The 72089-nt window shown below is 40.6% G+C and overlaps 1 long non-coding RNA gene across 1 annotated transcript; it reads left to right on the top strand.

Annotated features, from left to right (window-relative positions):
• The first annotated feature begins 20642 nt into the window (after positions 1-20642).
• LOC148149710 (uncharacterized) lies at positions 20643-65459 on the top strand. The gene is made up of 3 exons (XR_015757329.1): positions 20643-20734; positions 47101-47152; positions 65437-65459. It is a non-coding gene; the product is annotated as an uncharacterized LOC148149710 (long non-coding RNA).
• The last annotated feature ends 6630 nt before the right edge of the window (positions 65460-72089 follow it).

Genomic DNA, 72089 nt, shown 5'->3' with positions numbered 1-72089 from the left:
ATTTTGAAGTAAGAAATGTCTAGCTCAATGCGAATAGATTGCATCTCTCCTGTTCTCCAGCTGTTGTAACAAAGCGACCAGTAGAGCATTGCAAAATCTTGGAGACCTCATTGTGCCGTGTTGGGCTTTGTGTTTATCTCACATAAAACCCTTTGAGAATACTTTCCATCTCCTCCAACGATCCTCCTTTATTAATCCTGGTGTGCTTTCCTTTAGTGGTCACAGTATAGTGGTTGGGAGGTCATGTTGCTGCTGTACAGGACATTGGTTAGGCCGCTTTTGGAATACTGCGTGCAATTCTGGTCTCCCTGCTATAGGATGGATGTTGTGAAACTTGAAAAGGTTCAGAAAAGGATAATGCCAGAGTTGGAGGGTTTGAGCTATAGGGTGAGGCTGAATGGGCTGGGGCTGTTTTTCCTGGAGCGTCGGAGGCTGACGGGGTAACCTTACAGAAATTTATAAAGTCATGAGGGCATGGATAGGGTGAAATATCAATGTCTTTTCCCCAGGATAGGGGAGTCCAAAACTAGAATGCATAGGTTTAAAGTGAGAGGAGAAAAACTTTAAAATGCCCTAAAGGGCAACTCTTTCATGCAGAGGGTGATGCATGTTTGGAATTAACTGCCAGAGAAAGTGCTGGAGGCTGGTACAATTACAACTTTTAAAAGGCCTTAGATGGGTATATGGATAGGAAAGGTTTAGAGGGATATGAGCCAATTGGTGGCAAATGGGATCAGATTAAGTTAGGATATCTGGTCAGCATGGACGAGTTGGACTGAAGGGTCTGTTTCCGTGCTGTATGTCTCTATGATACTACGACTCTAAGAACCTTCTCTCCTTTAAGAGCTATAGCCTGGCTTTAAATAGTGCAAGAGCTGAAAAATGTGTTGCTGGAAAAGCGCAGCATGTCAGGCAGTATCCAAGGAGCAGGAGAACCGACGTTTCGGACATAAGCCCTTCTTCAGGAAATGAAGGATTTAAATAGTGCAAGGTAACTTGAACTTACACTCAAGACAATTTTGTGCTCCCCACAACCATGTCGCAGCTTAGATTAGATTAGATTCCCTACAGTGTGGAAACAGGCCCTTCGGCCCAACTAGTCCATACCAACTAGTCCGAAGAGTAACCCACCTGGACCCATTTCCCTCTGACTAATGCACCTAAGACAATGGGCAATTTTTCATAGCCAGTTCACCTGGCCTGCACATCTTTGGACATTTTCTCTATGTTATAGTCATTTATTTAAATTAATAGCCAGTACTGAACTTGTTAGCAAAAAGTTAACAGTTGAGTTTAACAATACCTCACCTCCATACTTGAAGGTGCTGTATTATTTGAATCTATTTAATTGCAATAACATAGGGTTGCTTATTGATTGTGTCAGAAGTAATGGGTGTGAATTAATTGCACATCACAACTCTTGGGTCACCTGCTAAAATCTGTGTTGTAAATTGCAGATTGAAAAAGAGAAATGCAGGAAACTGGTATCGTTGTTTAACTGTTATACAATAATTTGCTTCCTTGTTGGAAACATTGCTTACGAACTGTTGTATGAGAGCACAAGTTCCAGACCTCTACCTTCAGGACAATGGTGTGAGATTAGCCTTTAATCACTCTCTAGTGTAATGAAGCCAGTGTGGTAAGTCAGATATGTGTGTAATGTACAGTAACATTAGTCAGTATTGAACCAAGACTACATATGTCCATGAAATTGTGGCCTTGTAAATAGTTAATGGTGTAAATAAACTTCAGATAGATGACACATGAAAATCCTGACTGGCTGTGCTAAATGTTATGTGGACTGCACACACTGAGGTTACCATGAAGAACTCTCCTTCTCAACCTCTCCCCTTGCCTGAAGCATGGTGACCCTCAGGTTAAAGCAGCACCAGTCCTGTCTCTTTCTCTTGAATGAGACAGCAGACTATCTGGTAGGATAATGGCAGCTTTAATTTTAAGTAGTAAATCATTATTTTTATGTAGTATTTTTATGGCACAGTTTCTCATTGTTCCAGATTTCGCTGTGAAAATAATGTGAGGCTTATGTTTTTGCAAATGATTTATGTCCATTAGTACTGCACATACAGACATTTTCTCACTTGCAGCTCTAACTGGGTTGTCCCAGACTTACACGTAAATATAATTCTGTACAATCCTTGCTCTTTACTATTTTGTGTCTTGATCATGTTGTTCGGGAGATTGCTGCTTGGTGTCTCTGGTGGTTTGGTTACACTCACTGTCTCTTAGCAGGGGGCATTAATCAATCTGAAATCTGGGCAGAAAATGGGATCAGATGGTTCGGCAATCTTGTTGAAAAATGTTGGCACAAATTTTGGTTTAAATGTGAGAAAATAACTGGCAGAGGCTAATTGCTTTAAGCTTTTTGAAGTTTATTTTATTTTATCAATTCCCATTCTGCATTAATCAAAATAAACAACACACACATGTTCAATTTAAAAAAAATCACCATGCTGGATCTAGTTTATTTGGTTAGATGTTATAACAATATGTGCAATGTGGACTACCATTAACACTGGTAATGTCATTATAATGGACTGATTATTTCCCATCAAAGATATATTTTAAAGCTTGACATTGGAATTAACATTAAGTTAAATATTCTGAAGGTAAAAATATTGTTTGAGCTGTTTAACTTTATTCTTAAAGAGTATTATTAATAAAAAATACTTAAAATGGTTACCAAAACCAAATACAAATGGCTTGCAAAATTTGGGTCAGCAAATCAATCAATTAGGAGAGAGTGCAGATGCTGGAGGTCAGAGTCTAAAATTGTGGTGCTGGAAAAGCACAGCCGGTCAGGCAGCATCCGAGGAGCAGGAGAGTCAATGTTTCCTGCCATTTAAAATAGAAGCTTGCAATTAAACTGAAAATGCTGACCAATATTTTCAATACCGAAGTTACGCCACTGTGTGAATGTTATTCTGATGGCGTCAACTCTTCCTCTGACATTCTGCTCAGTGACATTCCCACTCTCCATAGCTGAAGGGGGCAATGATAGCCTAACCACCCAGAAGAAAGTGACATGATCAGATCAGTCACCTGTTTTACACTCTGCTTAACTTCAATAAACAGTGATTTAATCAGGCAGGGGATGAGATATGGAGTGGAGGAATAGTAAGGGGTGATGCATAGTCAAGTATAGAAGAGGGTACTCTCGAAGGTTTGGAAGGACATTGGATTGTCCAGTGCAGATGCCTCAAGGCAGAGATAGAGGAGTAATGGCCCAGTGACAAAGATGGCGCCTGAGGATGTTGGTTGAGTTTGATGTAGACAGCAGTGAAGCAGGAAGACAGATAGTAATGCAGGCTTCGTTGACAATGATGAGCTGGCTCAGGACTGATGGACTCTTCTCAAACGATATCTTTCTTTTTTTTCCCTTATTCTTAAATTATTCAAAATAGTGCTGTTTCATGGTGACAAATGAAAGTGTTTCACTGTATTTTATTGTATTCTTGCTGTAGAATACATAAGAGAATAAAACCAAAATCAAGTCATGGATGGAATTTATCTTAATGCAAGGAGTCTTGCAAGTATGGCAGAGTAGTTGAGATTGTTGATGTGATGTCATTACTATTATGAGGACATGGTCAAGGGACGGACAAGGATAAAATCGTTGAGTGAGATTGGGTACAATGATGTAAAAGAGAAGATGGTGTTGCAATGTTAATCAAGGATTCAGCTTGCTCAGGTGGGCTGAAAGTAAAGTACGAAACTGGGGCAGACTGTGGGGCGGCACGGTGGCTCAGTGGTTAGCACTGTTACCTCACAGCGCCAGCGACCCACGTTCGATTCCCGCCTTGGGCGACAGTCTGTGTGGAGTTTGCACATTCTCCCTGTGTCTGTGCGGGTTTCCTCCCATAGTCTAAGCGTGGCATGTGAATGTTGGTGAATTGCCCATGTTAAATTGCCCAAAGTGTTAAGTGCATTAGTCAGGGGTAAATATAGGGGAATAGGACTTGGTGGGTTACTTGTCAGCAGGTCGGTATGGACATGTTGGGCCAAATGGATGATGAGGGATAAACAGGATTGAATATAAAGGGGAAAAAAAAGGTTTATGGCGATGCCAAGAGCTCAGAACAGCAGAAGTCCTTGAGAATAATAAAATGGGTAAAAGAGAAGCTGGGAAAGCAAAAAGGGGAATGAAAGGATAATGGTAGGTAGAATAAAGGAAACAATTCTGAATTATTTTGCAAGTACATTAAAGGTAAAAAAGGATAACTAAGGAAAGAATAGGCCCAATTAAGGATTACTATGATAATTTAGGTGTAGAGAGACAGGATATAGATAGGAGAAAGTGAGGACTGCAGATGCTGGAGATCAGAGCTGAAAATGTGTTGCTGGAAAAGTGCAGCAGGTCAGGCAGCATCCAAGGAATAGGAGAATCGACGTTTCGGGCATAAGCCCTGAAGAAGGGCTTATGCCCGAAACGTCGATTCTCCTGTTCCTTGGATGCTGCCTGACCTGCTGCGCTTTTCCAGCAACACATTTCTGAGTATATAGATAGGGTCCTGAATGCATAGCTTGTGTTGATATTCACTCGTGAGATGGACAAAGTGGGTCAGGACTTCAGGGAGGACTGTAATAAAGTTACAAAATGAGGAAAAATAGAGAGGCATTTCTGAGTGGTCTGGCAAGCTTAAAAGTAGATATATCTCCAGGGCAAGACAAAATGTATCCCCTTGCTATTGAGTGAGGCAAGGGAGGATATACCAAAGGAGTTGGCAATAATTTTTGATTTCTGTCTGCCACAGGGGAGGAGTGAGAGGACTGGTGAACAGCCAAAGTGACATTATTATTCAAAAAGGGAGCAAAGGGTAAACCAAGAATCTACCGGGTCAGTCAGTCTCACCTCAGTGGAGGGGAAACAATCGGAAGGAATTCTGAGGCCCAGAATTAATCTGCATTTGGGATTAATGAAATAGAGGAGAAAGTGAGGACTGCAGATGCTGTAGATCAGAGCTGAAAATGCGTTACTGGAAAAGCGCAGCAGGTCAGGCAGCATCCAAGGAGCAGGAGAATCGATGTTTCGGACATTCCTGAAGAAGGGCTCATGCCCGAAACGTCGATTCTCCTGCTCCTTGGATGCATTAATGAAATAGAGTCAGCATAGTTTTGTTAAGGGGCAGTCATGTCTCACTAACTAACTTGATTGAATTTTTTGAAGGGGTGACCAGGGTGCACAGTATAATTGATGCCATTTGTGTGGACTTCAGTAAGATTTTTGACAGGGTCCCAGATGGTAACCTGATTAAGAAGTTAAGAGTTCATGGAATTCAAGGCAAATTTGCAAATCGGATCCAGAATTGGTTTAGTGACAGGAAACAGGGTGACGGTCAAAGGCGGACTTTGTGACTGAAAGGAAAGCTGTGTCCAATGGTGTACCATAGGATCAGGTGCTGGATGCTTTTCTGTCTATTGTGTAAATTAATGATGTAGACATGAATGTAGGAGGGATGGTCAGTTTGCTTACAAATATCATGAAAATTGGCAGTGTGATAAAGAACAATAAGGAAAGTCTTAGGCCCCCAGGTGATGTAGATGAGTTGGTCAGATGTTCTGAATTTAATCCTAAAAGGTGTGAAGTGTTACATTTTATATCCAGGCAAGGCAAGAGAGTAAACATGGCAGGACTCCTGGAAGTACAGAGGATCAGAGAGATTTGTGTAAGTTTTTGAAAGCAGCAGGACAGGTAGATAAGGAGGTCAAGAAGGCAGAAGGAATATTTGCCTTTATTAATCAAGGCATTCGATATAAAAGCAAGGAGGCTGTGATGGAATGTTAGGCCACAACTGGACTATAGTGTGCAGTCCTAGCCTCCACACTATAGGAAAGAAGTGATTATATTTGAGTGACTGCAGAAGAGATTAACCAGGATGTTGCCTTTACTGGTGTGATTCCGCTTTGAAGGGATTCTAGATCTGCTGTTTTACCAGCTGATGTTGCTGATGTTAGACCAGAGAAAATTGTGGAGGGAGGTGGGTGAGGTATGATTGAGGTGTAGAAATATTTGAAGGACATAGACAAGGGTGTTTAGATTGAAACATTTCCTTTATTAGAGTGGTCAGTAATCAAGGGGCACAGTTTTAAGGTGAGGAGTAAAATGTTTAGAGTGGATTTGAGACAAATAAAAACTTAGAGAATTGTGAGTGTCTAGAACTCATTCCCAAAAGTGTGGTAGATATGCAAACCCTGAAGACATTTAAAAACTATTTAGATGAATGCTTGAAACATCAGAGTAGACACAGCTATGAGACAAGTGCTGAAACGTAAGATTAGAATAGATGGATGTTTTGTGCCTAAATTAGATATGATGGGCTGAAGGACCTCATTCCATGTTGTCAAATCTGTTTGCTCTAAAAGGTGGCAGTTAGCAAAATAGTGTCAACTTCTCACCAGGTAGATTAAACTAAATTTCCTTCCATTTAAAAAAAAATCATCCTACAAGAAGCCATTGTTTCACCCAAAAAAGTCAGAGAGGAGAAAAAGATAATTGTTATTTGATGTGATTTAATTTATTGTAATCACATTTACCTAAGTACAGTGAAAAGCTCTGTTTGAGAACGGTGCAGGCAGATGACAAAATTAAAGCATTCCCAACATTGATCTTTGCACACTCAGCGGTGTTCTCGGTAATTCAAGGGTAAAGGACAATCCTTCTGGTCGACAATGAACGTGAATTCACTGAAAGCAAATGTGTAAAGTTGTACAGGCAGTGAATCAAGTACACAGATCCTGTACTCAAATTCTTTCCATTCATTTTCACCATCTTAAATTCTATGTTAGATCTGCCACATTCCTCATATTTATAGATTTCCAGTAGCAATTAAAATCCATTTATTTGGGAGACTAGTCTTGTTTTTAAATAGAAGGCATACATGTCAATTTCTTCTCAAAGAATATACCTTTGAAAAAAAATCATATGAACCAATATTTAATCAATACTACCATTTTATTTTCCATTCTTACTGGAAAGAACAATAATTGACAATAGGTTACCTTATTGTTATATAGGTCCGAAATGCTCAGGACCAGCTAGATTTTGGAATTCAGAATTTTTGGAATTTCAGGATAAGTGACAGTCTGATGGCTAAACTTTTAAGAATCTTAGCAAACAGCAGACGCACTATGAATAAAACAGGCCCTGAAACAGAATTGAGGCCTGCCTGTGCTGGGCCACAGCCCTACTCATCGCACTTGAGTGACACACATCGAGTGGGTGTGGAGTTGGGGTTAACTGTTTGCACACCAAACAACCTTGTTAGTGAGAAAAAAACTCCACGAGAAAACCTTTGGATTTCAGAGCTTTTTGGATTTCGGGATTTCAGATAAAGTGTTTTCTACCTGTACTGGGAGATCATTGTGCCAGTTTGGGAACAGTTGATCAGGGAAGAAGTAAACTGGCTCCATCTTCTTCACATGTATACTGACCATTAAGTTCTCTAATGCTGGATTTGATCTGAATTAAAATATATATTTCTATGGATAAATAAGTCTGCATGTGTTCATCATTAATGACTTAATTAAGGGTTGACAATTGATTTTGTTCTTTTCTTACTTTTGTAATACTCACAAATGCTTCTTGGTTAATTTTTTGAAGGGTTCAGACTCTCTAGATCAGCACTGAACAATGCAAGCTGATCATTAGCTCTGCTCTCATCATTCCATTTACATTCACATCTACTTTTCCACTGAGATTATTGAACAGGATAAAAGAAAGCCTAACCAATCCTGATGCAATGTCAGCCCATGATGGTGTCGTTGATTAAGAGACGCAACCCATGAAGAATAGCAACTGCAAGCCTTATATGACCACTTTGTTGAGTTGTGTACAGAATTATAAGACTGAGATGTAGTGGAAAGAAAAGAAAACAATTGCATTCATAAAGCACCCTTTTTGACCTCAGGACACTTCAAAATGCTTTGCAGTCATTAGGGTATTTTTAATATGTCAATATTATGAAGTTTGCACAAATGTGTACACAACATAACCCAGGAAAAAGTGACGACTGCAGATGCTGGAGATCAGAGTCAAGAGTGTGGTGCTAGAAAAACACAGCAGGTCAGGCAGCGATTTCTGACGAAGGGCTTTTGCCCGAACATCAATTCTCCTGCTTTTTGGATGCTGCCTGACCTTCTGTGCTTTTCCCACACCACATTCTCAACACAACATAACCTGGCAGGCAGTTAGAAAATCTATTTCAGCTTCCAAAAAAGCTGCTTACAAGATGCAGATGCCACTGATTTGGCCAGCATTTATCACCCACCGCTAATTGCTCTTGAGACATTGGTGATGGTCTGTCTTCTTAAACTATTGCAGCAGTTGAGGTGTGGAGAGTTTGGGCCAGTAACAGTGAATCAATAGCAATATAGTTCTCAGTCAGGATAGGTGTAATTCAGAGGGAGATTGTATAGATATAGCGTATCCAGGCCATTATGGTAGTTGAGGAATAAATGTTAGCTAGGAGAACTCCCCAGATACCTTGACAACCAACTGATTGGACAGATAGGATTTCAGCTTGCATCTCATTAAAAATCCAGCAAATCTGATAATGCAATATTTCCTGAGCACAATATTAAAATGTAAACCTGGATTATGTACTTGTGTCTCTGAAATAGGACTTGGGCCCATCAGCTTCTCCTCAGACGTGTGAATACTGCCAACAAGTCAGTGCTGCTGAACCATGTAAACAGCTTAAAACCTCAAACTAGCATTTAAACTTCATTTTACCATTCTTGGGAAACTTCATTCAATTTTGGAAACTTGTTCCAGAAATAATGATCATTTGTTTGTCAGTGTGAGTGGGCCTAGTCTCAGTCAATTTTTTTTAATATTAACTATTGTAGAATCATCGACTCTCTAGAGCGTGGAAGCAGGTCATTTGATCTACCAAGTTCACACCCACATGCCCTATTCCTGTAACCCTGCATTTCCCATGGCGAACCCACCGAGCCTGAACATCCCTGGACACCATGGGCAATTTTAGCACGGCCAATCCACCTAGCCTACACTTCTTTGGACTGTGGGAGGAAACCAGAGTACCCAGAGGAAACACATACACAGACAAAGGGAGAATGTGCACACTCCACATACAGTCATCCGAGGCTGGAAACGAACCAAAGCCCCTAGCGCTGTGAGGCAGCAATGTTGACCACTGAGCCACTGTGCTGCTCTTGTACTGTTGAATGTATGCCTTGCTTTTAAGAAAAGTCACTTATAAAATTATCATATGCTGTGTGTATACAATGCTGTGATTCTACTAAGCAGTTAATCTGCTTTGGGTTTGCAAATTTCAGGCAGAGAAATCAGTTGATTTTCTGTAATGGCTGTGTCATAACTTATAATGTGTTTTACTGTTTTAATAAGATAGCCCATGGAGTTAATCAATCTCTAATGAGTGTTTGCTCATCATATAATTCTCATCAACATGACATGTTGGAGAGTGATAGAAAGCATCATTGTAATGAGGCTTATCTTTCTTGAGTAGTCAGAAAGCAAGTTAATCTACACATAGTTGGTAGTCTGAAATCATGTTAAAGTGCATAAAATAATCCCTTAATACCTTCATTTGTTACACATAGAGTGAATGTTGAAATTACAGTTTGCTGGTAAACAGCCAAAGCCTGACTGAGAGACTGCTTTAACTCACTTGAGAAAGCCAAGTGATTAAGATGTGAGCCAGATTGATAAAAAACAAAGGGAAGGTCACAAGCATATTCTTAAAATGGTCAAACAATTTCCTAGTTTGAATTGAGACACTGAAGATCTGTAAGCAGTATTTAAGATGTTTAAACAGCTTTCTATATTTGGTTGTGTCCATTGCAGATAGACAATCCACAAGAGTTTGTTTAGCAATTGGAAATAGAAAGGATAGAAGCAGGAAGAATGTTCTTAATGACTGGGATCACGGATAAGGGGTAGGCCTTTTACACAGAGACAGCAGGAACTTTCTTCACTCAGAGAGTGATGAGTCCATGGAATTCTCCACCACAGGAAACTGTTGAGGTCAATATGTTAAAGATTGGTGTGAATAAAGATCGCAGGGCTAAAGGGATCAAAGAATATTGAGAGAAAGTGGTAACAGGGTACTGAGTTGGATGATCAGGCACGGTCATATTGAATGATGGAACAGGTTCAAAGGGCTGAATGGCATTTCCTGCTCCAACATTCTTTGTTTCTATGATTGAAACTGGACACTTGACAGCCAAAGGGCTAAAATATCCTGAGAAATATGGACCACATTGGAATGTCTATTTCGGGTCAGATTAAACTTTTGTATTCATCAACTAAAGTTCATGCCATTTAGACAAAATCCTACACAATCTATAGATCACCTCATTAGCTAATACAAAAAAAAAGGACTCTTTGTTTCCTTTCAGTTAGGGAGCTAGCAAATAAAATTGTTGAATCAGAAATCACAACCAATGTGTCTCAATGGAAGCTTTCGGGAAAGGTTTTCCGGATAAACCGAAGACTTGTAGAGTCAAAGAGTCAAAGAGAAAATGGAAGGTTGGATAGGAATATGAGATGATCCTTTCAAACCGCTAAAACATACAGGTCATACGTACCAACCTGATGGTTGACACAATAATGGGAATACCGAAGCATAACAAGAGAAAGATGTGTTTTTTTGTATGCATTAAGTAACTGTCCAGCTTAAGTCAATTTTGCAAGGAATGTTTCAGAAATGACCATTACCGAGGCAGTGCACTGGAGGAAAAGACTGGTGCAGTTACAAACAGCCATGTACTGACCAAAACAGGAGTACCTTCAAGATACAATAAAGGTCATTGGGCATCTCACCAAAGGCAAATACAATCTGATGATGTACGTAGCAAAACAAAAAACTGTATATAAGCATCAACATCAAAACAATAACACATCGAGTGAAGTTTTTGCAAAATTTCAAATTATCTGTTCTCAAAAGCTGGTGATTACTTATAATATGCTTAGATTGATACATGTGCAAGTGCCAAAATACTGCTGCTAGGGATTCTTAAAAAAAAGTGTACACAGATACAGGAAACCATGAGGAAACTTAGAAATGTAAAACTTTGAACATACAAATAATTCACCAATTCCATTCACAGGATTCATGGTGCTGGAGGGTAAGTACAATAAATCTACCTGGAGGGTGCATCTATTCAACATCACAAACATTTCTGGACCTGCCATTGCAGATGTGCCAGCATACCATGATTTCATGTGAGCTGCAATCCATGGAAACAGTCAATCATTGAAAAACAATAAAAGATGCAGCCAATTACTTCAGAAACAGTTGCAAAGCTGAAGATGAAAGAAGAACAAAACAGTTCACTGAATACTGAATTAATCGAGCTAAAACATCTTCACTCTGCTGTACAGAAAATTGAAACTCCAAGATCAAAAATCTGAGTGACTGTCTCACTCTGGACTTTGGACTGAAAGACCAAATTTGAGAATATCATCTCTGAGATGCTGCAGTTTTAGGGGATACCTCTGCTCAGTTTACAAAGATGATTAAGAGATGGAAGAGTAAGGAAGGAAACAGGAATGAGTTACAAGTTCTCTGTCACCAATTCAACAAATATTTGCTAGCTTACTGCAATATCTGGAGCAAGTGGACAACAAGAAAAAAAACTGATTCAGCAGGATCAGCTACAACAACATCAGGGGAAAGTAAGGACTGCAGATGCTGGAGATTAGAGTCAAGATTAGAGTGGTGCTAGAAAAGCACAGCAGGTCAGGCAGCATCCGAGGAGCAGGAAAATTGACGTTTCGAGCAGGAGCTCTTCATCAGAAATGAAGCTGGAAGCCTCAGGGGGTGGAGAGATAAATGGGGGGTGGTGGGGATGAGGGGAAGGTAGCTGGGAATGCAATAGGTGGATGGAGGAAGGGATAAATGTGATAAATCGGAGAGGAGGTTGGAGGGGATAAGTGGGAAGGGGGATGGACAGATGGGACATTTCATGAGGATGTTGTTGAGCTAGAAGTTTGGAACTGGGGTAAGGTGGGGGGAGGGGAAATAAGGAAACTGGTGAAGTCCACATTGATGCCCTGGGATTCAAGGGTTCCAAGGTGGAAGATGAGGCATTCTTCCTCCAGGCGTCAGGTGGTGAAGGGGTGGCTGTGTTGGAGGCCCAGGACCTGCAAGCCCTCAGCAGAGTGGGACGGGGAGTTGAAATGTTCGGCCACGGGGTGGTGGGTTTGATTGGTTCGAGTATCCCAGAGATGTTCCCTAAAATGCTCTGCTATCGGGAGCAGCGGATGCAATAAATGACATTTGTGGAAGTGCAGGTGAAACTTTGATGGATGTGGAAGGCTCATTTGGAGCCTTGGATGGAGGTGGGGGCGGGGGGGGGGGGGGGGGGGGGGGGGGGGGGTGTAGGCGCAGGTTTTGCAATTCCTGCGTCTTCCATAGTTATACTGGCACCACTCCCAACCTTTTCCTCCGCTACATTGATGACTGCATCGGTGCCACCTTGTACTCCAATGGGGAGGTTGAGCAATTCACCAACTTCACTAACACATTCCACCCAAACCTTAAATTCACATGGACCATCTCTGACACCTCCCTCACCTTCCTGGACCTCTCCATCTCCATCAACGACGACCGAATCAACACTTATATTTTTTACAAACTCACCGACTCCCACAACTACCTGGATTACACCTCTTCCCACCCTATCTCCTGCAAAAATGCCATCCCGTATTCCTAATTCCTCCGTCTTCGCCATATCTGCTCCCAGGCGGATCAGTTCCACCACAGAACACAACAGATGGCCTCCTTCTTTAAAGACCATAATTTCCCCTCCCACATAGTTGAAGATGCCTTCCAATGCATCTCACCCACATCTTGCACCTCCACGCTCAAACCTCAAGCCTCCAATTGCAACAAGGACCGAACCCCCCCGGTCCTCACCTTCCACTCCACCAACCTCCGCATAAACCGCATCTCCGCTGACGTTTCCACCAACTACAAATGGACCCCACCGCCAGGGATATATTTCCCTTCTGCAAAGACCGTTTCCTCTGTAACTACCTGGTCAGGTCCACGCACCCCAACAAGCCACCCTCCCTTCCTGACACCTTCCCCTTCCACTGCAGGAATTGCAAAACTTGCGCCCACAACTTCTCCCTCACCACCATCCAAGGCCCCAAAGGAGCCTTCCACATCCATCAAAGTTTCACCTGCACTTCCACAAATGTCATTTACTGTATCCACTGCTCCCAATGCGGTCTCCTTTATATTGGGGAGACAGGGTGCCTCCTCGCAGAGCACTTTAGCGAACATCTCCGGGACACCCGCACCAATCAACTCCACGGCCCTGTGGCCAAATATTTCAAAAGCCCCCCCCCCACCTCTGCCAAGGACATGCAGGTCCTGGGCCTCCTCCACCGCCACTCTCTCATCACCCGACACCTGGAGGAAGAACACCTCATCTTCCGCCTTGGAACACTTCAACACCATGGCATCAATGTGGACTTCACCAGTTTCGTCATTTCCCCTTTCCCCCCACCTTACCCCAATTCCAAACTTCCAGCTCAGCACTATCCTCATGACCTGTCCCACCTGTCAATCTTCCTTCCCACCTATCCCCTCCACCCTCCTCTCCGACCTATCATGTTTACCCCCACCTGCATCCACCTATTGCTCTCCCAGCTACTTCTCTCCGGTCCCACCTGCTCCCATTTATCGCTCCACCTCCGAGGCTTCCAGCCTCATTCCTGATGAAGGGCTCCTGCCCAAAACATCGATTTTCCTGCTCCTTGGATGCTGTGCTTTTCCTGCACCACTCTGACCTTGACTACGACAACATCAGTCTGAGCTCCAAGAAGCAATGGAAAAAAGGACAGACCTACAAAAACAATTGGAGACATACAGTCCAAAGGAGCTGTAAACCTTTCATAAAACAATCTGTTTAGAAATAAATACTTGCAAAAATTCTCAACTAAATTAACTCAAGGTAGAAGGATGGATTAAACCAACCAACCTAAGAAACAAAAAGGCACAAACCAGTTGAAGAGACTGTACAGTTATTAAGAGCGATGAAGGAGAAAATATACTGCAGCAGCAGAAGTGTACAGGTTTGATAGAATTATGAGGATCCAGAATGTGAAACCAACAGCTTCAAAATGAATTGAAAGCTCTTCAGGATCAAAACATTAAATGCCAAGAAGATTTGAACCACATAAAATAGTTTGGGAAATGAGATTATTCAGTGGCTAATCGACGACAAAACGAGGCTTTAGTCTATTAATAGTAGTGTATTACCTACCACCATTCATTAGGTGGGCCCAAGATAAGGGAAAGATTGACCCTTTATGACAGCAAATTACCTTGGACAATACACTAAGACTGAAACTTTATTGCTGGAACAGCACAGCAGGTCAGGCAGCATCCAGGGAACAGGAGATTCGACGTTTCGGGCACAGGCCCTTCTTCAGGAATGAGCAGAGAGTGTTCAGCAGGAGAAGATAAAAGGTAGGGAGGAGGGACTTGGAGGAGGGGAGTTGGAAATGTGATAGGTGGAAAGAGGTCAAGGTGAGGGTGATAGGTCGGAGTAGGATGGAGGCGGAGAGGTCAAGAAGAAGACTGCAGGTCAGGAAGGCGGTGCCGGGCTGGAGGGATCCGGCTGAGACAAGGTGGGGGGAGGGGGGATGAAGAAACTGGTGAAGTCCAAGTTCATCCCCTGCGGTTGGAGGGTTCCCAGTCGGAAGATAAGACGCTCCTCCTCCGACCGTCGGGTTGTTGTGGTTTGGCGGTGGATGAGTCCAATGACCTGCATATCCTCGGTGGAGTGGGAGGGGGAGTTGAAATGCTGTGCCACAGGTTGGTTGGGTTGGTTCGTCCGGGTGGCCCAGAGGTGCTCTCTGAATCGCTCCGCAAGTAGGCGGCCTGTCTCCCCAATATAGAGGAGGCCACACCAGCTGCAGCGGATGCAGTAGATGATGTGGGTGGAGGTGCAGGTGAATCTGTGGCGGATATGGAAGTTTCCCTTGGGGCCTTGGAGAGAAGTGAGGGGGGAGGTGTGGGCGCAAGTGTTGCACCTCCTGCGGTTGCAAGGGAAGGTGCCGGGAGTGGTGGTTGGGTCGGTGGGGGGGTGTGGATCTAACAAGGAGTCGCGGAGGGAGTGGTCTCTATGGAAAGCTGATAGGGGAGGGGAGGGAAATATATCCTTGGTGCTGGGGTCTGTTTGGAGGTGGCGGAAGTGACGGCGGATGATGCGCTGTACATGGAGATTGGTGGGGTGGAAGGTGAGGACCAGTGGGGTTCTGTCCTGGTGGCGGTTGGAGGGGCGGGGCTCAAGGGCGGAGGATTGGGAAGTGGAGGAGATGCGGTGGAGGGCACCGTCGACCACGTCGGGGGGGAAATTGCGGTCCTTGAAGAAGGAGGCCATCTGTGTAGTACGTATTTTGAACTGGTCCTCCTGGGAGCAGATGCGGCGGAGACGAAGGAATTGGGAGAATGGGATGGCGTTTTTACAGGGGGCAGGATGGGAGGAGGTGTAGTCCAGGTAGCTGTGGGAGTCGGTAGGTTTGTAGTAGATGTCCGTGTTGATTCGGTCGCCTGAGATAGAAACAGAAAGGTCTAGGAAGGGGAGGGAGGAGTCCGAGTCCTCACCTACCACCCCACCAATCTCCATGTACAGCGCATCATCCGCCGTCACTTCTGCCACCTCCAAACAGACCCCAGCACCAAGGATATATTTCCCTCCCCTCCCCTATCAGCTTTCCGTAGAGACCACTCCCTCCGCGACTCCCTTGTTAGATCCACACCCCCCACCGACCCAACCACCACTCCCGGCACCTTCCCTTGCAACCGCAGGAGGTGCAACACTTGCGCCCACACCTCCCCCCTCACTTCTCTCCAAGGCCCCAAGGGAAACTTCCATATCCGCCACAGATTCACCTGCACCTCCACCCACATCATCTACTGCATCCGCTGCAGCCGGTGTGGCCTCCTCTATATTGGGGAGACAGGCCTCCTACTTGCGGAGCGATTCAGAGAGCACCTCTGGGCCACCCGGACGAACCAACCCAACCAACCTGTGGCACAGCATTTCAACTCCCCCTCCCACTCCACCGAGGATATGCAGGTCATTGGACTCATCCACCGCCAAACCACAACAACCCGACGGTCGGAGGAGGAGCGTCTTATCTTCCGACTGGGAACCCTCCAACCGCAGGGGATGAACTTGGACTTCACCAGTTTCTTCATCCCCCCTCCCCCCACCTTGTCTCAGCCGGATCCCTCCAGCCCGGCACCGCCTTCCTGACCTGCAGTCTTCTTCTTGACCTCTCCGCCTCCATCCTACTCCGACCTATCACCCTCACCTTGACCTCTTTCCACCTATCACATTTCCAACTCCCCTCCTCCAAGTCCCTCCTCCCTACCTTTTATCTTCTCCTGCTGAACACTCTCTGCTCATTCCTGAAGAAGGGCCTGTGCCCGAAACGTCGAATCTCCTGTTCCCTGGATGCTGCCTGACCTGCTGTGCTGTTCCAGCAATAAAGTTTCAACTTTGATCTCCAGCATCTGCAGACCTCACTTTCTCCTCAATACACTAAGACTGAAATATAAGTATTATTTGTTTTTCTCTAGTCCTCATTAGTCCATGGATCTCAACATAAATTTATTTGTTTCAACTAATCTCTAATTGGCCAATGTTTCCACTTTCCCATAATTTGACTTAGAATTAAAAAAAGGCTTCTTTAATAAAAAAAATAAAATGATTAGTTTATTATAGAAACAAAACCTTTTCTAAAAACGATGCAGAATTAGTTAATGCACACAATGAACACATAAGTATCTAAACAGCCAAATATACAAGCCCTTTTAGTCAATTGTGGTGTTTTCTAGAAGGCAAAAGGATGTTCACAATGCTGTCCGCCTGATATTCTAGCATGTGAAGAGAGATGTCACTGAACACACTTGTCTTTGGAGACCACTGAGATGCATCATTCAGGAAACGGCCTCAAACTGTTTTTGAAGCCTTTCACATTCGCAAAGCTGGACGAGGTCTCCAGATACCACACAGGACCCAAAACAGGTCTTTTCCAGGAACAAAAGATCTAACCTGGGAAATACCTTTCCTTCAGCAGGCTGGTCACCAACTGTTTCAAACAATAACCAAAGCAGGAAGTAACTTGGCAGACATCAAGCCTGGCAGAGGGTCTCCACTGCCTATTACAGGATATGTAACCATCATGAAAAGCTTGATTGCAAACATGTTTCAATGTCTTTTTTTGACATTTCTCAACCAAACCTAATTCAGGGATCCATGATCCTTCCATCACAAATCTGCAAAAACTATTAAACATGAAATATTTATAACAAATAATGTCTTTGGATATTTTGCTTAGGGTTTATTATTGGGGCAGATTATATACACACTGAACATTCTATTGAATCAGATTATTCATCCTGAGAATGCTCAATCTATTTTTCCAATGATTATAGTTCTGAAATGTTATTACACACCCCTGGTGCAGATGGGCCTTGAATCTGAGCTCCCTGGTCCAACGGTGATGACACTACCACTGCACCACGAGAGGCCCTTATGAAAGAATTCGAGTTGAGGCAAAGCATCCTGAGCCTGAGAATGCTCAATGGTGATGCTGGATAATAAAGCTGCAGAATATTGGTAACTTGCATCATTCTCACACATGCATGTTTGAGACAATGACTGCAACCACCCAATAAACAAAAATGAATGCATAACACTGAGAAGCAAAGCTGCAGATACTGAGGTGCAATTAGCTTGTCTTTTTTAATAACATTCCCTTTTTTTCCCTGAAAGCTGAGAGACTAGTCAATAATTTAAATGGAAGGGTGGTTCATGGCTGGTTTGTTAATTGAACATAGGTTCATTAAGTCAATAGCTCTTGTGTTATAATCTTTTACAAGCAGAAGGTGCCATATTGTCTACATGATTAAGCTTCCTGTAACTTATTCAAAAGTCCACACTTTTATGTCAGGGCTTTCCCTAAGGGTTTACTTTGTAGGTCATCAAAGCCTCTCCCAGTACCCTATGGAGTATACTTCGATCTTTCTTTCAAAATACTTCCTGTTAAAAGCCTCCAGGAAAGAAATAAGGTGGTTATTGAAACCTTTTAAGAATAGAACAGGTCAAGTTCTCATAGAAAATAGGATGTCGTGCTAAAGTAATTTTATAATAATTCAAGCGTGAACAACTACATTTAGCCTTCAGGTTTCGCACATCTTGTTAAGTTATTTTGATTTCTGCCTAGATTATAATTCATTAATGTGCTTTTGTTTGTGATATTTATTTATTCTCGACGTAAACTGCTGACAAGAGTATTACTGCTATTGTACTGGAACAGAACAGTAAACATATTTTCCTGGGATTAAACTCAGCAATATTTTCAGGATTGCTAAAGGGAAGCGAACATTAGACTCCAAACGAAAGGGAGGGTGTCAAAGGGTTAACCAGAACTTTCTCAGGCATCTTAGTGAAACTATTTTGTGCATCTGACAAGCTTTGCTTTCTCAAGTATCTACCTTTTTCAGAAACCAAGTTAATGCATGTTTGTACACCTTTGCTGATTAGAATAATGTATGAATAGTACGTTGGAAGTAATTTACAGATTTATTGAGGTAAATTACTTTATTGATGCAATTGGGCGAAATCATCTGAAGTAGCCCAAAAGATGGGGAAATTTATTATAAGTTACTTGCAGTGTAAATCTTTAGTGCTGGTTGAGAAAGAAGAAATTTATTTCCAGCCAAAAGCCATATCCCCAGATCAAAATATCAGGAAACAATGCGAGCTCCCATTGATTGCCTCTACCTCTGTTTGTGCACATTTGAAAAGTCTTTGAATTGAGTTATTTTTTGGGAGGCAACTGACATCTGTGAGCATGTTTAACTGTTTGCATATTACCAAATGCTTAATTTATGAAGTAACTAGCTAAAGTACATCACTGAAACTTGTAAATGGTTATGGTATTGTTTTTTCTTTAAAATGTCAGTGGGAGGAATTATGCTCTTTTTAAAGTGCAGAATTTGTGTGATAACTATATTTAATACAACTATTCGATGTTACTACTCTTAAAAAGGCCAGTAAGTTTATTTTTTAATCTAAAGAAATGCATAATCCTTTAAAAATCATTTACATGATGAGGTCATTGCTGGCTAGGCCAGCATTTGTTGCCCATCTCTCATTGTCCAGAGGGTAGTTTAAGAGACAATCACATTGTTGTGGGTCTGGAGTCACATGTAGCCAGACCTGGTAAGGTTGGCTGTTTCCTTCCCTAAAGGATGTTAATGTATCAGATGGGTTTTCCCCAACAATTGGCAATGGATTAATGGTCATGGTAGACTGAATTACGTATTGTTTTTGTATTGAATTAAAACTTTATCATCTACCACGATGGGATTCAAGCCTGGGTCCCATGATATTATCCAGATCTCTGGATTAATAGTTGGGTGATGATAGTAAAAGGGCCATCACCTCCCTGTGCATCTATACTTAGATTATATTCTATTATGCAGCCTAATTGTACTAGTTCATGCATTCTCCCCAGCGAGAAATTAATTGTCTTTCTCTTAATAATGCTGCTACAGACTCTAGCTACTTCTTGTACGTCCTGTACTGTGCCTAGCCAAGCGAAGTATTGTTTGAGTACACTGGCAAGGTCCAATTTGGTGTATCTTGATCATATAGCCTAACCAGCTAATATAATGCCAGGATCCTTACAACTGAGCAACAAATATCCAGGCAACGTCTGTGTTACTTTTGCAAGAAGTGGGGAGCTTGAGGAAGTGTCCAGCAATAGTTTATTTTTTAAACGACCAGGAACCTTGCTTGTGGATAAGTTATAGTTTTAGAAGTTTCTTTTTGCAAAAATGTAACTAATGCATATATACTGTATGTGTTCTTATAAACGTTCGTCTCATGTAAAAGCTGACGCCAGAGTTTTTGACTGAAAAAAATGCCAGACCTTTTCATATACCTCAGAAACAATCAACCCTACTTTTCTTCAGTTGAAAGCTCAAATATTTCAGGATCAAAGTATAATTTCTACAATAACAACAAAAACCTCATATCATTATTAATTAAAAAGCTACACAATTTCCCCAGATCTTACTTATCAATTGAGGCATGATGAATCATAGAATCCCTGCAATGTAGAAACAGGCCATTTGGCCCAACAAGTTCAAATATCTTTTAAACATTGTAACTGTATCCAGTTCCATCACTTCCTCAGGAAGTTTGTTCCACACATGAATGACCCTCTGCGTAAAAACAATTGCCCGTCATGATCTTTTTAAAATCATTTCCTCTGACCATAAAATAAAAATTGTTGATATCTGGAGTAAACCTCTGAATGAAAAAGCAGATAACAACTTACAAAGTGCTTGATTTTACTAGATTACAAAATTAGGTCACATGAGTACAATGAGATTGTTCTGTCTAGTAGCCTCATGGCAGAGGTGCAAGTTTGATCTGGATATAGCTAGTATTTACAACGTTAATGTTTTTCAACATCAAAATAAGCTCCTGCAACACTGACTAACCTCACTGTTGGGCACAGCCATAATAAAATAATAGAAAAGCTTAAAGCTAACTCAAGTATAGTGAGAGGTGAATGAGCTGAGGATGGCACAGAAGGAATAGACACACACATTCGCTCAATACATTGACTGCAGGTCGAGAACAAGGAAGCTTTTTCACCAATAGCCAATAGGACCATTTGTAGCAGGTGTAGGTGAGTATTCGCAATCAGCTCAAGGCATAAGGAACTGACAAGTAATATTCTTTCCACCCTGCTTGTTGTCTCAGGGATATAGATCAAAATGTGCCTTATAAGATTTTGCTAAGAAAAGCAAGCAGTGATTGAGAAATAACTAATTATTTATGACTGGCTAATACTGCGGTGACCTGATGGAGAATCTGAAATTTGGCACTGTGAGCCCTCCAGCAACCTTTACTTGACAACTCAATTCATCTGCTGCCTCCTTAACGTGGGTTAAATTGAAATGTTTATTCCATCGAAATTTTAAAAACAGTGTGGATGTCAATCCAAATCTATAAAAAGAGACATTATCTGAATACCCAGAGAGGAAGATTTCTATCTCTTTGTATTTAATTTTCACTAGTTTGCTGTTGCACAATTGACAATGAAATGGATTAATTGGAGCAATATACATCCTTTATTGTTAATTATGTCAAAATGTGGCCAAAAGTAGAAATTGGATGGATGAGAAGAAAGAACTTGCATCTGTGTGTGGCATATTTCATGCTCGCAGGTTATCCAATAGATTTTCACCACCAATTTATTATTGTTGAAATGTATTAATTCTTACAGCAGTCAATTTTGAGAGTGTAGTGCTGGAAAAGCACAGCAGGTCAGGCAGTATCAGAGGAGTAGGAGAATCAATGTTTCGGGCATAAGCCCTTCATCAGAAATTCTCCTGTTTCTCGGATGCTGCCTGACCTGCTGTGCTTTTCCAGGACCATACGCTTGAATCTGATCTCCAGCAGCTGCAGGCTCACTTTCCACACAGCAGTCAATTCGCCAACTTGAAGGCTCACATTCAATCGTGAGTATCCTAACCTTAACAAATCTACCACTCCTGAGAAATAGGCACCCAAAAAGCATCATTTGCTCCATAGACACATACACAATTTCCACATCTCCCCTGAATGGCAGGCTGATCTCTAAGGTGAATGGAAATGTTTTATCATTCTCCATGTCCAAATACATTGTTACTTTTTAATCAAGGACTTACTCAGTAATAATAGTCTGTCATACTGGTTGATGACATCAGTGCTTTTAAAATGATAAGGTTTTGCAATTTCACAGGGGAGAACCACTCTCTTTAAAGCTGCTAATAAATTATCATCTCCAAATTGAAAGCAGACTGAGCTATCATAACTTTTTACTCTATCTTTTTTTCTGCTTTGTCTGGATTTCCAAACAACAGTTCAGCTAGTTGATGCCTCATACTGTTGAGGTACAACTGTTATGTAATACAGCAGAATTAAGTGAATCACCTTAAAATACACTTAGACAATAGACAATAGACAATAGGTGCAGGAGTGGGCCATTCTGCCCTTCGAGCCTGCACCCCAATTCAATATGATCATGGCTGATCATCCTTAATCAGTATCCTGTTCCTGCCTTATCTCCTTAACCCTTGATTCCACTATCCTTGAGAGCTCTATCCAACTCTTTCTTAAGTGAATCCAGAGACTGCGCCTCCACTGCCCTCTAGGGCAGAGCATTCTACACAGCCACCACTCTCTGGGTGAAGACGTTTGTCCTCATCTCTGTCCTAAATGGTCTACCCCATATTTTTAAGCTGTGCCCTCTGGTTCGGCACTCACCCATCAGCGGAAACATGTTTCCTGCCTCCAGAGTGTCCAATCCTTAATAATCTTATATGTCTCAATCAGATCCCCTCTCAGTCTTCTAAACTCAAGGTATATAAGCCCAGTCGCTCCAGTCTTTCAGCGTAAGGTAGTCCTGCCATTCCAGGAATTATACCTGTTATACCTGCATGCTTACCTTCATTGACTGGTGTACAAGAACACCCAGATCTCTTTGTACTGTCCCTTTACCTAAATTGATTCCATTTAGGTAGTAATCTGCCTTCCTGTTCTTGCCACCAAAGTGGATAACCATACATTTATCCACATTAAACTGCATCTGCCATGTATCTGACCACTCACCTAACCTGTCCAGGTCACCCTGTAATCTCCTTACATCCTCCTCACATTTCACCCTGCCACCCAGCTTAGTATCATCAGCAAATTTGCTAATGTTATTACTAATACCATCTTCTATGTCATTAATATATATTGTAAAAAGCTGCGGTCCCAGCACTGATCCCTGCGGTACCCCACTGGTCACTGCCTGCCATTCCGAAATGGAGCTGTTTATCACTAATCTTTGTTTCCTGTCAGCCAACCAACTTTCAATCCAAGTCAGTACTTTGCCCCCAATACCATGCACCCTAATTTTGCTCAGTAACCTCCTATGTGGGACTTTATCAAAAGCTTTCTGAAAGCTTTCTGAAGACTTAAGTCATCTGCCATTAACTCTATTTTTTTTGCTGTTCATCTTTATGATAGAGTCACATTGGAAGTGTCCATGAATTATTTCCTAGGGATTTCTGGGATTCATTTGGTTTTTTTTTGTCTATCAGCCCAAACCTGCATTTTCTCTTCATTTGGAATTCTATTAAAAGTAGGATGATAGTCCGCACCCAGTTTTCCCCCAAGTCCTCAAAATGTATTTCATCATTTGCATTCTTGTATGACCACCTATGACCAGGATGTTTCGACTTTGATATCCTATTATCATAGTTTTCGATTGTCTGGGGTGTACGCGGCCAGTGTCCATGGAGCGTGATCTGATAGGTCAATGCTCAGCATCAATATGAAAAGTATTCAGAGTAAGCAGTGAGCTGAACTCACCAGACAACTGCTCTGGTTTCTATGTCTTGTTTTCTCGACTATTAGCTTGTTCGGTGAGTTTTGTACAACCAAAGCTGAGGCAGTGAGGCAAACTGGCCATCAACAAGGTGGTTACCAAGCAGCAATTCCCCTTAACTAGTAACTTCTCTTTGGCAAGTAAGAAACCCGCTATGCTGCTTATCAAAAGCAAAAATGATGAAGTGGGATGCTCCCAATTTCAAGATTGGTCTGACAGGAGTTCTCATCACAAATCTTACTGTTGCCAATGTCACTCAGAGTTGTACACCACTTCACCCAATCTTTTTGAGGTGATATACCCTAATTGCAGCAAAGAGGATTTGGATCTTTAATAAATACATTTTCTCTTTAGACTTTACAATTCCAAAGCAAGTCATGGAGTTCTAGTCAACTTACACATGAAGGTGCTAGCATTTGTGTTTTTTTTTTAATTTCTGTGTTATCTTTCAGGTTTGGCACAAATGAGCAATTAACCAAAGTATTTTGAAGCTAACACCGAAACTATAACATTTTGTAAAAAAAAACAAAGGTTAGTTTCTGAAACAAATTGTGAAAGTTATAAAATTCTGCCTACTCTTGCAGTGCAATTAGAAACTGAGCAGCTTCAGATAAAAAAGGCAACCAAAGACATGGAATACTATGTAGTGTAATGGTAAAAGATAATTCCTTGGTTCAAACACTGCACTTCAGGCATTGCTGGGTTAAAGATCTACAAGAGAATAGCTATTAGAAAAGCTGCAAGTAAAAGGTTGTTGTCAAGGGTCAAAGTTTGGAAACTGATAAAAGGCAAAGATGGACAAAGCAGAATAATTCTAAATCCCTTATGAAGAATGACACATCATGTAATGCTTCCTAACAAAATAATGTGAACAAAGGTATTTAATCTGATTAATCTATACTTGTCATCTGGAAAACATAAAAGGCACAAAGAAGGGAAATATGTTTCTTCAATATTATCTAGAATGCTGCAGGCTATTTGAACTGATCACTGTTCAAATTACGTAAACTAAAAACCATGAAAAGGATTTCACACGTTTGTTAAACTAACAGCTTTATCATCTTTATCACCTTGAACAAAATGCAAAGGTGAAAATGTGTTGCTGGAAACCAGTTGGGTTGGTTGGTCCATATCCGCCACAAATTCACCTGCACCTCCACACCCATCATCTATTGCATCCGCTGCACCCGATGTGGCCTCCTCTATATTGGGGAGACAGGCCATCTATTTGCGGAACGGTTCAGAGAACACCTCTGGGACACCCAGACCAACCAACCCAACCACCCCGTGGCTCAACACTTCAACTCCCCCTTCCACTCCACCATGGACATGCAGGTCCTTGGACTCCTCCATCGCCAGACCATAGCAACACGACGGTTGGAGGAAGAGCGCCTCATCTTCCACCTAGGAACCCTCCAACCACAAGAGATGAACTCAGATTTCTCTAGTTTCCTCATTTCCCCTCCCCCCACCTTGTCTCAGTCAAATCCCTCGAACTCAGCACAGCCTTCCTAACCTGCAATCTTCTTCCTGACCTCTCCGCCCCCCACCCCACTCCGGCCTATCACCCTCACCTTGACCTCCTTCTACCTATCGCATTTCCAATGCCCCTTCCCCAAGACCCTCCTCCCTACCTTTTATCTTAGCCTGCTGGGCACACTTTCCTCATTCCTGAAGAAGGGCTTATGCCCGAAACGTCGATTCTCCTAATCCTTGGATGCTGCGCTTTTCCAGCAACACATTTTCAGCTCTGATCTCCTGCATCTGCAGTCCTCACTTTCTCCCCAAAATGCAAAGGTATTGAGTTTGTTAATGAATGTAACGGGTTAAATAAGTTGTTTTGATAGGCCCATATTCAGCCTCAGTGGAAATGTTTTTCTTTCTTACTGATACACTTAATGGTAAGGTCCTGGGGAGTTTTGCTGAACAAAGAGACCTTGGAGTGCTGATTCATAATTCCTTGAAAGTAAAGTCACAGGTAAACAGAATAGTGAAAGGTTTAGAGGGTTTGAGTTATGGGGAGAGGCTGAATAGGCTGGTGCTATTTTCTCTGGAGCGTTGAAGGCTGAAGGGTGCCCTTATTGAAGTTTATAAAATCAAGGGGACAAGGATAAGGTGAATAGTAAGGCCTTTTTATGAGGGTAGCAGAGTCTAAAACTAGAGAGCAGAGGTTTAAGGTGAGAGGGGAAAGATTTAAAATGGACTTAGGGGCAACAGCCTGGTTATTGCCCCAGTGATTCATTTTATGATTCAAATGTTATTGTTCCACTAATTAAGTGGATAAATGTCCAATGGCATATGAATAGGCCACTTGTACCACAATGTTGAGAAGGTTTTGAAAGCATTAAAAGTCTTTAAGATATATAGAATCAGCAAATCATCAGTCTTGATATCACAATGATAGATTCTAGAGATAAGTGATAAGAATCAAATAACTAGAGCATTACAGATACATAGAATTCACTAATTACTAACATTATATGATAAAAGAATCACAGAATCAACTGATTAGAATCATCACCAAATAATCAGAAATTTGGAATCATTGCAACAGAAACTCACAGACTCAAAGAATACAGAAACAGGAAATCACAGAATGATAGGATTATAAAACCATAAAACTGGAGCAACACTAAAGCATTGACTTCCAGAACCATATAAGCATAGGGCTGCACATTTAAATGTTTGTAGAATTGGGACTCAGTGAGACCATAACTCAAAAATTGTGATCCTAGACACAGTGTCAGGAGCTTGATAAGTGAGGGGCGCTCTGAAATTTTCACTGTGTTGATGGGCAGAAGAGAACAGTGAATCCATTTGTCATCAATTATTAACCCTTTTACAATCTTCAAGCAGCTTGGTAATGGGCCAGGACTTTTGGAAATGCAGGTTTCAAAGCAAATTTCAATGAACCCTAAAGGTCTCTTCACTGTGAGACTCTCTGCAGAGCCAAAGAAAATATTTTCATTTGACGTTAAAAGCTCTGGGACCCTCTAGTAGCTTGTACAAGTAAATTGGCCTATCCTCCCTCATTCCAAAGCATTCGTTCAGCTGAACCTCTGAAGATCTGTCTATTCTCTTCAGCAAGGGAGAGGTAGGTCCCAATATGGTTGTACCCTGCCTTTTCTGTTGGCTTCAGGCAGACAGTGTCTGCCTTCTGGGAATGGTCAACATAGTTCTGCATTTACATGGCACTGTTGCCCATAAAAGAAATGGAATTGATGGAAGTGTGGAGTTTGTGGATGGGTCTGAAGCTTCAGTCTTGGAAGAAATTGCTGCTTTTAGATTTTGGATGCTCTATACATAGTGGGAACATTTAGAGACGGTGAAAGGGTTGAGAGAGGTGTTGATGTGATGATGTTGGATGCCTTCAGTCTAGATGTGAAACTGATGCTGGTATTTTCAGATGATGTTTCTAAGGGATACCATGTAGATGAGAAAAATGTGAATGGTTCACGGATACATTGGGCAGCACAGTAGCCCAATGGTTAGCATTGCTGCCTCACAGTGCCAAGGACCCGGGTTCAATTCCAGCCTTGGGTGACTGTCCATGTGGAGCTTGCACATTCTCCTCATGTCTACGTGGATTTTCTCCGGGTGCTCCCACAGTCCAAAGTTGTACAGCTTAGGTGAATTGGCCATGCTAAATTGCCCATAGTGTTCAGGGATGTTTAAGTTAGGTGCATTGGTGGGGGAAATATAGAGTAATAGGTGATAGGAATTGATCTGGGTGGGATACTCTTTGGGGGGTTGGCATGGACTTGTTGGGCCAAATGGCCTGTTTCCACACTGTCGGAATTCCACGAGATGCATTAACCATGCAGAATTGAGGAGAACAGCCATTGCTGATGATTCTCTGGTGACAATTGTAAACATAAGGATGATGCTATGCAAATGCAGTTCCATCTTGTTGAATGAGGATGAAGGAGTTTGGTAGATGATGGTGTGTCAAAGGAAGCAGACAGTTTTAGAAGGATGAGGGGGGCCAGGTTCCCTTTGTCACTGTCATGTGAGATGTTATTTGTGACTTTGATTAGAGTTGTTTTGGTTTTGAGCCAGGGGTAGAGATGTGATTGGAATGATTTAAACATGGCATTCCAGAAGAATTAAACAAGAATTTGGAAGCAGAAAACACATTCCAAAATGTTGAAAGGAAAGATGGAGTAGGAGAGAGTATTGTTAACAATGTCACATAACAGTGGAACTGGAAAGAGAAATGTCCAGTAGTTTGTGGAAAAGATCAAGAGAGCAGATGTTGGGTCTAATTGAAGGTGAGGTTTGCAAGGTTTGAGGGGAAGTAGAAGTGGAACTAGGAAAGGAAACTAGGGCAAAGGAGAACCATCTATCCAATTTATCTTGGTGGGTCAAAGGAAACGAGGAAGGTGACAGAGGCAACTGAATAGCTGGTCCTGCTTCTATTTCTCACATTCACTCTCAGTGGCTAACAAATCCTTTAGTTCTTGATGTTTATCTTTGGAGTTGAAGGGGTAGGAGATTGGGCATAGAAATTTAAAAAGATGGCTTGAAGTGGAGAAAATAAGTCACGGATAATCTGTGCCCTTGGAATTTGCAATAGTGAATAGACCTTGTAGCTGAGAGTAGGACTCATCATACTTTATGTGTTGCAGATAAATCTGGTAGTGAATGACTAAACTGGTTGTCTATCATGTCCATTCAAGTCAGTGTCCTTTTGACTTAAAGGAGTAGAGAGGTGAGTGTTACACCGAGGACCTGTTGTGTATTTGAATAGCATGGTAGCTGCAGAAAGATCACTGTAAATGAAAGACCAAAAGCAGATAATTAGAAGTTACTGAGTGCGGCTCTAAGTTAATTAACATACAGGCAACTCAGTTAAAAAAGATTATTGAATTTCCTGGGTTCTGTAGCCTGTCAAGTCAGAAAGCTCAATCCACAGATTGTGGCTGACTCTAAATACTTTGAAGTAGATCTTTGATCCTGTGGAATCATTAAAATAGGTGAACTACAAGTGCTTTTTCTTTGTGTCTAATTTATATTTTTCCAGATTGCATCTCTTCAAAAGTATAAACATGTATGGGCCACAGGATATTGTAAAATCTAAGAAGCAGCTTTTGAAATCCTCTGATGACTAGAAATACATCAGTATTAGGTGCTACAGACTCTAAAGATGCAGATACTTTTATTATGCCTGTCCATGATGTCACCCAGCATTAAATAATGTAAAGAGACATTGTGGCTTTCTCACTGATTCTACAACAGGCAGATGAGAAGCCTGATGCTTCAACAAGATTCTGCCCCCTTCGGGAACCATGATCACAAGAAGGGGAGTTCCACCCACCCAGGATTGCCAGCCAACCAGAGGTCAATAGCTCTTGGTCACAGCGACATCATAGGGGAGGCTGGGATTGCTGCAGGAGAAATATCTCTTGGTGAATTTGGCACCACTTTGGCAGGAATGAAGAGGCAGGGGAGCTGTTGAGGGATGTTGGGTGGGAAGAGAAAAGGCAGCAAGGGGTGTTGGGATAGAAAAGTGAGTTTTAGGGTAGGGTTGGGAGAGAGAGGAGAATGCTGAAAGAGGGCAGCAGAAAAGGAGACTATAAAGGGTCAGCATGGAAAGATGGGCCAAATGGGCCACCTCCATGCTGTATCATTTATATGGTTCTATGGTCCTAACAAGGTATATGGGCATTACTGCATTTCTTGCCCATCTTAGATGTCCTTGGAGAAGATGGTGTATTTTTGAACTGCTGCAGTCCATTTGCCATAGATGTGGTAGTCAGATATGGGGTGAGGAGGGAGTCTGCAAATGAGAGAGACCAGTTTTAAACACGTCAGTGGAGGAACACTCAGCCAACCAGGAGCTAGTAAAACTTGAAGTCACTGAGGGAATAGATGCCATGTAAATGAATGTGGAATCTCTAGCTTAAGGCTGCATATACTTAATGGGGAAAATTGTAGTAAATATAATTGTGGCGAACATTGTGTCAATTGCTAAATTTGAAATCTGAGATTGAAATCTGAGATGAAGTTAAAAAGACACCAACTGTCTTTTCTAAATCTTCCAGTTTTGTGCATGTGATGGACACATACTAACCATGACTTCATCAGTGTGTGGGAGATATGTTTAAAGTGATGGCATTTTATGAGTAGAAATGGGTGTCAGCTATTTTGAAAATAAACTCTTTGGTTGTTAACTTATGTGTGTTGTGTTGTGCCAATTTAAAGATTGTTGTGGATGGTACATTAATACAGCAGGTACAGAGCTGTCCTGCGCAGTTCCTGTCATTTGCCATGGTCACCCGAGGGAACAAAGGGTTCACAAAGGGAAATTGGCACCCCACTTTCTAGATGGAAACTTGGTAATCGTGGACAAAGTGTTGCAGAGGAGGACTGGCAGAGGAGACCATGACACCAGACCTTGCCAAGCTGGTCCAAGGTAACCACCCTGGTCAGTGTGATACAGGTCAGATTCAGGACTTGCAAGATAGTTCCTTCTTCATCTCTGAGAAAGTAGTCACATATCGCACAAAGGTTGCATCAAGTCTGCATCTTCCACCAGCTCAGATATTGGCACTTTGGAGGGTAGTTTTGCATCTTTAGAGCAGGGAACACTGCTAGTGAATACATCACTGCCATGTCAGTACAGGTGGTCAAGCAATGAATGCCCCAGGTCACTGGCACTTGGAGTGTTCTTAGAGATCAGACACTTGCTCAGCCCGATGCACATGAAGATTTCATACTGTTGGCAATTAGGGACTTCATTTGAATGTACAAACAGACACAGAAGCAACAGGCAAGCCATTGGAGAGGCTGGGTAATGGACTCAATGACAGCAGGACTCCACCAGTTACTGTTTGCACTAAGCTACCTCAGACATGTGAGTGTCTGCCTCTCTCCATGGGCAGTCTGGTCCAATCATACAGTATATTGATGGAAGCAAAAGATCAATTGTTAATACATCACATTTGTTGTTGGATACTGAATGCAAACATTCTTTTGAAGCACAAGAAGCACTAGTTTGTATCTACGATTTAGAAATGCCGGTGTTGGACTGGGGTGTACAAAGTTAAAAATCACACAACACCAGGTTATAATCCAACAGGTTTAATTGGAAGCACTAGCTTTCGGAACGCCACTCCTTCATCAGGTGATTGTGGAGTACACAACTGTAAGACACAGAATTTATAGCAAAGTTTACAGTGTGATGTAACTGAAATTATACATTGAAAAATACTTTGATTGTTTGTTAAGTTTCTCACCCGTTAGAATGACCATGATAGTTTCACTTCTTCCATATGTAAATCACAAAACTTTTTTTAAAAGTTACATTCTCAGGTTAACTGTAACAATTGGTGTCAGTCCAGATAAGCTGCTGAAGGTGTTAGTCCCCTGTGTTCTGTTGTCTGTGCCATAATGTTTAGACTGATTCTAATCTAAAAAAATGAGTTAACAGAGTCTTACATGGATTCATGCAGTTTTTGAGCAAAGTACAATGTAACTCTGCAAGTACAAATGATGAAGGAACAGTGCTCCGAAAGCTAGTGCTTCCAATTAAGCCTGTTGGACTATAACCTGGTGTTGTGTAGTTTGTAAATATTCAATCATTTATTTCTATGCTAGAACTTTTACCTTTAGCACTGATCACCAAGCGCTGATTACATTGTTAACATTTCAAGACCAGGTCATTAACATTATTAAACTTATACATAGTTTAAGTGCCTTCATCAATATAAACTCAGGATTGAGAATCTCAGCAGTTCACACAACCAAATATTTAATATGCTTAGTGTCTCTACAATTGCAGGCAGTGTTATCAATGGTGAAGTATACTTCAAAAAGTGAACTGATCCAAAGAATTCCCCATTGGGACTTGGAGATAGTATTTGCATTAAATGGAAGTATTGCAGCCATACACTCACATAATCTCTATCAGGGTTGAGATGGATTAAGTAGTTGCTTGGTACCAAGAGTCAGTATGTGATGGCTAACACACTGCGGGATGTGAAATGCTTGATCATGAGCAGAGCAGGATACTTCAAGGACAATGTTTCTGAGAATGCATTTTCTTTTTCACTGATCATGTAATTCATCGCACAGAACCATAACATCATCTTTCACGATCATTGACCTCCCCCACAATCACAAATCCCTTCATCATGAACTGTCACCTCCTGCTATTGGTCATTAAACATCTGCATGATCTAAATCCTCCCAAGATGACCCAGCATAAAACAGTCTCTACCACGATCAATAGTTCCTGCACAATAACTGACTCTCCTGAAACTCACTACCCTGTAATCACTGACCCCTTTGCAATCATCGACTTCCTGTAAACCTCCAAAATCACTGTTCCACCATATGATTATCAACACATTTGCATGATCACTGCCTCCGTGATCAATGCCCATGTGATCAGCAACCACTCCACAATCGCCAACGACCTCCAATCCTCCACATTCACCGCTCCCAGACTGCTATTGCTGACCTCTCCACAATCACTGAGTCCTCTGTGGGCTCTAAGCCATCAACAATCACCAACACCTTGTACTCACTGCCTTCATGATCTCTGATCACTCCCTAATCACTGGACCTATAATCACTGAACATATGATCAGTGATTACCTGCAATTGTCCATAATCACTGAGCCCACCAATAGTGATCACTGACCAGCCTGCCAGCATCTCTGATCCCTGTGGTTACCAAACTTGCTGCTGTCACTGTCCCAAGCAAACTTTGACACATCTGTTGCGATTGCTGACTACACATGGTATATTCCCTGTGATCACCGATCCCTTACATTGACAGTCCCTACCATCATTCATAGAATCAGAGAATCCCTACAGCATAAAAACAGCCCATTCAGCTCATCAAGTCCTCAAGGCCTTCTCACCCAGACGTCCCTCCCACCACCCTATCCGTATAACTTTGCATTTTCCATGGCTAATCCTCCTAACTGACACATCCCTGGATACAATGGGCAACTTAGCAGAGCCAATCCACCTAACCTGCACATCTTTGGACTATGGGAGGAAACCAAACCAGACAAAACCAACACAGACATGGGGAGAATGTGCAAACTTCAAACAGACTGTCACCAGACAATGGAATTGAACCTGACGCCTGGCACTGTGAGGCAGCAGTGCCAACCTCTGAGCCATCATGCCTCCCATGACTCTCCATGATCACTAACTCCTCACCCCAACCCTTTATGATCACAAACTATTTCACACATCTGCTCTTGTTTCTTTGGGATAGTACTCAATGCTCCAAACCATGCTGAATACACCATGTCCCTGTCCTAACAATCTCTCTTTCTCAGCTGTAGCCTTTCCAAGTGCATTCCTACTCAATTCTCTCAAGCTTGGCTTCTTGCTGAGAATCATGTTCAGCTAAAATCATGCATGCTGTTAATTTAAGATTGTTTGGCATTTGCTTGACTGGCACTTGTCACTGCTGCCAAAGTCAAAATCCCAACCCAGTAAATATCAGCACCTATTTGTCAAATAGCACTTTGGGGATGTGCCTCAGTGCCAGGACCATGCTACTTTTACACTGGAATCAAAAATACCATCAGGCACCCTTGCCCACTGAAGCATGAATGAGAAATTGGGTACAACATTTTCTGATTACTCATTTTAATAATTAGAAGATTGTAGAAATTATTGTCCTTTTTAATGACTGGCGGAGTTAGTGGGTAAGGATCTCCTGGCACTGTGTCTTTGCAAAATTAATTCCTTTGTGCATAATTATAAAGGAGAAGACATGTGCATTATTTGTATAAGTTACTGGATGGGTGCAGCTCCATCAACACTCAATAAGCTTGACATCATCCAGGACAAAGCAGCCCATTTGATTGGCATCACATTTACAAGCACCCACTCCCTCCACCACTGATGCTCAGGAGCAACAGTGTATACAATCTACAAGAGGTACTGCAGAAATCCACCAAAGATCTGTATGCACTACTTTCCAAAACCATGACTACTTCCATCTAGAAGGACAAGGGTAGCAGATACATGGGAACAATCTGCAAGTTCCCCTCGAAGCCACTCACCATCCTGCCTTGAAAGTACTTCACTGTTCCTTCACAATTGTTGAGTCGAATTCTTGGTATTCCCTCCCAATGGCATTGTGAGTCAATTCACAGCATATGGACTGCAACATCTCAAGAAGGTAGCTCAATGCTATCTTCTCAGGGCAATTAAGGATTGGCAATAAACGCATCCATCTATAAGGAGCCAGCCTCATTACCACTAGTTTTCCCAGTCACAAATGTGTACTGAGTAGTATACAATTATCCAGTGAATAATTTACTTAACAGAAAGTGATAGTCAAAACCTGTTGGGCATGTGCAAGTGAGCATTTGATCTTGGCTGAAATGTATCATGCCTTGGTGTTGTGAGGATCAAAACATTATTTTATCAGCTGAAAATCTAAGTCGTGACTTTGGATTATACTCTTGTACTAGATGTATGAAATGCTGTATTAAGAGGTTAATTTCATTTTAATTAGCATATGCGATCTCAGACTGAAATCTTCCATGCTGAAAGGATCGGTTATAACCTGCAATTGCAAAAATCTTTCTATTTTAACAGAAAGCCTCAACGTCCTGAAAAATAAATGTTTGAACAATGCGCTTGCCAAATGAAGCAGAAAATTAAAATACAGATGTTCAGTTGTTACCTTGGTTACCTTATCTTAATTATGCTTTTATTCTTACTTTGCTGCTTTGAAATTCATGATCTTACTAAATTTGGTACGTTGGTTCTTGTTTTAGTTGGCAGCCTGATGACTATAAATCAGAATGGTTGGAGGTTAAAGCCCAGATCCAAAGACTTGAGCACATAAAAGAAACTAACCTTTCAATACAATATTGAGTGATTATTGACAATGATGAGATATTAAATTATGTTCCAGGCGGACACAAACCATTCCTCAATACTATTCAAAGAGGAGTGTGGCATTTCCTGAAAGCCAGAAAACAGCCAATTCACTTCTGTACCCCATAGATGTTTTCATTATCTTGATGTGCACAAGGAGCAGTTACAATTCCTATGTTACAATGATGACTACTTTAACTGTAAAATGCTTTAGGATGTCTCAAAATCAAACAGGACTCTTTGTAATTCAAGTGCTTTCTTCTTCCTCTGCAATTATGCTTGTGCACATGCTCAGTCATTGTTATTCAAGTCCAAATTCAATTAGAGGTATCATTATTAACTAGTGCACATGCATACCCATAAACACATCTAATTTGTAATATAATGAAGGCAAGTTGATGTGTTTTTCAGTTTGATGTCCTTACCTTTTATTGCCTGTTGATACTGATGAAATAGCAAATTATGGAATAGCTTGTGAATATTTATCTTCAGAATTGAAGTTACCATTAAAACTGTGATGCTGTGATGCACTCTGCTTAAAACCCTGGCAACACCTGTATTGCAAAATACCTCTTGCAAAGTTCTCAGTTTCAATTATTGGTTCTCAAAAAAAAAATCAAAGGAAAATGACCTCCCAGTATTAGACTTGATTTTCCAAACTTATGCCCTGTCACCCATCAGAAACATGTTCCTGAAATCTGGGAACACACCCTGTCATTTTTCAACATGTATAGCTAAGATGAAGCTGGTGTCTAATCTATCCTCTGTTAGCCCTCTGTACACACTAGACACTATTCAGCAGCCTAAAAGTGTAAAAATAATCCATACGATCACCCAAAGCACTGGCATTGCACATTTCAGTGTGTGCAACACCCAACTCCTGTCCTAAAGGAAGCAGCAATATCACTTAGGAACTAGCTCACTGACAGAAGCTTGTCAACAGATTGCACATCTCCTCAGTGAGAAAACAAATCTGAAAGTAAGAAAAACGGTTAACAAATTGACTTTTGATTTGTTTATTTGTGACATTGTCATCTATCCCCATTGTATGATGAACAATGGTTTAGTGGCTAATACTATTGTCTCTGAATTTTAAAAAAATATGAGGACAACAGTCTGTGCTAACACTCTAGCGTAGTATTGAGTGAATGCTGTACTTCTAAATGTGCTACTTTTAGATGTGACATTACATTGGAACTCATCTTTCCTCTTTGGTGGACAAAAAAAGATCTCATGTTATTCATTGGAAGAAGATTTAGGGGTGGGGTATCCTTGGTCACTTAGCTAATACATGTCCCTTAATCAACAACACACTATCACAGTTTGTGGGAGTTTTTGCGCTGTATTTCCTATATTATCTGGTCACTATTCTTCAGAAGTACTTGATTGTAAAGCGCTTTGATATCCTGAGGTCATGAAAGGCATAGTATAAATGGAATTGTTTATCTTTATTACTCTTTTGTGAAGAGGTATATAATTTCCTTTATCTCAAGTAGAAGTTCAAGGGCAAGAATCTCTTCTTTCTCAAGAAATGAGCCAAATGCTATGTTTCCAACCCAGCAAGTGACACTGCTCCAGTGAAACTGACAAGCGATAAAGGTTGTGATTGGTTACACTGAATAGCTCCAGATATGAACAGCTGAGAGGCAACTTTGCAAAGGACTTTGTCTGTCAATGGTGCTCTGTTGCTTGGTAGGTGGTACCCAGAGGAGAAAGTGAGGACTGCAGATGCTGGAGATCAGAGCTGAAAATGTGTTGCTGGAAAAGCGCAGCAGGTCAGGCAGCATCCAAGGAGCAGGAGAATCGACGTTTCGGGCATGAGCCCTTCTTCAGGAATCAAGAAGGTAGTTGTTGCCTAACATTAATTGCGCTTCAGAAGTTGGTGGTGAAATACCTTGTTGAGTAATTGAAATCCAAGATTTCAGCCCAGTGACAGGGAAGACGACAGTGATAGACATCTGGCTTGAAAAGGAATTTGCAGGTAGCGCTACTACAGTGTTGCAAGGTGCTATTGAAAGAGTCTTTGTGCATTGTTGCTCATTGAAGATATGCATTTGTGGTAGCATCTGCCAGTGTTAGAGTGGCTGAATGTTTGCAGTGATGGATGGGGTATCAAGCTCCTTCAGTATTCTTGGAGCTACCTTCATCCTGGAAAGTGGGGAGTATCCCATCACAATCCAATTGTGCCTTGTAGATGGTGCACAAGTCCTGAGGAGTCAGGATTGGTGTGGTATGTGATGGAAAACAGCCAGTTTTGTAAGTTTTAGTAAAGAATAAGGTCTATCCACCAAGAACTAAATGTCAGTCAATGCAAGGGTACCTCCTGCCACACCATTTGGAAAACTGTTGGTATCTAGCACCTCTCCTCCTGGGGTTGTCATAAAGGTTACAGATTTTTAAAAAATTAAAATCCCCAATGAATCCATATGATGGACTCAGATTAACAGAAAACACCAACCAGGTTTCTGTACTTAACATGAACCACTACTTATGAGAGACTGAGAGACAATGCAGTGAACTAACACAATTTTTAAAAATATATTATTAAGGTAAGGTTAGCTCAAATCCATTAAACAAACTAAAGGTTGTTAACTTGACAATTTGTGGATCATATCAGATGCACACAATTGTCAATTTAACTGGATATTAAAAAATCCCAAATTTCTTCTTTCGTTACTGGGTTTATCAGGTGTAGCACTTGTTTAATGATTGTCTAATACAAGTATATGTGCTTCTGCTTTTTAAATGATTTTATTTGGCATATCCAGGCAGCTATTAGAAAGAGAGAAAGGATAGCATAATTGATATTCCAACAATTTCTGCAAGTCAATAAAAAAATTATGCACATTGTGACTGCCCACAGAAATTTCCCCAAGGCCTCTGCTGTGCTTTCACACTATTAAACAATTGCAAGCTGCCTTGAGTACTGTTATTTTCTTTTATTTTTATATCAGGTTGCAATCTGCAAGTATTCTCTGCACTTCCATTGAATGGACTTGACAGATGTTATTAAATGCAGGAAACCTTAAGGAGAATGAAATTTTCCCATTGAGCACATAATTGAAGCATTTGTACACTTGAGATAACGATGTAGCTCAGGCAGAGAATAGATAGTACTTCCCTTAGGTACCACTGAATGGTGTATGGTATGGAAAGAGTCAGGGCAGGACATGGTTTAGGCAACTCTAGGTCTACAATCACAGATAATTATTTTTTTTCAAATGTTGGATAAACATTTTGAAATTATTGGGCTGTCAATTCTTTATTAGTTCTTCCTTGGAGTGCTGAAAGACACCTATCAGAGAATTAGAATTAGTCCTTTATTGTTGTTTCCAATATTCTAATATACTTCCTTCTCATGAAAACAGAGACTTTACACTGCAGCAATATGCCTCATTCATTGGCAAGCATCCTGGAGCAGAACATCTATTTTTCAGCTGGAACTAGAGATAAGAAAAGCCTGATGATGTGCACAGGGATTATTACAACTTTGAAAGTTTTTCAAAATACTGCACTTTCACGATAAATTGGTGCCCCAATTACACGTGGCATTTGGTCTTTAATACGAATAAAAATACTTGCTGCCTGGGCCCCTACCCTCACACTTCTGCTGCAATAAATCTTCATCTGCTCTCACCACTGAAAGTGTTGAAAAGTATTCAGATAAATGTATTATTGAATGCAACTGGTCTCATTGTGCGCAGGTGCAGGCAACATAATCCTGGGACCACACTTTGTCAATTCCGGAGTGTCATTGCCTCTTACTGTTCTTACAAAAAATTCACATCTTTATCTTCCTCATCTTTTGACTTTCTCCCATGTAGGATCATCTTGTGCAGTGCTTGATTAGCTGATGCCAAAATGGTACATGGAAGGGCTTTCTGCTAATAAGTAAAATGCAGCTTTAGAGAGCAAATCCTGGGTAATCAGTCAATGAGCATTCTTGCAGCATCTCTGTGGTGTCTGTCATGTGACACATTTTCAGTGTTAAGGTACAAATGGAATTAGAGTGCAGTAAGACAGAAATCTTGTTACTGATGTACAAGTATTACTGAGACTACCTATGAGATGTTGTATGCAGTCTTGGTCTCCATATTTAAGAAAATACATTTTTAACTTGAAAGGAGAACAGTCAGGGATCACTGAGTTAAGTTTTCCATGTAGAGAAGCTGACCAAATTGGTCTACATCCTCCGGAGTTGAGAAAAATACTGTGTAATCAGGTATGATTGACGTGATTATTCCTCTGGGTCAGGGAATTTAAAAGACAGCAGCTCAGTCTCAAGATAAGGGCTGCATCATTTAGGACTGAGATGAGGAGAGACTTATTCACTGAAAAGCTTGTTCAAGTTTTGGAATTCTCCTCCCTAGAGAGTTGTGGATCCTCCATCATTGAAATATGGTTCGTGCTGGGATAGGTAGATTGATAGTCTTTAGGGAACCAAGGAATGTGGAAGCAGGCAGGAAAGTTGAGTTGAAGCCCAAGGTGAGCAATGATCAGACTAAATGTTGAAGCAAGCTTCATAGCTGCACGGTTGACTCCCACTCCGACCTGGAGATTGTCTTGATGAAAGATTCCAACCTGAAACGTCAACTTCTCTGCTCCTCCAATGTTGTTTGATCTGCTGTGCTTTGTCCAGCTCTACTCTTTATCCACGCCCATTCCTATCTCTTGTATTTTTGAGGTCTAAAGTCCAAGAGTCAATGCAAGTTGATGCTTCTATGTTCCATACAATCAGAAGAGATAAATTCAAAGTTCGCAGGACAATGCAGTGGCCTGTGCTCAGGGAAGGGTGTGAATGGTTTTGAGGTTGTTCAAAGGAGGTTTACAAGATTGATATCTAGACTGAGTGGCTTATCTTAATAGGGATGCATTGGAGAGGCTAGGTTTGTTTTCGTTAGAGTCTAGAAGTGTAAATGGTGAATTGATTGCAGTTTATAAGATCCTGAATGATCTTGATGAAATGAATGTAAAAGGATACATAATCTTGTCCATGAGTCCAGAACTCAGGGTCACAATTATAAAATTAAAGGTTGTCCTTTTAGGATATTGCCAAAGTGGAATTTTTCTTTCAGAGAGTTGTGAGATTTTGGAACTGTGCCTCAAAGGAGGTGGCATGGTGGCTCAGATGGTCAACACGGCTATCTCAAAACACCGTATCCAGGATCAAATCCAGCCTCTGGCAACTGTCTGCACGGAATTTGCACATTGTCCCCATGTCTGTGTGACTTTCATTCCCACAGTACAAAAATGTGCAGGCGAGATGGATTGTCCATGCTAAATTACTACTGTATCCAGTGTTATGCAGGTTAGGTGGATTAACCATGAGAAATGTGGGTTATAGGGTTGGTTGGGGTGAGCTTGGTTGGAATGCCCTTTGGAGGGTTTGTGTGGATTTGATGGGCTGAATGGCCTGCTTCTTCACTGTAGGGATCCTATGGGTGAGATAGAGCCATTGACTATATTTGTGGTAGATAGATCCTTGTTCCCTAAAGGGAATCAAAATTATTAAGGCTCAATGAGAATGTAGAATTCAGAACGCAAAAAGATCAGCTACGATCTTATTGAATGGAAGAGGAAGTTTGAAGGACCATTTATCCACTTTCTGCTGTTAAGTTTGATGTATGTTCAAGTGCTGAAAATGTGTTGCAGCAGGTCAGGCAGCATCCAAGGAGCAGGAGAATCGACTCCAGCATCTGCAGTCCTCATTTTCTCCTGTATGTTCAAGTGGTCAATTCCAAATTCAAGCCCTACCAATAACACCACAATCCTCACACACTGGTCAACACATCCTTCACTCACTTATTAACAATCTCTATCAAGCATGAATCATATCTAGTATTCATAGGTTTGCCTAACCCTCTCAGAATCAACATTGCTGTGAATTTCACTCATGCATCTCATATTTCACAGATATCACCTGCTGTTCAACCATGATAGCTACAAAACCATGTTGAGACAATAGTGCTTACCATCATTGGAATGACCTTTACTGAGGTAATATCTAGCAGAAAGTTTGAAACTTCTAGAGATCATAGCACCATCACAACAAATCCTCCACCTCACATTCAAATACCCATTCATCCCACAATCACTCACAAACTGCAAAAGATGTAACATGTGTATCCTGTCCTTTAGCTCCCACCCCACTTCTCACCACAGGCCTATCTTTGTGCCATTTCCTGACCTTCTGGAACTGCAAGGAGAAAGTGAGCACTGTAGATGCTGGAGATCAGAGTCGAGAGTGTGGTGCTGGAAAAGCACAGCTGGTCAGGCAGCATCCGAGGAGCAGGAGAATCGACGTTGTGGGCATAAGCCCTTCATCAGGAACTGATTCTAGAACTGCAACCTAGCTAGGAAGAATGGAAGTGAAAGAAGTGATAGAGCTGGAAAGCCAGGAGGAGGAAGGAACACTGTCACTCACATTCATACTTGGCCCCCAGAATACATATTAACACCGCAGATTATGAAGGATAATCTTATCTGGGAGATCTGAGTTGCACGTGGTAAGACACCACAGAAACAGACCTTTTGGTCCAATTCATCCATGCGATCAAGTTTCCCAAACTAAACTCACCCCATATGCCTGCATTTGACCCATATCTCTCTAAACCTTTCCTATTTATGTACCTGTCCGAGAATGTCTTTTAAATGTAACTATACCTGCATCTACTGCGTCTGGCAGTTCATTCCACATACAAACTGCCTCCTGTATGAAAATATTGTTCTTTGGAGCCCCTTTAAATCTTTCTGCCCTCATCTTAAAAATATGCCCTCCAATTTTGAAGTCCACTACCCAGGGGAACCAACCTTGGTGATTCACCTTAACTATGCTCCTCATGATTTTATAAACCTTGATAAGGTCACCCCTCAACCTCCTACACTCCAGTGAAAAAAAAGTTCCAGCCTCTCCTTATAATTCAAACCCTCCAGTCCTGGTAATGTCCTGGTAAATCTCCAAATTAATAATACCCTTCCTATAGCAGGGTGTCCAGAACTGCACACAGTACTCCAAAAGTAGTCTGAAGTCAGGGTACAGGATAAGCATTACAGATACTCACTTACCAGATTTGAGGTCATCTAAGAGGTCTGCTGTAGAGGACTTAATTTCAATTAGTGGTCAAAAGAAAAGCATTGACGGGCATGCACAGTGAAATGCATAATGTATGGCAAAACTGCCATGAAGCCTGCAGTCAATATCAGAGAGCACAGATGAGATGGATCTTCAGTTGGGCACAGATCTTTACACAGAGTGTTGAGCCCATTCTGTCCAGTTTGGAAGTGGTGGCTCACTTCATGGAAAGAATTGCAGTCTGAGGCAGAGTCTGATGGTCAATATCTCAGCTTCTATTGCAGAATCGGCAAAAAAAAACATCGGACATCTGGATTCTGCAATTGAAACTGATGTAAAAGGCAAACAAGCTTGACGGTTTCTCTACAAACTAAAAGGTGAGACACGGCCTTGTTGCAATTATGAAGTACCAATCTGTTTCCTTGCAGCATGTGGATTGTCCCAGCTTACTGAAACTGGAAATAAATAGCTTAGAAATGAATCAGGTAGTTTCAAATACTTAACACTTAAACTTTTCTCCCATTGCAACAAAATACACCTGTCTTTTTGGGTTAAAACAACCTCATATTTCCAAAAGAAAATCTATTGTTCTTTAAAAGCCCTTACAATTATTTTTCATTATGAAAACCTATCACAAAAGACATTCAGTGAATAAATGTATACCATTTAACAACTCAAGAGAAAATTATTCAGGTAAGTTGACAGTAGATTTATAAATGAAAATGAAAATAACACTAAATCTATTGAGAACAATTGAGTAGGACTAATTGGAAATTCATATAAAATTGGGCACACTCAAGATGAATTAATTGTGTCCTTCTGATTTGTAGAATTTTATAATTCTAAAATGTACAGAAGGAAACACTGCCTTGTCAATATTTTCAGTAAAGAAAAGCTAATTCTTATACTTTGCAGTCATTACATTTATTCTTATTAGTTGTTTGCAGGTAACAAAATGATAATAGCATGTTGGTAAATATACAATGCAGAGATGTGAAATAATATGAAATAAACGTTTCCTCAGTTATAATCTAGCAAGTCAACATTGTATCCTGCAGTCAACTGATCTATGTGATTGACAGATACCTCTCTGTATAAAATGCATTAACTGCATCACTCAGTCACTTCAGTCTCTTGCAACTTGCTTGATTGCTCAACCTGTGCTGATATATGCTAAACTAGACCTGATCCTGCACAAGTTTTGGATAGCAATTGCATAAAGCTCTGAGGTATTAATTCATCAAAGATAAATTTCATTCTAGGAGCTAACATGATGCAAATAGTAATTTGTGTGTTTTATGAGCAGAAACAGTTTATCTGCTTTTCCTCATTCCTTTTCATTCATTATTTTTAATTTCAAACATTTTACAAGGTCATTAAGGTTCAATAAACAGGTCACATCTGTTGGATAGGGCTAATTTTCTGCCTAATCTATTGGAAGCATATTATTGTCAATTCTTGGCTCTCTCTTGAGCAGCAACTGTGTATGCCTTCTGGAATTAAGCTATAACAACATTAGCTTCTAACACGGAGGAGTAATCACAGTGGTGAATCAGTGACAATGGTAATTTTTATTTTACAGGACCGCTATGATGAAAAGGGCTTTTATTCAAAAGCTTTTCATACTTTCAATGCAAAGAGGAGATATCCAAAAACAAAATCATGTTGTAACCTTTTGTGTATTAAATATTTCCTTTATTCCTGACATAGATATGAATTAATTGAATAATCTCCTGAATCAGGCTAAATGATTAATATTCTTCTGTTACAGTTATGTGAGTTTCCTTTGCCTATTTGATTTTTGCTTTTGTTACAATAATACACAAGAGCTGTCTAACTTCATTACGGTTTATTTAAAAAAAACTGCATGTTTAATACTTATTCTTTCCATTGATGTGTCTTATGCAATAAATGTAGGTGTGTATAACTTGAGAATCATTTTCATTTATGTAGCATTGTTTCACATCCTTGTGATATCTCAAAGTGTTTCACATATAGTTCAATACATTTTAAAACATAGTTACTGTCATAATGTCATAACTAATTTCAGCACAGCAATTCACTCAAGGAGCAATGAAGGCAAATAACTTGAAAATTGGACTTCTGTGTTACAAACAACAGTCCTCAACTAAGTCCTTTTAAGGGCTTTGGCTGGGGTGGCAATCAAGCAGAGAGCAACTGGGTTGGAGACTGAGGTGACTGGAATGGATAACTAATAGAAGGGAAGAGTTGGGATAAGGAGTTTTTTAAGGATGGCAGCTTGTAACTTGTGGTGTGCTATAGGGACCAACGCTAGGACGACTGAAGAAAATTAATATACTGTAGCCAAGCTTGTAGATGACACAAAGATAGGTGAGAAAGTTATTGATAAGGATGACACAAAGATTCTGCACAGGGATATATTAAGAGGACATAAACCTGCTCGGTGGAACGCAATGTGGTGAAATGTGAGAGTATGCGCTTTGATAGAACATAAGAAGAGCTAAATATTATTGAAATGGAGAAAGACTGCAGAAAACTGCAGAAGAGATGATTTGTGAGGACTTGTGCATGAATCATGAAAAGATATCATTTAACTTTAGCATGTAATGGGGAAAGAAAGTGGACAGTTGGTCTTTATTTCAAAGGGAATGTAGTGTAAACATAAGAAGGTCTTGCTAAAACTATACAAGGCACTTTTGTCAGATCTCAGTTGGAAACTGTGAACAGTTTTGAATGACTTAACTAAGGAATGAGTTACTGGCATTGGATACAGTCCAGAAATGTTCACTAAGTTGATACCAGATATGAAGGGACTATTTCATGAATGATTGAGTAGATTAGAAAAGTGAGAGGTATCCTTATTGAAACATGCAAGATTCTTAAGGGACTTGACAAGGTAGATATAGAAAGGACAGTCCCCATTGTGGACAAATCTAAGACCAGAGGGCATGATCTCAGAATACAGGGTTGTACATTTAAGGCAGATAATGAATCTTCTTTAAGACGATAATGAATCTGTGGTATTCTTTTCCACAGAGGGCTATTGAGACTGGGTCATTAAAGATATTCCAGGCTGAGACAAACTCAAACCAGAGTAAAGCTGAGCTGGGAGAACTGGCCACTCCCCTTTCATTGTACATGTGATTCTTTTTTCAACTAAGTTAAAAATCACACAACATTAGGTTATAGTCCAACACGTTTATTTGGAAGTACTTGCTTCCGAAGCGCTGCTTCTTCATCAGGTGTTTGTGAAGCAGGCCCATAAGGCACCGAATTTATAGCAAATGATTACAGTGTCATGCAACTGAAATGATATATTCAATGCTGGGCAGCATGGTGGCACAGTGGTTAGCACTGCTGCTTCAATTCCTGCCTCGGGCGACTGTCTGTGTGGAGTTTGCACGTTCTCCCCGTGTCTGAGTGGGTTTGCTCTGGTTTCCTCCCGCAGTCCAAAGATGTGCAGGTCAGGTGAATTGGCTGTGCTAAATTGTCTGTAGTGTTAGGTGTAGGTCTGGGTGGGTTGCTTTTCGGAGGGTTGGTGTGGACTTGTTGGGCCAAAGGGCCTGGTTCCACACTGTAAGTAATCTAGTAATCTAGTCAAAAACCTAATAGATTGTTAAGACTTTCATGTTTTAGAATGGGTTTGCTGGTTTCAGCTTTTTAATATGTAAATCCCAGAACTTCTTTTAAGTCACATTCTCAAGGTAACTTAAGCTTTTATAACAAATGGTGACATCTCAGCTCAGACAATGCCTTAAAGGTATGAAGTTAAAGTCTGTCTGTATCCCAATCATTAGTCAGACTGGTTCTATTTCCAAAGTGGAATTTACAAAATGTTACATGGATTGACTGCCTGCAGGTTCAGCTTTGATGATCAAAATAGAATGTATGTGCAAGTATAATTCTGCAAATTTCACCCCATAAACATATATGTATGTGCACGTGCAGGAGAGAGAAACAGAGTGAGTGTGTGCATGTGAGTGTGCGCATGTGAGTATGAGTGCATGTGAGAGGGTGTGCATTTGCGTGTATGCAAGCTTGGTAAAGTGTGTGTGTGAATGTGATAAGAGTATAAGCCTGTGCGTGGGTGTGAGTGTGTGGGTGTATGACTGTGCGTATGAGAGAGAGCTTGTGTATGAGAGATGGTCTGCATGAGTGTGAGTATGTAAAAGTGTGTGTGTGAGAGAGAGAGACAGAGAGAGTGAGAGAGAGAGAATGGAAAGCGCAATGGGGTCACCTGTAGTGTGGCATGAATCCAAGGTCCTGGTTGAGGCCATCTCTATGGGTACCAAGCTTGACTCTTAGCCTCTGCTTGGCCACTTTGCGTTGTTACTTGTCCCAAAGTTTGCCTTGGAGGATGGTCACCCGAAGGTCCGAGGCTTAATGTCCCGGACTGCTGAAGTGTTCCCCGACTGGGAGGGAACACCCCTGCCTGGTGATTGTTGTGTGGTGCCCATTCATCCATTGCCGTAGCGTCTGCTCGGTCCCGCCAATGTACCATGCCGCAGGGCATCCTTGCCTGCAGTGTATGAGATAGACAATGTTGGCTGAGTCACATGTGTACCTCCCACCTACATTGTGGGTGATGTTCCCACGTGTAATCGTGGTATCCGGGTTGACACTCTCTGAAACATCTTGCAGCATCTGCTGTGACAGGGTTGTACAGTGTTGTGGTCAATGTTATTCTGAAGGCTGGGCAGTTTGCTGAGAACAACCATCTGTTTAAGGTTTGGTGTTTTTTTCAACTAGGATGCCATTTGTCTGAGGCAGTATCTGTTAGCTATAGTCAAATTGGCCCTAAAACCCTTCAAACCTAGACACTCTGGAATGTATGTCTTCATGACTGCTCTGAAAAAAAAACAAGAAAAATATCACCTTGTTAAAGGAGCAGCATCATCATAGGACTGTCAAATGAACCATGATCTCACTGAATGATAAAGCAAACTCAATGGGCTGAATGGTCTAGTTTTGCTGGTACTTGTCAGAATGACAGCTGTCATGACCAGAACCCAGATTCGATTCTAAGCTATTATGTTTCAAGCCATGATATCCCAAATTGTCAAGCGCTGAATGAGGAAGTACGAACTGGCCAATGTATTAAACTTGCTGTACAAGCTTAGGATCATAATGTTTCATCAGAGAGTATTATGAAAGCATTTTCTAAAACATTTTTGGTATGTAAAAGCAATGCGTTTATAACATTGCCTTCTGCTATTACAACTGCAGATTTTGATTGTGTTTAAAATTTACTTTTATAGAACTTTGTAGCCAAAACCAAGATTACTCTGAATATAGAAGAGCAGTTGTTGGAGAGCACCGGGGATTCTGTTTTTAAAACTATGCCTCTTGATCAGTCCAGATCACAATTTTAAGAATTGCCTCATTTGTCTCAAAAAGCCACTGAAATAGATTCCTTGTCAATGCCTTCCTAGAGTTTTCATACCAGCTGTTTAAATGCCAGAACTTAATTGTGATTTGTACTTTCCAAAATTAATCTGAGTTTCTACAAATTATAAGAGGGTGGGGGAGAAACTCCAAAAACAGACTCTCAACATTTAGGGACTTCTATTTTGGCAGAACAAGAGCTGAAGCCATCTATGAGTCCCTCAATAATTTCTATCTGTTTGTACAATTGCAGCCTGTTTCTGATAAGCTGTATGAATACTTATATCCAACTTTTACCTATGGCACTTAATTGACAGAGCACTTTCTGTTTTCACAGGGATTCTATTCCACTGAGTCATTGCTCCATGGAGAGAACCTTCTTTTAATCTGTGAGTTCACTTGATAGTTGTTAATTTAATAGTTTTGAGGAGTAATTTTATGAATTTGCACTCTGGCCTGTACTTTTCCCACTGGGAGGCCATATTGGAAATTCTGGTTTGGAGGTCAGTGAGTCTTGTAGAATCTTCTAACCATTATGGATTCTTCAACGGCCTGCTAAACAATGTTAAGTCACAGTACATTTTATAATAGCAAACCTGGTAAAATTGCCGGTGCTCAAGATGCAACATTCACTTTGCTACGAAAGTAGTAATTGGCTGTAATTGCTATGAAATAAATTTACTCCTTTATTATATTGGAGAAAATGGTGAATGGAATTAAAATTTTTGCTGTGAGATGTTATCAGGAATCTACACTGTTCAGTAGAAAATCATACTTTCACACAAAGGGAATTTGGAGACTGAGGTCAGTGCACGGTCTGTAGGATCTGAAAGGATTAACTTTAATTTTACAATTACTTAAACATGTACACATTCCTTTAAATATGCTCCAACTGTGTAATTCTAACCAATTAATGATGCACAATAACTGATTTGTCTGTTCATGAAATATTAACCACTTTTCCTTTTCCAATTGTATATTTTCAGTATTTACAGATTTTCTGAATGGGGTAATTTGAAATAAATTCTGGATCAGTGGTGCTGGAAGAGCACAGCAATTCAGGCAGGATCCGACGAGCAGCAAAATCGATGTTTCGGGCAAAAGCCCTTCATTAGGAAACGTCGATTTTGCTGCTCGTCGGATGCTGCCTGAATTGCTGTGCTCTTCCAGCACCACTGATCCAGAATCTGGTTTTCAGCATCTGCAGTCATTGTTTTTACCTAATTTGAAATAAATATGTGCCCATTCCATGAAGAAGAAACTGGCTTTCATATGAAGGTAAGAAGATGCAGGATATCCCAAAATCTTTTATGGCTAGTGAAGTACAATGGAGGTGTAGTCGAGATGCAGAAACAGTTGCCTCACACATAGGAATATAATGTTGATAATGACAAAGATAGTATGACTTTTCTCAGTGATTTGCAGAACTCCTCCACTTTTCTCAAAAACGTTTATGTTGAGACCATAAAACATAGGTGTTGAAGTTGGCCATTTGGCCCATTGAGTTTGCTCCACCATTTAATAGGATCATGGCAGATCTGACATTCCTCAACATCACCTTCCTACTTTATCCTCATAAAGCTTGATTCTATTCCTGATGTAAAAATCTGTCAATCTAAACCTTCAATTTAGTTTATGATCCAACCTTGACGGCTCTCTCTGGTAGAGTTCCACAAATAGAATACTCTTTGGAAGATAAGAATTTTTCATTGTCCCTTTCTTAAATGAGTAACCTCTTCACTCTGATGTTATGGATTTTGGTCCTAGACTCTTGCAGAAGGGGAAAGACCTCCAAATCTATTCAGTCAAGGTGTCCAAGTATCTTATATGTTTCAATAAGGTCTTCTCCCATTTATTTAACCTCCAAAGAGTACATTTTCAATTTACTCCATCTCTCCTCATAAGAAAATCTCTCCATTCCCAGAATCAACTAAGTGAACCTTCTCTGGACTGTTTCCAATGACAATATATCTTTCCTTTAGATAAGATGTCTAAAACCATACACAATATTCCAATTGTGGTTTGTAAAGTGCCTTAGACAGTCCTGGAAAGACATTGCTAAATTTATAATCCATTCCTGTTTAAATGAAGGCCTACAATACATTTATTTCCCCATTATATGAAGTTTTTGATTAACGAACTGGACTCACAAATCCCTCTGTGTTGCAGCTTTCTACAGTCTTTCTCTATTTAATAAATATTCAACGTTTCTATTATTCCCATAAAAGCAGATAACCTGGTATAATCTCAAATTTTATTCCATCTGCCAAATTTTTGTTAATTCACTAAACTGATATATATCTCTCTGCAGACTGTGTCATTCTCGACAATTACCTTCCCATCTATCTTTGGGCCATCCACAAACTTGCTGTAGCACATAATGTAAGTGATCCCAGCACTATTCCCTGTGCTGCTCCACTAGGTAGGGCTGTCATCCTGACAATGTCCTCTTTATCCAGCATCACACTCCCCCCCCCGCCCCGCCCCCCCCCCCCACCCTCCATCTTCTATGACTTCACCAATCATCGATCCATGCTAAAATGCTACCTCCAATATCTTAGGAAATAACCTTTTGTGTTAAAACTCATCAAAAGCCTTTTGGAAATCCAAATATATAACATCAACTTTACTTGTAATAAGTTTGTCAGACTTGATTTCTCCTTCATAAAGTCACGTTGACTCTGCTTGATTATATTTTGTATTTCCAAATGCTTTGCTATTATATCCCTGATATAGACTCTAACATTTTCCCAATGACAGATTTTAAACCAACCAGCTTATAGTTCCTTAAGTTTTATCTCCCTCCCTTTTTGAATTAGGGTATTTTCTAATCCTCTGGAACTTTTCCTGAATCTAAAGATTCTTGAATTAAATTGCTACCAGTGCATCCACTATTCGTGTACTTTCACTTCTTTTAAAATTCTCGGATGAACTCACCAGGTTTATGAAACTTATCAGCCTTTAGCTGTTCTTTTTTCTGTGTTTATTTCCTCCTTTTAGCCCCTTTATCTGTTAATATTTTTGGAATGCCATTAGCAAACTCTACCATGAAGACTGACACAGAGTAATCATTTCCCTCCTCTGCAATGTCCTGGTTCCTCATTACTGTCTCCCCAAGCTCATTCTGAAAAGGTTCCAGGTTCAATTTAGACTTACTCTTTCCTTTCATATATTCACAGAAGCTCTTGCAATAACTTGAAAGGGTTCAGAAAAGATTTACAAGGATGTTGCCAGGGTTGGAGGATTTGAGCTATAGGGAGAGGTTAAATAGGCTAGGGCTGTTTTCCCTGGACCGTCGGAGGCTGAGGGGAGTCCTTATAGACGATTATAAAATCATGAGGGGCCTGGACAGGATGTGGGGTTGGGGGAGGGCATAAGTTTAGGGTGAGAGGGGAAAGATATAAAAGAGACCTAAAGGGCAACCTTTTCACACAGAGGGTGGTACGTGTATGGAATGAGCTGCCAGAGGAACCGGTAGAGGCCAGTACAATTGCAACATTTAAAAGGTATCTGGATGGATATATGAATAGGAAGGGTTTGGAGGGATTTGGGCTGGGTGCTGGCAGGTGGGACTAGATTGGGTTGGGATATCTGGTTGGCATGGGCGAGTTGAACAGAAGGGTCTGTTTCCATGCTGGACATTTCTATGACTCTATTATGTTTATATTATTTGCTCATTTGCTCTTTATTAATTTACCTTCTCCCTCTGTTTGACCATTTTTTCTTGGCTTTCTAAACTTTCCCAATTCTCTATTCTACCATCATACTTTGCCACATTCCTTTTAGTTTGATTCTAAGTTTAAATTCTTTGATTAGTCATGGTCAGCTTATCCCCTTTTGTGACACCTACATCATCTTTGCTGTGTGTCATGATTATTTTCTTAAGCATCTGCCCGTAATACACAACCGTTGTTACGCTAACCAGACAGGACCTTGATTTCAATCTCTTTTGAAGGATGTTGGGTCTGATGGTGCAGTTGTTCCTCAGTTTTGGCTCTAGAATATCAGTGCAGATTGTTGATTGAATTGTCATTAAGGCAGTGAGTCTCTGTGGAGGGGTGAAAATGGTTGCCAGGGCACAATTTCAGAATTCCCAACATTATTTTCATGGTTTTGAATTTTCATCAGGACCTTTTAATGGTGCAGGTTGGTTCAGATTGTGAGCCTCACCCTTCATGTGGAATAACTGTGTCCAAATCTTTTGTGGTTTTTATAGAGTCGGTCAACTTTTCTAAGAATTGTTGTTCTCTGCCCTTTGGAGATATTATTATCCATTATCTAGATAAAGGATCATTATGAAAGGCAAGTACAAAAGGTATTATCCAGGTCCAACTCCTGGCCCAGTAAAACACTGAACACTCCAAGTGGCCCTTTGCTCATTCTCCATGACACTATACATTCTACACAGAATTAATGAACCTGAACTCAGTTAGTTGGATGGCTATTTTGCTATGCAGAGAAATTCCAATAGCATGGGTTCAATTCCAGTACTGACTGTGATTACCATGAAGCACTCTCTTTCTCAACTTCTCCCCTCTTGTGAGATATGGGTAACTCTCAGGTTAAACCTCCCTGAGTTATCTTTTTCACTAATGAAAAAGCAGCCTTATGGTCCTAGGGGCCTATGGCCAATTTATTTTTACAGTGACATGCTGAAAGAGGCAACCTGATGAAGTTATTAAAATAATGAGAGGTATAAGTAAAATTAATGCTAGTTGTCTTTTCTCCAGGATAGGGGATTTCAAGGCTAGGAGGCATTTTTCAAAAAAGGCACAATGTGCAAATTTTTTACAAGCGTGTAGTTTGCATGTGGAATCAACTTCCTGAAGAGGTGGTGGATGTGGGTATAATTACAACATTTAAAATACATTTGGATAGGTACATGAATAAAATGGTTTGGAGGTATATGAGCCAGGAGCATGCAAGTAGGATTAGTTTAGTTTGAGATTACGTTCGGCATGAATTGGATTGAAGGATCTGTTTCTGTGCTGTATGACTTTATGACTCTACAACTCTAAAACTCATATCATGTTCCATTCATCTTGTTCATTTTACCCACTAACCAATATTACTTTCTAACCTGCAAATTCCTTGCTGTTAATTTGCATATCAATATGGTGCTGTGAAGTGTTTTGGAATGTTATCCACTATATAATGTCCCAAGATGTTTTACAGGAGTATTACAAAACACAATTTGACAGGAACTGTCATGAGAAAATATAAGTTCAAATGACCAAAAATGTGACAAGAGATGGATTTTAAGGCAAGTCTCAAAAGTGAGGGAAAAAGGTGAAGAGGTGAAGGGTGAATATTCCACAGATTAAGCTGCAATGACCAATGGTGAGTGATTAAAGTCAGAAATGGGACTAGTCAGAAGTAGAAGCATGTGGATATCTTGAAGGTTTGTTGTGCTCAAGGAAATTGCAGAGATTGGAAGGGATGAACGCATTTGAAAATGGCGATGGGAGCTCTTAAAATGCAGGGGCATCTTAGCTGGGAACTAATGTAAATCACATAGCACAGAAGTGATGGGTGAATGAGGCATGGCATGCGTTGAGACACAGACAGTAGATTTTTGGATGACCTTGAATTATGGAAGGTAATTATATTTGGAGATCAGCCTGGGGTGCATTGGAATATTTAACGTTAGACATGCCAAAGGCATGAACGAGGATTTCAGCAGCAGTCGAACTGAGACATAGTAAATTCAGACAGTATTTTTGAGAGTAAGCAATCTTACTAGGCAAGCTAACTCAAATGAAAATCATATTTTGGACTTTTATGGGTGACAGGATTTATTCATTTTGGAACCATCCTTTCTACAAGTTAATTCTATTTAATATCTGAGAGATGTTACACAGATTGATAATCTTTAGCTATGTTTCGGATTCAACAAAGTGGAGCCAAAGATCCACAAGTCAGATTGTGAAGCTAATTTATATGTGGCTCAGGTCCACCTGATATAGGGTGAATAAAGGGACATACTGCTCTTAGTTACTAAAAACATAGGAGAAAGAGCTCTGCTGAGTAGCCCAAGACATGGCAAAGATATTAAATAACACCTTAAACTAACCTACTGTCTGATAATTTGTCATAGCTTCCCAGTGCATTACTTAATGTTTGAGCCAGACAATAAATTCAAGTTTTTTTAAAGAGCAGTCTTTGATAGCTAATTAAGCTAATTGCTACTGAAATTAGGAAGGCATCACCAACTATCCTTTGCATTCTGGAAACAACACTGAAAGTAATGGTGGCAAGAAATGACATTGAGAATGGATCATTGAGGAACAACTTCCAATTTGAACACTTCCCAGAGGGGCTTAAAAAGAACATTGGAAATGTTATTTCAGTAGCAGGTTCACCTCAAGCACATGTGTTCAAATCATTTATCACGATTACTGGACATTGTTACAGCTACAGAATTAATTTGTTCCTTATTGCCTGCCAAAGTCAACATTTAGTATTAATTGCAGAGGTCCTCTGGAAATTGTGCACATTTGTTATTGAATTACGTTCTACAGTCCATTGAGTTGATATGCAGCTTTGGAGCAGTTTCCCAAATTATTTCTCCATCATGCATGTGCCAAATGTTCCCATTGCTAACATTGAATAGTCAGTCAATGATCTGCTGTGCATTTCTAATCAAAGTTCATTGAATTAATAACAGCATTGGGATATGACATGTGAAGAATGCAGAAAGGCTAACAGATGGTTACCTATTTAACTCATTGCTTCTCATTGTTTGTACAGTGGGATATCTAAATTGAGGATCATCATTAATGATTAGTTTAAACAAAATTATAGCATCAGCCACACAAGTTAGGATTACAAAAGATGAAAGCGGGTAGTAGATTTATCCTGCACAATCCACCGTTCATTAATAGTCTTAAAAGATACATCTAGCTTACCTTTGTTTAGATTAACCAAATTAAAACCATTTCCAATAAAAGATTTTTATGTTGGGAGTGATGACTAGAAACTGTGGACACAGCAGTCAAACTCTCCATCCTGATCTTGAGATGCAAAAACACTGCTACTTCTTCTCATGTCTGTAGTTCACTCCTCTTATCGTTTTGCAAATTATGGTCTGTGAGCCTTTTCCAAATTTACTCTTTCATTCAGAAGATTTGAGCATCATTAGCAAGGCCAGTGTTTATTCTCCATCACTACCTTCCATTCAGAAGGAGGTGGCAAGTTGCTGCTTGAACTGCTGCAATTTTTATGGGGAGGAAGACCTCTCAGTTAGGATGGGAGAGACAGAGCCAGTGACAGTGAAAGCAGATCAACTCTAAATCGGACACTGATGAGGGGAGAATTTGCAGGAGGTTGTGTTCCCATGTGCCTGCTACCGTTTTCCACAGGTGGTTGACATTTTTTGATGTTATTATGTCACGTTCAGCAGGACTTTGCGCTTCAGGTGCTGCAACAACCATTACCCGTAAATGGATGGATTGGAGCCTGTTATTTCTTTTCATGTTATGAAAGATGTTATTAAGAGTCCTCAGTGAAGTTTATGTCACGGTTTGGAACAGTACAGCATGAAAAGAGATCGTTTAGCCCCATTAGGTTTTAGTTCAGTATTTTCCTTGGTTATAACAAACATTGTCAAATAATCCACAATGGTCAAATTTATCACAATCAAAAACAGAAATTGTTGGAAAAGCTTAGCAGGTCAGGTGGTATCTCAGAAATCAGAGTTAACATTTCAAATCCAGTGATTCTTCCTCAGAACCGAGTTTTGATTTACAGCATCCTCAGTTCTTTAGGTTTTTTATATTGTCCAATTTACATTTGATTGACAAGCTGTTTGACTGTCAGAGTGCAAGGATGGGAAAGGAACTTGGTGCCATGAAAGCTTTTAATCCATTGTGGTGCTTAATTAAACTCTGTGTTTTATTAGACTAATAAAATTATATCACGTAAAGGTTCTTTTTCAAGTTTATTCTGCATTTTTCACACAGCATAGAAACCTGAGCTTGCTGCAATCGTCTGGGAGCTTGGATGAATGTTGTATGAAGGCTGATTCTGTGATCTGGTATTTGAACTAGCGAGCAGCACTCAGAACCCAAGAGAGATTTTTTAAAAAAAAATCAATGTCCTTAAAACACATCCTGGTTGCTCAGTCGAAGACGTTCCATCCATTCATTTTTGATGGCCTGGGTGCTGCTGCATTCTGCAGGTTCCCGACATGCTCCTACCAAGCTCCTATTGCTTGAGGCTGCTGTTCCTGGTGAGCAGGAGGTTACTCTGGTTTTTAAAATGACGTTATAGCTGTCGGTGACCTACCATTCCCACCCAGTATTACATGCTCAGACGTCATTTCAATTCTTCTCAATTCAAGTGTGCTATTCAAAACACCTCTAATCCAGGACCTGCCTTTCAGTTACTCACAGGCTCCTCTCATCTGGTCACTCACCACTTCATTGTGGGGAATACTTTAGGTGGATTTCTCCCAAGCTGCTGCCATTACTTGGATCGAACAGCCAGAGAAATGTATGGCAAGTATAGCCATATATACCATTTGCTCAGGCTTTCTCAAATTTTGGGCAAAGTAAAGGCAAGTGGCTGTGAGAGTCGATGTGGAAACAAAGTGTTATTTTAAAATAAATCTATTTGTTTGAAAATATGGGACAATACACAACCAGTCCTTTGTGTACGTACACATCAAAAATAATCATCCCTTTCCTTCCACTCTGCTCTGAAACAAATACTTAATGCATTCAGCTCTTCTACCCCACATAGCCCTCACATGTAAGCAAGTGCTTATGTGCACATATACGTACATTCTCATTTGGTTTTTCGTTATAATCTTCACCTATCCCTGCCCCATTTGCAATGTGCTGTGATCAGCCCCTCTTTCCCATTTCCCGTACACATGCACTGCAGTTGCCCTCATTACCCCAATGCATAAAAGTGCATAAATCCCCAGGACCTGATCAGGCGTACCCGAGAACTCTGTGGGAAGCTGGAGAAGTGATTGCTGGGCCTCTTGATGAGATATTTGTATCATCAATAGTCACAGGTGAGGTGCCGGAAGACTGGAGGTTGGTTAACGTGGTGCCACTGTTTAAGAAGGGAGGTAAGGACAAGCCAGGGAACTATAGACTAGTGAGCCTGACATCGGTGGTAGGCAAGTTGTTGGAGGGAATCCTGAGGGACAGGATGTACATGTATTTGGAAAGGCAAGGACTGGTTAGGGATAGTCAACAGTGGGAAATCATGTCTCACAAACTTGATTGAATTTTTTGAGGAAGTAACAAAGAGGATTGATAAGGGCAGAGTGGTAGCTGTGATCTATACGGACTTCAGTAAGGCGTTCGACAAGGTTCCCCATGGGAGGCTGATTAGCAAGGTTAGATCTCACGGAATACAGGGAGAACTAGCCATTTGGATACAGAACTGGCTCCAAAGGTAGAAGACAGAGGGTGGTGGTGGAGGGTTGTTTTTCAGACTGGAGGCCTGTGACCAGTGGAGTGCCACAAGGATCGGTGCTGGGTCCTCTACTTTTTGTCATTTTCATAAATGATTTGGATATGAGCAGAAGAGGTACAGTTAGTGAGTTTGCAGATGACACCAAAATTGGAGGTGTAGTGGACATGAAGAGGGTTACCTCAGATTACAACAGGATCTTGACTAGATGGGCCAATGGGCTGAGAAGTGGCAGATGGAGTTTAATTCAATAATGGGAGGTGCTGTATTTTGGGAAAGTAAATCTTAGCAGGACGTATACACTTAATGGTGAGGTCCTGGAGTGTTGCTGAACAAAGAGACCTTGGAGTGCAGGTTCATAGCTCCTTGAAAGTGGAGTCGCAGGTAGATAGGATAATGAATTAGGTGTTTGGTATGCTTTCCTTTATTGGTCAGAGTATTGAGTACAGGAGTTGGAAGATCACGATGCGGCTGTACAGGATATTGGTTAGGCCACTGTTGGAATATTATGTGCAATTCTGGTCTCCTTCCTATCGAAAAGATGTTGTGAAACTTGAAAGGGTTCAGAAAAGATTTACAAGGATGTTGCCAGGTTGGAGGATTTGAGCTATAGGGAGAGGCTGAACGGGCTGGGGCTGTTTTCCCTGGGGCGTCGGAGACTGAGGGGTGACCTTATAGAGGTTTACAAAATTATGAGGGGCATGGATAGGGTAAATAGGCAAAGTCTTTTCCTTGGGGTCAGGGAGTCCAGAACTATAGGGCATTGGTTTAGGGTGAGAGAGGAAAGATATAAAAGAGACCTATGGGGCAACCTTTTCACACGGAGGGTGGTACGTGTATGGAATGAGCTACCAGACGATGTGGTGGATGCTGGTACAATTGCAACATTTTAAGAGGCATTTGGATGGATATATGAATAGGAAGGGTTTGGAGGGATATGGGCCGGGTGCTGGCAGGTGGGACTAGATTGTGTTAGGATATCTGGTCGGCATGGATGGGTTGGACTGAAGGGTCTGTTTCCATGCTGTACATCTCTATGACTCTATGACTCTATTTGGTGCATGTTCTGCAAGTAAGAATAGTAAAGAGAAGAGAATGTCCGACTGAAATGAGGCATGGTTATACCTGGAGAGATTTATTGAAATCTCCTTAGAAATGCCAGCTTTGTTCAGTTGGGAGCAATCTTAAAACTGAGCTAGAATGTTCACCCTCATTGACAGACTTAAACATATTACATACACTAGCACTTGTAGGAGTAGGAAGTGTTATCTTTAGGATAAGACGTTAAATTCAAGTCCCATCTGGCACAATCTGCATTGTGTGTGAAATTTAATTTCCATGGTGGGCCTGATTCAACACATTACCATTTCACACATCTAGCAGAGGTAATTTGGACACAGTGGGGTGACAATTGATATGTTTCCATGTTTTTTAATGTGTAAAGTGGGTACAGGTTGTGTTACTTTTTGAGAATAAATGTTGACAATGTGATAAAAGTCATTTCACTTTATGCAATTTGTACCAAGTAAGACAGCATACTGAGAATAGCATTCAGGGAACAGGGAGTTAAAGGGTTGCTATGTTTGGCTGTTTGAAACTGTTGTTAATACAATAACTCCAAAGACCAAAGTTAGGGGTTTGTTGCAAGTTTTTAGTTGGTCCCTCAGAACAGTTCAAGGGTTTCAGAATGGTCAGTTTAATCAGATGGATGAGAACAGTCAGAGCAAAAAGTTACAATGTTGAGATGGTTGGTCAGGCACCTGCTCTAGTACTGAGAGAAGTGGATCATTCCCAAAAAGGTACCGTTGAGTAGAGTGGTTAATACTCAGACTATGTCCTGGAATTATGGAGCCTTGGAAGATGACATGTTCGATTAGCAGGTTGAGTAAGCAAGGGTGAAACAAAGCCCAAAAACATTTGTTTTCTGCAGTTGAGAAACATTAAAGCTTTGAGATATGAATGAGCAAGATCATTGGTGCAAAAATCCAGTTCCAGGAAAGAAGGATGATGTTCATAAACATGAATAGTCATTGAGGCAGTCTATGACAGAATAGATTTTAAGCCTAAACCTTAAGCTAAGAGAAATTGAAATGCCTTGTAAGTTTAAAGAGATTTAATAGCTTGCAGTGTTACTAATATCTGTGGGTGTGGGTGTGGATGGAGAGGTGGAATTTGCTGCAAAGTCATAGGTTCTGTTTAACCGCATTTCCTACTTGATGGGCTGTGAGTGTGTCCATTATCCATTTTAATCCCAGGCTAATTCTAATTGGATTTGAAATATTATTGCGTCTGTGTGTGTATTCATAGAATACTGTTTTATCTTTGTTTAATACTGTCTATCGTTTATTCAAAATCTTTAACTCTTTGTGACTCTATTATTTTTGCAAGTACCTGAGATCTCTCTACTTGAAAAAGAGGTTAGTAATTCATAGCCAGGTCATAATTTAATTTTAGTATTCTGGTCTGGGATTGTTATCAACACGTAATCTGCAGTATGATTTCCATCAGATTGGTCCTTACTGCGAAGCAATCAATAAATCAGTGATGAATTAAATCAGTAAAGAAGGATTGTCTACCTGTTTCCAGATCTTTCTGCAAAATTAAAGAAAAGCAAGTTGGGGAAATCTCTAACTTTCAATTGTACAGAAGTTCAAATAGCAGAACCTAAACAGACCACAATGCCACTAATTAATTAATTTTACAAGAGCAGAAACCACAGTAGTGTTATGACAGCTGCCAACTGGATTTGACTCTCCTATATCTTCTCTATGTATGAGAAATTTTGATGCTCTTTGATCAATCTCAGCCTTCACTCTCTTGCTTCCCATTCACCCACATGGTAAATCAATCTTTCACTGTTTACCCACATGAAAATCCTTAGGTTCCATTCACCCCTTTACTGGTTACTGCATTTGGTACTGTTCCCACCCAACATCTTGTTGCTGCTACTCCTCCCAGTTGTCTTGAAAATGCTAGATTCCACACCAACGCCATCCTAACTGACATTGCTTTCTCCTCAGCCCCTGTCTTGCCTGAGCACCAATTCTCTGAATACCCTGTTATTAGATCCCCTTTCTTCCCCTACAAGAGTGTCAATCCCCAATCATCATTCCACCATATGCTTTCTTTGGGGATAGAAGTTCAATCTCCCAAATTCCTGTCCTAATTCCAATTTACTGACTCCTGTTCCATTGTCTTTGTCCCTAATCCTCCACCTTTTATTTGCCTCTTGCTTCTTGCTGAGATAGAATTTCTGGTGTGTGATGACCCTTTGCTATCTTCTGGTCTTATTTGCAAATTTTGTACTCTACAGTTAACTTCCTGCCTTTCTCAATTCCTGACCTTAATCCTCTGTGTTCCTGTCCATTCTCTTCAACTGTGACTGCAACAGTTCATATTTCTTGATTAGTCCTAATCTAAATCTCCAAACTCAGAGTCTGTATTTGATCCTCCTAAAGCATAGTTTGTTTCCCGAACTTTCCCAACCTGCCATCTACTTCTCCAGAGTTCAATCACCACTTTCTCATTCTTGCCTCAAATCCCAATATCAACGTTTTGATGAGCCACATCTTCATCTCTGTCTCCTGCCCCTCTCCAATTCCTAAAGTCATTCCCTAGAAAATACCCTAATTTCCAATTACTATAGCCTTATCTTATCCAAGTTCATAATCACTCTCATTTCTCATCCTCAACCCCTTACTTTATACTACAACTCTCTTCTTCTTTTATTAACCAATCCCCATTTCCAGTGGTGATGAGGGAGAAGGAAGAGATTTAGAACCTGAGATAAGTGCATTGTTGAAATTTACTATAAAAAGCAAAATTTACCCTCGGCTATGAAGAGTTGTATCTTGTAAACCAGACAAAACTGTTCATGGTTACACACACATGATACCTCTGTTCTACGTAATCAATGTCTTTTGGAACATAGTATAAATAATGAAATGGAATATGCTAGTATGCTGGTTAAATTATTAGACTTAGTTCAGTTAGTTAATATGTATCTTTAATAAAAACAATTGTGTGGGTTCTGGCTCCAAACAAAGTAAAGTATCTTTTGAGGCCTCCTTCCTGTCCTTGCTCTCTGAGATATTGTAGCATTTTGAAATAAGATGGGCAACTCTCAGACAACAAAGAAACTTCATGAAACGAGGGAGAGGATCCTATCAAGACAGTTTGAGAGCTGGAATCCAGTTTAAAAATATCTGGAAATGGCTGTAATCCAAAGAAAAGTAACCAGCAAGTTACTTCAATTTCATAAAGGCTCTGGGATATTTAGGACACCTGACACCCTTGTCTGGTCTGGCTTGTATGATGTGTGAGTGGAGTCACAATGTGTTTGACTCTTAACTGCTTCCTGAAATGGACTAACAAGATGGTTCTATGAAACCAAGACCTTCAACACATGGTCTTCCATGATTCAAGGATAAAGGTCCACCTCAGACTTATCACTGCACCTTTTGTACATGTACAAAATGTATTGTCGCAACTGTCAAAGTGCATTCAACAGCACCTTGAAAATGTACAGTCTCCAAAACCCAGAAGGACAAGGACAGCAGATGCATGAGTGTGCCTGCCCATTCCCCTCCAAGCCACACAGTAGTGTAGTCCATGCTACAGATAGATTATAGTGGTTCAAGATGTTAACACACCATCACCTTCCCAAGGGTAAATAGATACAGGCAATGACTTCTGGGCTTTCAAGCAAAGTTCATATCCCATGGAAGATTTTTTTCAACAACGTGATGGATGCGTATATCACAGACAGCACTGACAGAAGAAATGCGATCATATGGGCACTAGATTATAACCAAAAGAATTGTTGAACAAAAACAAACCAAAATCCATCCAATTCACCTTTTATCAAGTTGATAGTTTCATAATGAAACAATAATGGAGTTATAAGCAAGTAATTTCTATCAGCTATTAAATGCCATGTTCCCATCTGAGGCACAGATCAGTATTTCAACAACTTTAAAGGTGGCTGTAAAATCAATGATTTGGTCCATAAATTTTAGATGCCCAAAGTAGGTTCACAGCTCTCAATGCCTTCTCTGTCTAAGAATGAATTGAATTGTCTCCTGAACTTGTTTACGTGGCTTGTTTCAGGAATCTTTCCTAGTTACCTAATCCATAACTCTAAGCCACTTAAATCACCAAAATTCTAAACTACAAATCATTAACATTCTGTGTATTTATGACATTTGGAATTATGTTGGTTTTAGAAGTGTTTTTTAAAAAAAAAGAATCTAAACATGCATCCAATCACTGTTTATATATGCATTAACAATGCTGAAACACATTTACATAATTTCTGAGCAAGGCCGAAAATAGTGACCAGTCCTTTCTCTTCAGAGTTGTTCGATGGCTTGCTCTGTATTTGAATATCGTTTGTTTTTTGTTTCATGCAATTCCAGCATTTATTTCTGAGCTTTAAGTATGTACCATTCAAGTTATTCTTTTTGGATTAGGGTGACGGTGCAATCAATCATGTCCAGATGCATAGATGAAAGGTAAAACTGACAGGAGGTCAAAATGCAATGATTTGATCTGGTCAGATCACTAAACCTGTCAGTATGAATGGTTATAGCATCCTTCAAGTGAAGGTCATTGGGAAATAAACTGAAACTTTTGCTACAGTGGGATTTGAATGGTGTCGATTTTTCAAAAAATCTAATTAGCCTGATCTGGGAACTCAGTATGTGTTTTTTTACAGACACTCACTTGCAGTACATATACAGCTGGGTGTGAAGAATTACCTTGGGAGCATATTAGACAGAGACAATAATGGAAAGCCTGAGAAAGGTTACTCGCAAAATGGGTTATAATTGTTAAATTACTGCGGATACTCAGGATGATCAATCAGGGATTAAAAGGCACAGATGGTCTTGGTGGCCCTGAGGTGTGCAAACTTCACAAATAACTGCTCTAAATTGCCATTGCAGGAAATGCTATCACCAGTAGCTATTAAAGTGCTGGTTAAAGATCCTAAAAGGAGTCAGTGTCTGATTTCAACGTAATTGCTAAAAAAAAACTCATGAAAGGTGAATGCCTGAATTCACTCTTCACATCTGAGTGCACATGCCAGAAACACTTGTTACAATCTCCAAACTGACTGACAGCTTTTTAAAAGATACTTGAGTTTGCCGTGATTGACTGGAAGGACCACACAACACCTCAAGTGTTAAACCTTTTTTCACTGTAGAAGTGATATTGTCAAAACACTATTCAGTCAGCAACTTGTATTTCAAACTACAGAATTTTTTCTCAGTTAGCTTTTCAAAGAATCAAAATTCCCCACTATGTATATCCGTTCAACAATCCCTCCAATGGATACTTTATTCTTTCAGAATCAATCCAACACCAATGGCTAACAGCCTTTTTCTTTTCCTAGTTGGCTAACATCTAATCCTTGAAGTAATCTTTGATGAGATTATGCACTTCTTCATTTTGAGGTTTGGCATGACAAACAGGCCCTTTGTACACTAGGATTATGCCCCATTTTTATTCTGATTGGAATTCCACTCTGGATAGGAGGAATAGCATCACCGGTGCTCAATGTCTTTATTATGTAACAGGATGAGGGTGTTGCTGGCTAGGCAGTTTTTATTGCCCATCCCTATTTGCCCAGAGGGCAATTGAGAGTCAACCACATTGCTGTAGGTCTGGAGTCACATGTAGACCAGACCAGGGAAAATGGCAGACTTCACTCCCTTAAGGATGTTAGTGAACCAGATGGGTATTTCTAATAATTGGCAATGGATTTATTGTAGTCTTTGGATTCTTAATTCCAGCTAATGAAATGGAATATGCTTGTATGCTGGTTAAGTTATTGGAGTTAGTTCAGTTAGTTAATAGATATCTTTAATAAAAGCAATTGTGTGGGTTCCGTCTCCAAAGTAAAGTATCTTTTGAGGCCTCCTTCCTGTCCTTGCTCACTGAGATATTGTAACATCTTGAATTGGATGGGTAACGCTCAGACAACAAAGAAACCTCATGAAAATAAAGGGAGAGAATACAGGGAAATGACTTCAAATCCTATCATGGCAGTTTGAGAGCTGAAATTCAAATAAAAAAGATACCTGGAAATGGCCGATATCCAAAGAAAAGTAATTATGAAGCTACCTCATTTTCATAAAGGTTCTGGGATATTTAGAACACCTGACACCCTTGCCTGGTCTGCGACTGGAGTCAAAATGTGTTTGACTCTGAGCTCCTTCCTGAAATGACTTTCAAGATGGTTCTATGAAACTAAGACCTTGATTGAGCACTGTAATCTAAAAGGAAGGTTTGTGGAAATGTCCCTTTACTGGTGTACCTGCTTGTTTTGCGGAGCTTACAACAAATTCACAATGAACAATTAGGACACATTCCTGAGGTAGTTCCTCACAATGATGCCCCAAAGATGTATGTTTTGAGGAATTAACTATGGTGTAACATTATGTCAGATGAGTCTATTCAGCTCAAGTCATGCATCTTTTCCATGCTGCCAGTTTCCAATGGTGCTAGACATGCACATGAGATCTACTTGGTTAAGAACGCACGTAGCACATAGCGAAGGTAATAGAGACAGCCTTCAAATTCAAAGGCAACTTTTCCTTTTAAATGTTGGAGTTAGTGAAGGTGCTACTTTCAAATCTCTACTTCTTCCACCACCAGATCCAAGTTGCATTGCAGAATGGTAGATTACAACTGGTCTTGCAGTTGTCAGAGACTGATTTGTCAAACTATTGTCTAAAAATATACAATGAGTGAATAACCAAAACTAAGTGTAAACCTCTTTTATTAGGAGGAGGCCAAGAAAGGCATCACTCGACTTATCAAATGATTCTTCTGTGTTTTTCTCCATTATTCACATGGAGAATTATTCCATTTTCTCCATTGTTCAGGGCCAAGGAAGAATCCACCTGTTTTGTTTATGCAACTGCCAGTATTATAATTACACTGGAAGAATTGGGCTACTGGAGTGGCAAGTTCTGAAGCAATAATCTTTGGAACTATTGCCAGAATGTTGTCAGGGCCCTTAGCCTTTGTATTGTCCAGTTCCTCCAACCATATCTTGACATCATGTGGAGTAAAACAAGCTGACTGAAAACTGATAACTATGATGTTGGGGATCACTGGAGGAAGCTGAGATGGCATTTCTGGCTGAATATTGCTGAGAATACCTTATCAGTACCTATCCTTGTACATCTACATAGTCCATAATCATAGTCTTGGAGTTGGCCACTATTTCCATGTTGGAAAGGATGGTACTTAAGCTTTGCATGTATCCTTGTGCGACGTTGGTGTTGACCTCTCTTGTCTTCTTTGATAGTGACCATAGACATTCTGGCCAATATGCCAGAGTAGAATGGATGGTAGGGACTGAGCACATTCACAATACCTAATTTCCCAAAATGAATGTAAAATCATCATTGAACATGTTATTTTCGCAGTTTCTACTCTAATATTTTAATTTTCTCAAATCATATGACAAATTTCAAAAGTTTTGGAGATTTAATTGATGATTATTTATGAAAGTAACAGAGTATTTGTGAAAAAAAGGACCTTGTTCTCATTAAACAGATATTGCAGTATTTGTTTTTGGTTTCACAGGCTTTAGAAACTGATAAATTAAAAGATGAACTGAAGTGTAGGACAGAGCATAAAAGGTTGGGATTAGGGAGAAAGTGAGGAGAAGTAAACTATCTTTTTTTTGAATGGTGCTTCAGTTTTCAGAAAAAAGGTACAACTTTGAAGCCACCTAATGGGCAAGGATGGTCAAGGCCAGTGAATGCATCTTCACAAGATATCTCTTATCAATCATTCCATCAACCTCTCATGCAGCTCAGTGAACCACACCCACAGGATTCACCCAGCAACAGTCTGTGACACTCAGGACAAAGGTCAAACATCTAGGTGTGCCCCTCACTCTCACCCTCAAACATCTACCAATGTTGGAGAAAGTGAGGACTGCAGATGCTGGAGATCAGAGCTGAAAAATGTGTTGCTGGAAAAGCGCAGCAGGTCAGGCAGCATCCAAGGAGCAGGAAAATCGACGTTTCGGGCATAAGCCCTTCTTCTGCTCCTTGGATGCTGCCTGACCTGCTGTACTTTTCCAGCAACACATTTTGCAGCATCTACCAATGTTGCAAACTTCACACCCATCTCTCACTACCCTGTGTATTCCAGCTATTCAACTGAATCAGCACATCATTAGCTATTATGTTACATGTTTACTTGTGCTTGTCATTCTTTACAGAAAGGAGATTGCACACAATCAAGGGAATCAGAGCAGAACTGAGAGGGACAAAGATGCCTGAATCTGTTGAGCTATACAGGGCAGATGGCTGTAAACACCATTGGGTTGGTAACAACAGACCTTCCAGCATTATTGTTATGACTGATCTCCTGGACAACATCCACAATTCTTAAACTCCTGAGTGAGGAGTGAAGAACTGCTCCCCTTCTTTATGGAACCTCATCTTCCACCTACCAGCCCATAACTTGTTGCTCATAAAATGGTTAAACTAAAGCAGTTAATCCCTTTCCCAATTCCAATTTAGTTAAAACAATCAATATAATCAGATTTTCTTGAGTTAAAGAAAGAGTGAGTTTTTTTAGTTACTAATACATGAGGAAAAATAAAGCATTGTACGCATATACATGGATTAGAAATGAGAAGGGAATAAAAATATAAGAGTTAAAAGACTGAATCAGCCTGGTATGTCTGTGCAGAATACATGGTAGATCATTGCAGCCCTTGAGTGATTGAGTGATTCCAGCAACATTAACTCTGTCAGTTGATCAGCAGGTTTGGAGATTCCGTGTTCTGCACATTGGAAAAAAAGAGCTTTCTAGTTTCCAGTGTGACCATATCTTTTGACCAGTAACTTGCTTCCTGCAGTTAGAAAGAGATGGAGAAACTCTTCATACTTTTGCCTAGAACACCTGGTGAGTAAATGAGCCCTGGAAACGAGACTAGGACAGACACACCAAAGATGCAGTTTGTTTTTTGAGTTTCCCCCTTCAACACCAGCACATTCTTCTTTAGATATGGGGTTCACAATATTCCAAATATAGTCTGACCAGCATCTCATGTAGCCTCAGCAGTGCATCACTGCTGTTGCATTCTCGATCTCGTGAAGTGAATAGTAAAATTGCATTTGCCTTCCTAACTGTCAACTGAACCTTCATGGTAACTTTAAGAGAATCCTGAATTAGGACTCCCAAGTCCCTTTATGCTTCAGATTTCTGAAGCATTTCCTCATTTAGAAAATATGCTATGCCTCTATTCTTCCTACCAATGAACATAAACTCACAATTTCCCACATTTCTCACATCCCCACCTCCCACTTCTTTGTCCAATTTTCTAACCTGTCCAACTCTTTCTTCATTCTGGATCATGGTGCTGGAAGAGCACAGCAATTCAGGCAGCATCCGAGGACAGGCAAAATCGACGTTTCGGGCAAAAGCCCTTCATCAGGAATGTTACCAACTCTTTCTTCAGCCTCCCCATTTTCTCAATACTACTTGTCCCTCCACTTATTTTTGTGTCATTTGCAAACTTAGCAAAAACGCCTTCAGTTCCTTCATCCACATTGTTGATGTATAATGAATAGTTGTGATCCCAACACTGACCACTGTGGAATTCATCTCGTCTCTGGCTGCCATCCTGAAAAGGATTCCTCAATCCCCACTCTGTGCTAGTCAACCAATCCTCTACCTAAGCCAATACCTTGCCCGTAACACCATGGGCTCTTCTCTTATTTAGCAAACTCCTGTGCAGCACCTTGTCAAAGGCCTTCTGGAAATCCAAATAGAACATGACCACTAGCCCTCCTTTGGTGAATGTGCTTGATACTTCCTCAAAGAATGCTAACAGATTTGTCAGGCATGATTTCTATATCACTTCTTGTTATCGGCTTAATTTAATTTCTTAGTAGCAAGGCAACCCCGCCCCCTCTCCCCATCGACCTGTCCTTTCAATAGCACACATCTCCTTGGATAGACGAAGGTGAGTACTGCAGATGCTGGAGATTAGATTCAAGATTGAAGTGCCACTGGAACAGCACAGTAGGTCAGGCAGCATCCGATAAGCAGGAAAATTGACGTTTCGGACAATTAGGAATGAGGCAGGAAGCCTTGGGGGTGGAAAGCTAAATCATTCCTGATGAAGGGTTTTTGCCTGAAATGTCGATTTTCCTGCTCCTCAGATGCTGTCTGACCTGCTGTGCTTTTCCAGCACCACTCTGATCTTGCCTCGTATTTCCTTGGATGTTTAGTTCTCAGCCCTGATCCCCTTGTAGCCACGTTTGTGTTGCCTACAATATCATACCTGTTCATTTCAATATGCACGACAAGCTCATTCATCTTGTTCCACATTCTGCGTACATTTAAATACAACACTTTCAGTCCTGAAATCCCTTCCTGGTGGCCGCTGCTACCTCTGGGTGCACTCAGGCCACTACTCACTGGGGACCCTCCAAAATGGGACTGTTGAGGCCCCTTTATTTCAATGATCACCTTGTGGGGAGGAGGAGGGTGTGTGTCTTCTGCTAAACTCAGCACCCGAGCCTGATGATGGTTGTTAGGCCGTGGTTACAGCAGCAGCAAACAGCAGTTAGAGTGGGAGCCTGCGACTTCATGGGTCGGGTGTCCTTGGTGTAGATCATGGCACTGGGAGAGGCTACAGGTTGGAAAAGGGCAGACTGAGAGAGAAAGTGAGGGCTGCAGATGCTGGAGATCAGAGCTGAAAATGTGTTGCTGGAAAAGCGCAGCAGGTCAGGCAGCATCCAAGGAACAGGAGAATCGACGTTTCGGGCATACGCCCTTCTTCAGGAGCAGACTGAGCCAAAATGGCATCAATTGAGTCAGGCAATTTAGTGTTATAAACAATGTCATTACAAGCCTCATGGTGGCTCAACAAGATTCATGCTCGTAAGAAATTATCAATGTTAAATTGATACAACATTAACAATGTGTTTTGAATTTATAAATTGTGTCTTGTAAAAGGAGTATTCCAACTTCCAACTCAGGCTATAAACACTCTGGATAGTTTTAAGAACAGGATAGTGTGCCACTGTAAGCTATAGGCAGCTCTGAGGTCACTGGCACCATTCTTGTCATCAGGGTATTTTGAAAGCATTTTTTTTTACTTGTGATGTGTGCCAGAGCTTGATCATATAAGACCAGAAGAAATAGGAACGGGTTATTCAGCCCTTTGATCCTAGGCTGCCATTCAATAGGGTCATGGCTAATCTCACAACCCTTACCATCACTTCCCTCCCATATTCCCATAATTCTTGATTGCCCTACTGATCAAGAATTTATCTATCTCAATCTCAAATAGACATAAGGACTCTGCCCCCAAACAGTCTGGTATCAGGCAGGATATGGAGCCGGAACCTCTCAATACCACTTCACTGCATTTCCTAATGGACAACCTTACCCCTAAATGTCGAGTCAGTCATGTGCTGTTCCCTTACAGAAGCAGTTTGGATTGACAATATGGATGGTCTATATGACTGGAAACAATGCTCAAATTTCTGAACTTATCAAAAAAAAGAGTGAAATTGGTGGTAACTAGCCACCTGTGTGAGTTTTATTTTACAGGTTTTGTAACAACAAAGATTGTAACATATGCCATACCTTTGGGATTAAATTTGAGCTGACGATTCTTGTGCAGAATTGGATTAGCTAGCTATGAGAACCAGGTTGTTTCAGGATTCCTGGTTCAATGTTGTAATATCCTGCTGCTTTGCCACATTTCAGGCCGCCTCATGTTTTTCGCAATTCTGTGACTTAAAGCGATAAGCACTTGCTATGGTCTGCATGTTACTAGCATTACTTTTCTCATTCACTATGGTGTTTATTATCGGTGCATTACTTTGCGACATTGAGCAGATGACAGACAACTTCACTTGTTTAGGGGTGAGTGATGCACAATTCATTGAAGGTGATGCTCCTCCAAAGCAGTGAATTTGATTGAAATGGGTAGCATTGAGCCCAACTGTTGTTTCCTCCCACCTGACATGACAGACAGCATTGAGAGACTATCCCTGGTGGTCTACTGTCATAGGGCCACCAGATAATTCACATTCCTTTGGTAGTGCTGTGCTCTCTGTATTAAGGCACAGGATAGAAATGGGTTAATTGCCATTGGGAGGGATGACAGTATAAAATAGTTCTGTGAATGGCCAAACAGATGCACTTATTTAATTCTTCCTCTGGTAGATAATGAATAGGTAAAGGTATAATGAGACTGTCCAAGGTCTCACCATATTTTTGACCAATCTGTGTTACAGAACTTTCATTACATCTTTCTTGCACTGTTGATGTCTGGAAAGTAAAGAACAATGTGAATGAGCAGTTGACTACATGGGAAGTCACAAACCTCTCATTGTTATGCTGGCTGAAGGTGACCATCAAGGGAATTGCTGCAGCAGAAGAGATCAGAAGAATATTTCTGACTCATTTTGACTGAATGGAACATTCCCCATTGCTTGGAGTCATGTATCAGTGTGAGGTTATTTCTAGAGGCCCACATCAGGAGCTATTGAACTTCACTGTCTGCACTGAGTAATCTCCAGTCAGTGTGGTGGCTGTTAAAGTCTCCCACACTGATGCTGTGGTGATGCAGTAATGTCAAAACCTGCTGTTTCCAGCTTGGACTGGGAAAGCATGCACATTTACAATATGGTAATCACCAACATAAATTGTGTCAAGGAATATGGTTGATGACATGGTGAGAATATTAGATCAGAGACAATTGGTACTGCCCTGTTTGACACAAGTGGAGCAGCATGGTGGCTTAGAGTCTTTCGTGTAATTGTGATCTGCTTCTATAGTTATAAATGGATCCCTTGCCAACATTATGTTGATAGAGGTTTGGGTGGCAGACATCCATTGAAGATTTGAGGAGAAAGTGAGGTCTGCAGATGCTGGAGATCAGAGCTGGAAATGTGTTGCTGGAAAAGCGCAGCAGGTCAGGCAGCATCCAGGGAACAGGAGAATCGACGTTTCGGGCATAAGCCCTTCTTCAGGAATTCCTGAAGAAGGGCTTATGCCCAATCCATTGAAGATTTGCTTGGCGAATGATTTACCCTCAACATTAATACATAACATTCAGACAGCATGCCCACTTTTGCCAGAAACCCAAAGGGTTGCTCAGTGTTGAGACTGGTGGTTCTGAGGAATTCTACACAGTTTCTCTTTCTTTCTGCCTTAAGTTTCTCTTGCTCTTCAATCTGTTGATGGGATCCTTTGCTTCTTCAAGGCTTCCTAGGGACTGAAAAGGCACAGCAAATGTGCAGATTCCTGTTAATTTAAAAATAGAGAACCTGTGCTAAACCTTTATCAAATCTTTGATGGATTACATTTTGAGTCTTGTGTGCAATTCGGGTCACCATGTCATAAAGAAGATATAGTGGCATCAGAGAGAGTACAGAGAAGAGATAAAATATATGCATAAACATGTTAAGAAAGCATTGACAGCTTGGGTCCTTTTCCTCATGAAGAGAAAAGGCTGAGAGGTGACCTAATAGATGCCTTTAAAATTATGGACAATTTTAGAGAATGTTTCCTCGTGTCAAATAGCATAGAGATAATTAATGTAAGTTGCCACCAAGAAATCCTTGAGCAAATGCAGACAAGATGCATCTATCTAAAGAATGATGGTAATGGGACTTGCTGCCATAGGAGGTGGTTAATGGGAAGAACATTGGTGCAATTGAGAGAAATTAGATATGATGAAGAAGGGAATAGAGAGTTCTAGTGGAACATTTAGAATATGAAATTTGGGAGGAGCGTCTGGTGAAGTTTTAATAATGACATTGGTTGGTTGAGTTGAATATCTGGTTCAGTGTCATACATCCTATGTAAATTTAAGTAACTCCAAACAGCCATTAGTTTGCAAGAATAGAAAATAAGCATAAATTGACAATATATCGGCATAAAGGGTGTAAAAAGACTGATGTGAAATGATACAACTGGCTAAATTTGTTGTCAAAATATTGATGACCTTAATGGCACTCAAGTTTATTATGGCAAAATATGCTCAAGGATTTGAGCATTCACTAAAAATTACTGTACCATTTTGCTCTTAGCTTCATGGTATTTATGTATCCCTCAACTCCCAGAGTTTCAAGAAATTGCATTTATTGGCAATTAAGCTCATTCCAAAAAATAATTAGGGCAGGCACATAAAAATATAAGAACTTTTTAAATGCAAATTATATTTGCTTGTTGGTCTTTACCTCTCAAGCCAACAAAGGATATAAATGAAACTTTCTTCTTCCTAAAGTTAGTAAATTGTTCTTACAGATTTTTGAAAGAATTATTCAGAACATTTTTTTGATAAAGAACCTTTCCATTTTGTTTCTCATTTTTGTTTCATGATCTAATCTTTCTTTCTTCTTCATTTCCCTCTGATTAGATCACAACTTGTCACATTTCCTTTTGTATTATTTCTTTTTTTTTATTTTGCAGTGCTTAATGTTAATTGGTTCAGGAGAAAGAAGATAACTCATCATTCACCAGGGTCCCAAATGTCCTGTTGACCCCATTATCTGTGTGCACTGTTAGAAACGTGCAGCACAAAACCATTTTGAGTTAAAGGCTGCGAAAAAGGTCTAACTAACAAGGCACACTCCAGTAAATCCTGTCTGATAGCATACAATTTGATGAAATGGTAATTCATGCAGATAATATCAAAAACTGAAAATACCTAAAACAGGTCAACAACACACAATTTTGTGTTGCATTAACTTATCATGATTTACCATCAACATCATAGAAATATTTACAATGCATATAAAAGGAAATAAACAAGAACAAATATTAAATACGATTCATTAAAAATCCGGAAATCACAAGCCTTAAAAGAAGTCATGATTTTTTTTTCTGACTGGAGAT

The sequence above is a fragment of the Chiloscyllium plagiosum genome, unplaced genomic scaffold, assembly GCF_037043375.1.
Source record: "Chiloscyllium plagiosum isolate Xiang-an unplaced genomic scaffold, Cpla_swu_hap1 HiC_scaffold_6, whole genome shotgun sequence".
Lineage (NCBI taxonomy): Eukaryota > Metazoa > Chordata > Chondrichthyes > Orectolobiformes > Hemiscylliidae > Chiloscyllium > Chiloscyllium plagiosum.
The sequence above is the reverse complement of the archived record's forward strand: the minus strand, read 5'-3'. Positions and strand labels throughout refer to the sequence as shown.